Source organism: Lactuca serriola, chromosome 7 (assembly GCF_051521515.1).
Source record: "Lactuca serriola cultivar US96UC23 chromosome 7, Lser_US96UC23_V15, whole genome shotgun sequence".
NCBI lineage: Eukaryota > Viridiplantae > Streptophyta > Magnoliopsida > Asterales > Asteraceae > Lactuca > Lactuca serriola.
The window spans coordinates 87,019,278-87,091,366 of NC_136414.1; the positions used below are offsets into that span (position 1 = coordinate 87,019,278).

The 72,089-nt window shown below is 37.0% G+C and overlaps 1 protein-coding gene across 1 annotated transcript; it reads right to left on the reverse strand.

Annotated features, from left to right (window-relative positions):
- Positions 1-36,195: 36,195 nt before the first annotated feature.
- Positions 36,196-43,801, reverse strand: LOC145062486 (putative cation transporter HKT1;4). Its single transcript, XM_079010086.1, has 3 exons — positions 42,611-43,801; positions 36,971-37,183; positions 36,196-36,674 (listed from the first exon to the last, which is right to left on the reverse strand). The coding sequence occupies exons 1-3, from the start codon at positions 43,771-43,773 to the stop codon at positions 36,476-36,478; spliced, it is 1,575 nt and encodes a 524-aa protein (XP_078866212.1). The 5' UTR covers positions 43,774-43,801; the 3' UTR covers positions 36,196-36,475.
- Between the last annotated feature and the right edge of the window lie 28,288 nt (positions 43,802-72,089).

Sequence of the window (72,089 nt, forward strand, 5' to 3'; positions counted from 1 at the left end):
ACAAACTCTGAAACCAAACCAACAACCCGTTCCCTCTTCTACATCTCCGGTTGCACAGCCTCGGCCTGTGCCCCACGAATGGCGTCCAACACTAGAGCTATCACGGTCAATCTCAAACATACCTCCCGCAGCGGGGTACTCTCTGCCCTGCGGCTCAATGCGTCGGCTACCACATTAGCCTTGCCTGGGCGGTACAGGATCTCACAATCATAATCCTTGACCACATCCAACCACCTTCTCTGACGCATATTTAGGTTGGGCTGATCCATCAAATACTTCAAGCTCTTATGGTCTGTGTATATCGTACACCGAACCCCATACAAGTAGTGACGCCAAATCTTGAGGGCGAACACCACTGCCCCCAACTCTAGATCATGGGTGGGATATCTCGTCTCATGAGGCTTCAGCTGCCTCGATGCATATGCTATCACATGTCCCCTCTGCATCAGCACCGCTCCCAATCCCAAAATCGATGCATCACAGTATACTACAAAGTCCTCCATCCCTTCCGGGAGAGCTAACACCGGGGCTTCGCACAACCTCTGGCGAAGTGTCTCAAAGGAGGCCTGCTGCTCGGGGCCCCATGAAAAAGCAACATCCTTTCGGGTCAATCTGGTGAGTGGCACTGCGATCTTGGAGAAATCCTTAATAAACCTCCGATAATACCCTGCCAACCCTAGGAAACTCCTGATCTCGGAGGGTGACCTCGGCACCTCCCAACTCATCACCGCCTCAACCTTGGCCGGATTGACCAATATCCCTTCCTGGTTAACGAGATGTCCTAAGAACTGGACCTCCCGCAACCAAAAATCACACTTGGAGAATTTGGCATAAAGCCTCTCCGATCTCAGAACTCCGAGAACCTCTCTCAAGTGCTCCTCATGTTGCTCTCTAGATCTCGAATACACCAGAATGTCGTCGATAAACACAATCACCGACCGATCCAGCATCGGCCTACACACTCGGTTCATGAGATCCATGAACACCGCCGGGGCATTGGTGAGCCCAAAAGGCATCACCACAAACTCATAATGCCCATAACGCGTCCTGAACGCTGTCTTCTGGACGTCCTCATCTCGCACCCTCACCTGATGATATCCAGACCTCAAATCGATCTTGGAGAACCAAGATGCTCCCTGCAACTGATCGAACAAATCGTCGATCCTCGGCAACGGGTAACGGTTCTTGACCGTCAGCTTGTTCAACTCCCGGTAATCAATGCACATCTAGTGTGAACCGTCCTTCTTCTTGACGAACAGGATGGGCGCTCCCCACGGCGAGCTGCTCGGCCGAATAAATGCCTTTCCCAACAGCTCCTGAAGTTGCGAGGATAACTCTTGCATCTCTGGAGGTGCAAGGCAATAAGGCACCTTAGCGATAGGCGCGGCTCCCGGAACCAAATCGATACTGAACTCCACTTACCTCACAGGAGGCACACCTGGCAACTCCTCGGGGAATACATCCGGGAACTCACACACCACCGGAACCTCCTCAACTGAACTCGGCCTCTCGGAATCCACCCACGTATCCATCACATACGCCACAAAACCCTTATAGCCCTGCTGTAGACACTGCCTCGCTCTAGCGGCCGAACAAAACACTGATCCTGAACGTGTACCCTCGCCGTACACCGAAAGAACTCCCCCACTAGGGTCTCGTATGGTCACCAGCTGACGCTCGCATTCGATAACCGCACCGAATCTGCTCAACCAGTCCATGCCCACAATCACACAAACATCACCCATCGCAATAGGAACCAGATCAATCGGGAACTCAACACCAAATATCTCGACTAAGCAACCTCGGAGAACCTCCGTGGCATAAATCACCCTCTCATCAGCTATGGAAACTCTTAGAGGCCGACTCAACGCCTCACGACTAACACTGATATGCTGACTAAAAGCGAAAGATACAAAAGACCGACTCGCACCCAAGTCAAATAACACCAAGGCAGGTATAGAATTCACAAGAAAAGTACCTACGCATAACATAACATAAGCATAATATCTCAACATCAAAATAAATACATGAAAGAATACATACCAGCCACGACATCGGGCGCTGCGCGGACCTCCTCCGCGGTCAGCTGAAAGGCTCTCCCTCGTGCCCTCGGCGCCTCGGCCTTCACTGGCCAACTCTCTGTAGCTCTGATGGCGGCAAGGGAATATCCCTGAGGTGCTCCCTGAGATGACCCTCGCAACTGCGGACACTCTGCCTTCCGGTGTCCGGTCTGATTGCAGTGGAAGCACACTGCAAACCCCTTGGGGCAATCCTTGGCCATATGCCCCTCCTTGCCACATTTGTAGCAAGATCCTGCTCTGTAGACTCCATCGTGACCCTTGCCACACTTCCCACAAGTGCGGCCCTTCTGGCTCCCTGGTTTGGGATCAGCGGGCTTGGCCCGCTTGGCTGCCGGCTGAGACTGTGCCGGTCGCCGATCCCTCCCCTGAGACTCCGCCTCCTCCCTGGCCTGAGTCTCCAACTCAATCTCCCTCTTTCGGGAATTTGCCTAAAGCTCAGCAAATGTCCGGTACGAGGAGTTCGCCGCGAACTCCCGAATGTCTCGCCTCAAAATACTCAAATATCGGCTCATGCGTGCCTGCTCAGTGGACACGTGCTCAGGGCAAAAATCGCCCTCTCATGGAACATCCTGGTGATTGCTGTAACTGACTCAGTACCCTGCTTGAGGGTCAGAAACTCCTGTGCCAAACGCTCCCTCTCCACCTGGGGAACGTACTCATCTCGGAACATGGCAGTGAACCTCTCCCAGGTCACTGCCGCAAGCTCAGCAGGCGTAAAATGCGTCGTCACAAACTTCCACCATTCCTTCACTCCCAAGCGAAGCTGGTTCAGCGCGAACCGAACCTTCAAATGCTCAGGAGACGAGCAAGTGAAGAAACACCCCTCTATATCAGAAATCCATCTCATAGCTGCCACCGGGTCCTGGGTCCCTTCAAACTCTGATGGTTTTGTGTTGCTGAACTCCCGGAACAGCAACGCATCACCACCTTGCGGCCTCGCAGTAGCAATAGCTGCGGTGGCCGCTGCAACAGCAGCCTCGGAAAGAGCGGCATAACGCTCATCAAAGGTCTCAATCAGTGTGGTCTTAATAGACCCGAACATCTATGGTATCTCTGCCCTAATGGCCGCAGCCACCTCCTCGTGGATGATCCGGCGGATCTCCTCATCACTGGTATCACTGCTCTCAGGCATCAAACGTGTCCTCACCATGATCTACCTCTGAAATACAACATACAAAAATTAGAACCCCTTCGAGCATACTCACACTCGACCACTCATTCCTCCTTGATCCTTGGTATTCCAAAGATTCTTACTTGGTCTGTACACCGCTCCGGTGCTTTCAGTAGTACGGGCCCAATACTACTGTCCACACCGTATCAGAATACACCCCAAGTCCTCCTCTTCGGATCCCAAATTCCAAGTACTCTATCATGCACAGGCTATTCTCTAATAGATCCCTCATAAGCCTCTCGCTGCTACCTACTCACTCTCAAACATCTCATAGCAGCTCACCACTTCCTAGGCTTAAGGCATCACAAATCAGGCCACTCTAGTCCTAATAGGAATACCTAGCCTACTCTAGCATGCGAACACATCATATCAATATCAATAGCACATAACATGAGGGTATTTTGGGAAATCACCGTTCGGGCGCGGACTGATCGTACACACAACTCTGCTCTGCGTTTCTTTTCAAAATCTTTTACTCTTTTGAAAATACTTCTCAAATCCTCAGTTTGAGTTCAAATACGCCCGAAGGTGTACTCGAATCCCTCAAACCAAGGCTCTGATACCAACTTGTAACACCGTCAATTTCAAAATAATTTTTTGCAAAATACAAAAACATTTTTCATTTAATTTTCATAAAACATCAAGTTTAAATCTCAATTCACATCATACAAAATCCCAAGATCACATAACATAAAAATCCCTTGCGTGTGTACAGATCAAGTCGGCGCCTTCCCACGGTCATCACTAGTACCTGAAACAAACAACACTAACACTGTAAGCACAAAGCTTAGTGAGTTCCCCAAAATACCACACATAACACATATTAGCCACTCGAGGCTATAACTATGTGGGTCCGTAGACCCTACTCTCTGAACCCACTGGTTCTATCTCTGGGAACCTTCCAGTTCTAACTCTATAACATGCACAGCATAAATCACATAGAAATAATGCAGTACAACACATAACATACATATAGCATACAAATACTCTATCACATAACTCTGATTACCTACTCAAGGTAAAGTATAGTGAGAAGACTCACCTCGTGTATCTCGATAACTCGCGAATCCTGGAAATCACTCGTGCTCGATCCTCCGAGCTATAATCCTCCTATAACATCATACATCTCTAATTAACACTTTTACCACTAAGGTTGACTACCCCTATCAAGTCAACACTGGTCAACTCTGGTCAACGGTCAACGGTCAACTTTGACCGGACTCGGCGAGTGCACTATGGCGACTCGGCGAGTCTATACATGTTCACTGACTCTCTAGGATGCTCTCCTAACACGTCGAGTACACCCCCAACTCGACGAGTCCCACCTAGCATGAATCACGGGGCCACCACGACTCAACTCGCCGAGTCTCAAGAACAACTCGGCGAGTTCCAGCTCGACTCAGTGCACCTGTCAACCCTCTCTAACTCTCCCTGACTCACTGAGTCAACCCTTACCTCGGCAAGACCACTCGCTGAGTGGTTAAGGACAATCTTCATGCTACTCGCCGAGTCTGTTCTTCGGACTCGGCGAGTCCATGCCATGCACCAACTCAATCTAACTTCTGAGGTCAGATCCGCTCCAACAACTCATAGATCTGACCCTCCCAAGCACAATTATCATGTAAAGTTCGTGTCTTGGTGCTCATAACACACCCCATGCCTCATAAATGGTGTTTTGACCTTAAGCACAGAGACCCCAATCCAAAACCCCCATGGATTCATAAAAAGCTTGCACAAAGGGACACTCTGGACCTCCAAGGGTCAAGATCCAGAACCTAACTCACTTAAGGGACCAAGGAAGCACTAGATCTAGCCACAAAAGGGCTCAATAAGCCCTAAATGAACATGAACATCAACATAATAGAGAATGGCTCGAAAATAGTACCTCAAACGTGATGTTCTGGTCCTCAATTCTTCAGGAAGTGGCTCCTCTTGTTTCCCCTTGGCTATTGCTTCCTTTCCCTTGCTAGATAACACCTCCAAGGTCAATAATGGCTCCTTGACTTACTCCAAACGCTCAAGCTCACTAGGGTTTCTCTCAGGGGACTGGTGAGCACAAATGACGGCAATAAGGCCCTTTAAATAGGCTCCAAACCCGAGAAATTAGGGTTTCATTAAACAGCACGGACTCGCCGAGTCCGAGCGCGAACCTGCGTCCAAATCCGCGATCATACTCGGCGAGTCTAGGCTCCAACTCGCCGAGTCTCCTCACAAATCATGAAAAATAAATAAATAAATAATACCTGGGAATCCGGGCTGTTACAGTCACTGATCTTGAAAAGAAGAAATTTGGACACAGGTATAGTGATAGAACAAGAATTGTCTCATGGGGCTTTAATGATGGGCTAAACATGTGGTTAGGGAGACGCAAAAGCAAAAAAGTGGAGTACTACAAAGACTTCCATGATTTCAGTTCTTGGACTAGGGTTGATCTTTCAGAACTAGCAAGTGCTCCATTTGAGAATCCTTCTGGAGATCCAAAGGCAACTCATTTCAAGTTGTTCTTGGAGGACCAAGTAAAGAAGGGATTTCTGGCATGAAGACTGCTGAGTCTTTTATTAAAAGCTACCCTAAAGTATTGGATCCCAAGACAAATAAGCCTTTTCAAACTGTTATGTAGTCGCTAACCAATCAAGTCATACAGATTCCGGTGTTGTAGAACTTCAGTGATCGATCTCTTGCTAAAATGCTTTACTGGGTCTATGATGAAACAACTGCGACTGCTATCATAAAATTGCAAGATGGTTGCTTTCGCCTGTATGATAAAAGAGACCTACTTCAATTTGGAAAGTGGGATATTCATCAATTGTCTCTACATCAGATCAAGGTGGCTGAAGAGATTTTCGAGTCTGCTGCTAAGGAGGTCACATTAATGGTCGTCGAGATTATTGCAAAAGAGATGTGGCAAGAGGCAATGGGGTGGTCCGAAGTGCTTATAATTGAAAAAGACTAAATCTCAGGTAGCTCCAAAACAAGGCGGAGATTGAAGAGTCCATTTAATGGTTTGGGCTAGGCTATTTAATGTATAGGTCTTTTTAGTCTTTTGCATGTAATTGATTTGTTTTTGGTGAGTTTACGACCAAAGATAGTTTACGGCCGTAAACAGGTTTCCTTTAGCTCAATATTCTTCTGATAAAGCACGTTGATCTCCTTTTGAAGTCCAAGAATGGTGGGAACATCTTCTCCTGAGTGGCCTTCCTCAATAGAAATTCCTTTAGCTCGGGAGGAAGGCTCTGAGCTTTGTTCTTGGGCCAGATGTAAAGCAAGTCTCTCAGAGACAACTTCATGATAAGGCCTGTAAGGAGATTATTCTGGGGGAACTGAAGAACCACCAACCTCAAAAATAGTACTTGGACCTTCATTAGATGGAATAGATGAAGTAGCATGAAAAGAAGTAGTTATCGGTTGAGTCGGTAGGCCTTGAGACAGTTCAGGAATAAGAACTCCCTATATTGGATCGTTTCTTTTCCTCTTTAAAGGAGGCTGTGAGGTCTGGTTTGTTTCTGGATCACTCACAAGTGGCTCTATAGTAGGGGTAACATCATCAAGGGGAGGAATCCTTGAGGTTGTCTCCATTGCATTTGTAGTTTCAGCCAATATGTTGGAGGAAGGAGGCGTTGTTTCGAAAATATCTTCTGATTCCCGTGTCTCTGTTGCTGGATGAGAAACATCATGGACATTGTCAAAGAACGTATCGAGGTCTTCATTTGAGAAGAAGTTTTCATTGCATCCAACATTCAAGGAAATATCATCCTTGTCAAAAACCGGTAAGATCCAAATAAGAAAAAGAATCACCATCATCTTCTATGTTCTCTGTCGCATCCTCTATCGTTCCCTCGATGTAATCACTCTCAACTTATACCGAATGTAGATCATGCTCTTCAGCTAGAATGGCAACAGTCATCTTTGTCACCAGAAACAGGAATAACTTCATCTTCAGAAATGATATTGTCTTCAGAGGTCATGCGATCAGATGATACATGAGACTCAGAAGCTTCACATGAATCGGCAAACAAGCCGAACTTCACTAAGGGATACTTTTCTTGAAAAGTGATTTCCCCCTTTTTGTTTTGTTTTATTAAACGGACGGTGTTTGGCCCAAGAGATTTCATGTCAAGAGTTTCTCCGTCTTTAGCCATTGCGGGAAATTGTTCGTTAATGAACACTTGAATAAATCTAGGGTACAATAAGAACTTGTCCCTTGTCTTTTCTTGGATGTTTGCAATCAAATCATGGAGGATGAATTTGGAGAAATTGTAATTCAATTCTGCAGCCAGAGAGATGATGGTACCAGTGTTCCTCAAAGAAATTTCATTTGCACCAGATTTTCTTCCGAAAATGCAGCTCACAAGGACATGAGCTAAGAATCTCCTGAACGATGGCAGCAGCTTCTTCAAAGTTGGAAAGAAAGCACCTTCATATCCCATTATGATAAGAAATTCTTCAACTTGAGAGATCCTGATCTTCGAGGGGAAGGTTAACTGATCATCAGTTTTGAGAAAATGCATGATGAACTGTTCTGTGATGATGATTTTGCAGTCTTTGACTGTAGCTTCAATAGAAACAAAACCATCACTTCCTTTCTTCACATCTGTCGTCTTTTAGAATTCTTTTATTAGGCTTTGAAATATAGTTGGATTAACGGTCAACGCAGTAGACAGACAACATTCTCGCAATCCATGCATCATTGATTTGAATTCTCCTTGGGCAACCTGAGGATCAGCCAAGAGAATAGCCAGATTATGACTGTCAGCAAACATAAGTTCTGCCATTATAATATGTACTAAACCAAGAGAAGTGAGAAAAAAAATTTAACTATGCTTTTAAATGAACCTAGAAAAAATAATTTGAAAAATCATAATCAGGTTGACTAAAATGGAGTTTGCGGTCAAAGGAGAGTTTACGGCAGTAAACACACCTGACCGTAAACGGCTGGCCGTGAATGCCTGGCTGTAAACACGGATAATGAATTTTACTGATTAAACCATTCAAAACATGTCGATTTGAAGCGAAAATAGCATTTCCTTGATCAGAATCATTATACCTTCAAAGCTAACGGATCAATTTCTCGATTTTTCACAAAAAAATTTAGAGAGAGAGAGAGAGAGAATTAGGGAGTTTGCGGCCGAGAACTAGAAAGTGAGGTGAAAAGTAGTTTTCGGTTGTACACATTCCTTATATACCATGTCCAAAAATTGGGCTTCGACTCATAAAGCCTTACAAAAAAAAGTCCAATACCCAAAAAGAAAATAAAACATTTTGAGGACAAAAATGAAATAAGAAAATAAAAACAAAAATAAAAAATAAAAAATAAAAAATAAAAAATAAAAAAAATTAAAATTAAGAGTAAAACTAAAATTAAAAAAAATTAAAAATTTTAAAATTTAACAGGAATTTTAAACTGATTTCACCTCTTTCTAACACTAAAAATAATTTTGTGATATTGGGATCAAAGTTGTTAGACAGTTTCAATCCACTTATCGATACTTCTGTCTTCATGTCCAAGTCTGGTCGATCGTCGGTATTGTGGTCCACTTAAACACGAAAAGTTTTTCATAAATTTTTGTACACACTATAAGTGACAAGTCATTAGATCTTATGAACTTAGATAATATTCCTAAAAGACCATTCAGTTGACGACGACCAAAGGTATTGTTGTCCACCTAAATTGACCAGCGAGATTTAAAGACAATCTATAAAATGTTCAATTTTAATTGTATTAGAACGTTTTTCCCGCTTCCTGATATACCCCAATAATCAAGGTCTTCCAGAATACTCCTTACATCAGATGAGCAGACAATTATTAGGAGAGAAAATAGATTTAGAATGCATATGTTGTACACTCAGGTCGGATCTCTTCTAATCACCCAGAGAGTGAAACATATGAATAACTAGAGTTTAGAGGGATTGGGAAGTAGAAGGTTGCATATGTTGTATACCAGGTTGGATTTTTAATCACGCAAAGGAGACAACATATGGCTATCAGGTAGGAAGAATAGCATAGAAGAAGATATAGAGAGATAGAGTTGCATATGTTGCATTCCAGGTTGGATCTCTTCCAATCAGCAGAGGAAGCAACATATGACTCACAGATAGAGAGAAAGAAAATAATTTTCTACAAACCTAATTTATCGGAATTCCCCAGTTGCCTCGTCAATACCGGAATTAAGGACAAAGTCCATATATCGAGGAAAAGTTAATCCAGATATAGATCATTTAATGTATCTGCAGAGTCTCATGTATATCTCTCTGCTCAACCTACCCAAGCGTCATATTGTCAAGCTAAATGAAACTATCTAGGTCATTAATTTGTCAGATCTTTAGATTCTTTAAGTTCATCTGATCCTAGTCAAGTCCATTTTGAAAACAATTTGTGCCTACCTGCGCATCGAACACAGATCTCAGACAATTCGACTTTTGCACCTTACACAGATTCAGATTGTCTGTTATCACATGATTATATCATTTCCCAGCACATCACCTGCAAACAAAAACTATCAGCAACATATTTTTTTAATTTTCTGATTTTTGTTTGATTTTTTTTTTTATTTTTTTTTGTTTATTTCTCCCCTAAATTTATGCATGTTGAGAATGAAATTAAAATGTGCAAATTTAAATCAACCTAAAAAAATTAGTCCTCAAAATGTATCATTTTCAAAAAACTCACAAGCACATCAAATCAAGCTTTGTTAAATGACTTTGTGAATAGATCCGCCACATTATTAGTAGTGGGAACCTGATCCAGCCGAACGAGCGAACGCTCATAACAATATCTAATGAAATGAATTTTGATGTCAATGTACTTGGTTTTCGAGTGCTGGACTGGATTTTTAGCAATCTAAATTGCAGCCTCATTATCACAAAATATAGGGGTTTCTAAATAGTTCAAATCGTAATCTAACAGCTGATGTTGGATCCATATGACTTCAGAGCAACAAGCAGAGGCAGCAACATATTCCGCTTCTGCTATTCAGGTTGAGACGGTGTGTTATTTCTTGCACTCCCAAGACACCAGCCGATCACCAAGGAATTGAGATCCTCCTGATGTAGATTTCCTGTCAAGCTCACTGCCTCCGTAATTACTGTCAGCAAATGCATATAAATCAAATTCAGAATTTTTCGGATACCAAAAACCCAAATTTGGGCTGCCTTTGAGATACCGAAAGATTCTTTTAACAACAATAAGATGTGAAAGTTTAGGATTATCCTGATAGCGTACGCATTGAAAAACTGCAAACATGATGTCTGGACGGCTTGCAGTTAGATACATCAACGAACCGATCATCGATCTGTAATGAGTTTAATCTACGGATTCTCCATCAGTATCTGGAGTCAGCAGGGGTCTCTCAGCCATTGGCGTCAAGGCAGGTTTTGCGTCTTGAAACCCAAACTTCTCAAGTATATCCTCCATATACTTTGCTTGATGGAGCAGGATTCCAGTTGATCTTTGTTTGACCCTTTCCTTTTGTATGGTGTAGATTGCATGAATCTAGGGTTTCTTGACCCTTTTTCTTTAGTGGAATGAGGAGCATATGAAGTCCGAATGTGGAATAGGCTTTAGATTTGGACCTTAAGAGGTCTAAAGAGTCATAATATTCCAGCTTTATACTGTTTCATTGGAGTTGTGAACCTAGGTTGCCCTTTTAGGAGCTATTTCATCAAATAGAGCCATATGAGTGTTGCATGAGCATAAAGATTGGACCTTAACCTGATTATTGGATGTTGGAAGGTCAGATCTATAAGTTACAGAAACAGATCTGACCTCAAAAGGTCATTTGAGTGTTGCCATGGAAGAAACTCGCCGAGTCCATAAGAGGACTCGATGAGTCTAGAGTCGGGCTGCCCCGCGATTCATGACTAGTGGTAACCCATCGAGTGAAAGGTCAACTCAACTAGTCGAGTGAGGCCTTAGGAGGATTCAGAGGACACGCATGGACTCGCCGAGTCACCCAAGTGCACTCGCCGAGTCAGGTCAAGGTTGGACCGTTGACGGGAGTTGACTTCATTTGACCTTAGGGTTTTGGTCAAACTAATTCAAGAGAGGTTAGGGAAGGGTAGAATGGTCTTCTACCCATTCTTTAGATATGAGAACATAAGAGGGTATTGATTAGAGATGTTATTACTTTGATAGGAGGAGGCTAGGTCGGGATATCGAGCATGAGAGTTTATCCGACATCATACGAGGTGAGTATTCTCACTATACATTACCTAGAGTGGTATCTATGTGTAGACCGGGGGGTCTTATGTGTATGTGTATGTTTGAGATTATGTGCATTATGATAAATGTATGTTATGTGATATATAAATCGGACTGGAGGGTCCAACGAGTTACGGGACTGAGGGTCCCGCTGAGACACATCGACCGGAGGGTCATACCGAGTTATAGCCACGAGTGGCGTATGTGTTGTATGTGGTATTTTGAGGAACTCACTAAGCGTTTATGTTTACCGTGTTATGTGATATGTGTTTCAGGTACCTGTGAGGATCGCGGGAAGACGCCGGCATGATCTGTACACACTGATGGAGATTTATGTGTTTTGAGATTTTGGGATTTGTTTATCGAGATAACGTGTGATACATTGAGTTTTGAGATGATTTTATGAATTATATTATGTTTTTAAAAATGAAAAATTGATTTGAAATTTTCAACGTTACATCTTGACTCTGAAGGAAGAGATCATTGCCCGAGATCCATCTACCTTTATGTTAAGTTTATATTGACATCACAGAATCCCATATATATATTTCTTTTATTTATTTATCTTTGGCACACTCTTGCATGAAATTCCTTGTGATTTTCCAAAAGTCTGGTTTCACTTATTTCGAATGATTATATTCAGATTCAAAGAACAGGTACTTGCAAGCTATTATGAATGTCTAGAACTGAAATAGAGGTCTTTAAGGGATAAGGTTTTGATTTGGGCGTGTGAAATTTTCAAACGGCTCCTGACGTCACGCAGGTCAGTTAAACCTGACACTCTCTAGTTGTCACGTCTTTTCCGGCCACTTTTACGGGATTTAGAAGCGCCAAATGCCGGATTTCTCTCACCTGTCACAACGTATAAAATGGAAATCGATGCTTCATTATCATTTACCACTTTTAATATTTCAAATTTCCAGGCAAGAAAAACTCTCTCTTTCTCTCAAACACTATTCATCTTCTCTGTCTGCATCAATGGATGCTTTATCTGAAACTCTATATGTGGCTGACCATACTGCTTCGTCGGGATTACTGAACATCAAAGCCAACCAAAATCTTATCTTGGATCTTGACTCATCAAAATATGTCATCTCTCTCTAGCCGATAATTAAGTGTCTTCGTCACTCTCCTTTGGCTCTGGCTCTCACCATGGTGGAGAATGTCCCTTTGGTTCATCTATCTCGGGCATACTCAACTGCAAATTATCAGGAAGGAGAATTTGTGATTACCTTTGAGATTGATTCCCACAAAACATCAATCTCAAGTCTTGATTCAGCCGAATGCTAGGGTTTTCTGAAGATAGGGATCTGGTTGATCTGGAGTCAATCTCTTCTTCTGCGATTCTGAAATGTTCTACCAGAACGGTTTCGTGGGAAATCTCGCCATTTTATCCATGTTGAAGAAGACCAACCTACCTCTAATGTTGAATGACCTCTTTACCCTTCTTTTCAAAAGTTTTTCCAAGCGGGTCATAGGCTTAGACAGTGAAAGTAAACTTTTATTCACTATTATCTACCGACTCTACCATGGAATCAACATGGGTTATGGTTCCATCCTTTGATTAAAACTTGTTCAGAGTACTCTTTCCACGACACGACACTCGAAGATTTTGTGTGCTCGGTTGTCACACCCCAAAACCTGAATGGCGGAATCGTTCGGGGGTGGAGGACGTCATGTAGAATATCACAACAATGCAAAGTAGTAAACAAGCAACAACATCATCCATTGCATTAATAATATAATTTCATACAAGTGTGTTCTGTCAAGTTATATAGACACCAAAAAGTACATCAAAATAAAAGAGGAGTCTTGAACAAGCTCCATCTTCTCAAAAACCTGGCACCGGTGAATACAAGGTATTTTGAAAGCGAGTATCTTGAAAGCGAGTATCAGCTTTAAAGCTGGTGAGATCATAAGTATATTAGTGTCTAAGTTTGTATGAAAGCATTTGTAAGATGTTTGTAAGATGTAATGTATAAGTTTTGTAAAGTTTGTATTTGTTTGAACACTCCTAGAAAACCCTATGTTTCCTAGTAAAAGTAGCCTTCTACCAAGGCATCTAGTAATTGTGTGTGTCTCTTGTAAGAGTGTGTATTTTCCCAAAGCCGACTATCATTAACCAAAAATATAGTTTTTTTTCATTACCGTGCATCGTGTGAATGTTCACGAAGTGAATGTAATGGGAATAATATTATAGTACTGTAGTGTTGTATTAAGTAACTACTGCTGTACTAACTACCTTAAATCAATTGTTATTTAAAGTACCATGTGATCGGCCTGTACCCTGCTACCGACTCAATAGTAAAATGGCGATGTAAGACGTCGTAAGAAATGACATTTGGCACCCGTAGACTTGCAAGTCCCACTGTGGCGAGCAGCAAGGTGTAGGATAGTCAATCCAGTATAGATCTATACTCAAACTCATATGCTCCCCAATTAAGGAGATTCTGGATACAAAAACGGTCATGGCAGGTAGTGCCATGACCCGCTTAATGGCTCGCATAACTGAATGTAATGTATAGGTAATGTATGTGCTAGATGTATTGTGTGTTCTTCCTCTTTCTAGTCTGTATGTTTGTTTCTCATCACTATGTATTATGTTTGCTTCTCATTACTATGTATTATGTTTGTTTCTCATCACTATGTGTTATGTTTGTTTCTCATCACTATGTGTTATGTTTGTTTCTCATCACTATGTATTATGACTCATGTATGAACTGACTCATTGTATGATTCATTGTTCTAGTATTAATATTAGTAAAACCCTAAACTACGCCTATTGTAGTTTACTAGTAATTTAACTTGTACGTATGAACATGGGAGTATACCCCTGCTACCCAGGGTATTGAATTGACTGGAAGAACCTTTATGACTATATATGTACACATGATATATAACTAATAGTTAAACGACCTTCGGACGGATACCCGATATCCTACCAGACCACATCCCAACGGGGAAAAGGAAATAAGGCGGGTTAGCCTTCCTAAGTCCTTCAATCATTACTTATATAACTATACATATCTAGACATGAAATTGAAAATATAAAAGTATAAAAGAAGTTTCATAAAAGCATTATATATGTAAAAGAATTTTTAAGACAGTTTGAGGTAAAACAGTTTTAGTAAAACAGTTTGAAAGTAAGAGATTCACTTGTTGATAGTCATTAATCGCATGTGATTGAGATAATAACTATAGTAACTTTACTTGTACCCCGCCCCCCCAATAAAGCATTTAAAAACATTTAGAAACATTTAAAAGGTTAATTCAAGGGGTATGAACTCACCTGTAGTTAGTGGTACGGATGAACTGAAGATGTAGGATTGTTAGGTGTTAAGTGAAGTCTTGAACACACTCTATGATCCTAGTTAACATATAGTATCACATATATGCATCCAATTAGTTTTTAAACAACTAATAAACAAAGTTAAGACACCCTAGGACATGCTAAACACCTTTTACAAGTGTTATAACTCCTAAGGATTGAATCTAAGTGTTGTAGCGAAAAGCTAGTGTGTTTGGGGTTCAAGGAAAACTCCATTAGGTAGTTTACGGTTTTGTGATCATAACCAAAAGAGTTTATGGTCGTACAACCTTGAGTTTATGGCCATAAGCTCACACTCTTTTTTACCTTTTGTTGTTTGAAGCCTTCTAAGCCAATCCAAGCATTCCTACTTCATGTTAAAGCCTTAGGAAGTGTTTTGTGGCATCAATACACTCCTAAATGGAGTTTACGGCCCATGGACCATTTCTCCATAAGTTTGCTGCTGTAAACTCCTATGGAACATGGTTTTATGATGTTTTCAAGTCCTAAACACTTCAAGGTAATATCCTAGGTTAGATTCTAAGCAAAAGTGAGGTGTATGGGCCATTTATACCCACTTTGCGGTGTTTACGGTTTTGGGAGATCCCCAAACCGTAAACACATATAAATGGGAGATTTTTGGTGCTTTTCATATGATAAACACATCAAGGAAGGATCTAGACAAGTCCCTAAGGCATTGTGAAGGACTAAGGCACCCTTTGGCACCTTACTTGGTGTTTACGGTTTTGGGAGCTTCCCAAAACCGTGAACACCTTGTTCTTGGTGTTCTTGGGACATTTCTTGGATGTAATGATGTATAACAAGCCTTACAATACACTAGGGTAGGAATACTTACTAGTTGGAAGCTTGAAATGAGCTAAAAGTCCAAGAACACTAGTGTGTGTTCTTGGTGTTTTGGAAATCTAATCAAAACACAAAAATGGATGGATGAAAAGATGTATAATCACTAGTTGTTATCATATAACAACAAATCAAGCCAAGAAGTACTTACATTTTCGGGAAATCGAGTGAAAATCGGGATGGTAGTTAAGAGTGTTTGGAGTTTACTCTTGAGGTTGCAAGTAACAAATGAGGTCATTTGGGGAGTAAACTCATGCTTAAGGCATGAGTTTACGGTTTTTGGAATAATTTTCGGCCCAAACATAAAAGTTTGGCCGGGAATTCCTTAACTACGTGGTACTTGCTGTTTTGGAATTTCAAGACTCGAGACGACACTTTCTTTCACCCGTTCGTTTAAAGAATAATTATTAAAATAATGAAACCAACTTTAAATTTGCTAAAAACAAATAAAAATGAACTTGACTTATAACTTGAAGTGATTGACTTTAGGGTTTGACCGAATGAAAATTTCGGGTTGTCACATCATCCCCCCGTTAAAGGGAATTTCGTCCCGAAATTAAAATTTAAGCAATTAAGTTATTACAAATAACTAAGTAAAAAGATCAGGATATTTCAGTTTCATCTAATCCTCTCGCTCCCAAGTGAATTCAGGTCCCCGCTTGGCATTCCAGCGAACCTTCACTATCGGGATACGGCTTTGTTTCATTTGTTTGACCTCTCGGTCCATGATCTCTACTGGTTCTTCCACAAAGTTGAGGCTCTCGTTGATCTCGATCTCGTCGAGTGGGATTACAAGAGTCTCGTCGGACAGACACTTTTTCAAGTTCGATACATGGAAGGTAGAATGTACGTTACTGAGTTCGTGTGGTAAGTTAAGTTTGTAAGCTACAGGGCCGATTCATGCGAGAATCTCAAAAGGCCCAATTTACCTTGGATTTAGCTTTTCATGATTTTCGAAGCGTATCAAGCCCTTCCATGGTGAGACCTTCAATAGAACGCGGTCACCCACCTGGAATTCCAACGGTTTCCTTCGTTTATCAGCGTAGCTTTTCTGTCGGTCTCTGGAGGCTTTCAATCGTTCACGGATCTGAACGATCTTCTCTGTCGTTTCCCGTATGATCTCCGGACCTGTGAGAGTGTTGTCAGGAACTCGTCCTTTAGCTAATTGGGTATCATGCACCTCAGCCCAGCACAGAGGGGATCTACACTTTCGACCATAGAGGGCCTCGAATGGAGCAGCCTTTATGCTCGTGTGATAACTGTTGTTGTAGGAAAATTCGACAAGGGGTAAATGAGTATCCAATGCTTTCCCAAAGTCGATCACATAGGCTCGCAACATATCTTCCAAGGTTTGGATAGTTCTCTCACTTTGCCCGTCTGTCTGTGGATGGTAGGCTATACTCATGTCCAGCCTAGTTCCTAAGGAACTTTGTAGCGACAGCCAGAACCTTGAAGTGAATCTACTATCTCTGTCTGAGATAATGGATAAGGGAACACCGTGCAGTCGTACAATCTCCCTAATGTAAGTTTTTGTAAGCTTCTCCATCTTTTCTATTTCCTTGATCGGTAGGAAGTGTGCAGACTTGGTCAATCGATCGACGATGACCCATATGGTATCAAGTCCACCCGTTGTCTTGGGCAACTTGGTTATGAAATCCATAGTAATCCGCTCCCACTTCCATTCTGGTATCTCCGGCTGTTGTAGTAGACCGGAGGGTTTCTGGTATTCGACCTTGACCTTGGCGCAAGTAAGGCATTTACTCACGAAGGTAGCAATTTCTGCTTTCATGTTGGGCCACCAGTATAACTTTTTAAGATCCAGATACATCTTATCTGAACCCCGGGTGTATGGAATAACGAGTGTTGTGCGCCTCGTTCATGACCAAGTCTCTGAAGCCTCCGAATTTCGGGGTCCAGATCCGGTCCATGAAATAATAATCTCCTTCACCCTTAACCTCCAAGTTCTTATCCATCCCTCTCAGGGATTCACCTGCCATATTTTCAGGTTTCAAAGCGTCAAGCTGAGCCTCCTTTATTTGTGTGGACAAGTGTGAATGGATAGTTAGGGTCAAAGATTTGACTCTACGACCAGAATATTCCTTCCGACTTAGGGCGTTAGCTACTACGTTGGCTTTACCCGGATGATAATGAATTTCGCATTTGTAATCACTGAGTAGCTCGACCCACCGTCGTTGTCTCATGTTGAGCTCCTTCTGGTCGAATATGTGTTGTAAGCTTTTGTGGTCTGTAAAGATAGTGCTCTTCGTACCGTATAGGTAGTGTCTCCAAATCTTCAGAGAAAACACAATTGCTCCTAGTTCAAGATCGTGGGTCGTATAGTTGACCTCATGTGTCTTCAGCTGTCTCAAGGCATAGGTGATGACCTTACCTCGCTGCATCAGAACACATCCGAGCCCTTGATTCGATGCATCGCAATAGACTACGAAGTCTTCTATCCCTTCAGGGAGGGATAGTACTGGTGCAGTGCAAAAGGCTCGTTTGAGCGTTTGGAATACTCTCTCCTGCTTCTCTTCCCAGTTAAAGGACACGCCCTTCTGGGTCAGTGTTGTAAGAGGTTTCACTATGCGGGAGAAGTTCTGAATGAACCTGCAGTAGTAGCCAGCGAGGCCTAGAAATTGACGAATTTCCGTAGGCGTCTTCGGTGCTGACCATTTCTCAATGGCTTTGATTTTGGAAGGGTCCACGTGTATTCCCTCTTCGCTAACCACGTGCCCTAAGAATTCGACTCATCGAATCCAAAATTCGCATTTCGAGAATTTCACGTAGAGCTTCTCCGAACGTAATGTTTCAAGGACTTGTCGCAGATGTTGACTATGCACCTCCTTACTACGAGAGTAGATAAGTATGTCATCGATGAAGACGATGACGAACTGATCCAAGTAAGGACGACACACCCGATTCATTAAGTCCATGAATACTGCGGGCGCGTTTGTTAATCCGAACGGCATCACTACGAATTCGTAGTGCCCGTAACGAGTTCGGAAAGCTGTCTTTGGAACATCCTCCCCTAGCACTCGTAGTTGGTGATATCCGGATCTTAAGTCAATTTTTGAAAAGAAGTTCGCCCCTTGAAGTTGATCAAATAAGTCGTCGATTCGAGGCAACGGATAATGATTTTTGATGGTAAGTTTGTTGAGCTCCCTGTAGTCGATGTACATACGAAATGATCCATCTTTCTTATTGACGAACAAGACTGGAGCTCCCCAAGGTGAGAAACTTGGTCTTATAAAGCCCTTACTGTGCAGTTCGTTAAGTTGACAGGACAATTCTTGCATCTCTGCAGGTGCTAGACGATAGGGCGATTTGGCTACGGTGGTAGCCCCTGGAACTAAGTCGATTCGGAACTCGACTTGACGTTGCGGAGGTAATCCTGAGAGTTCTTCTGAAAAGATGTCGGGAAAGTCGCATACTACCGAAATGCCTTGAATGTCTTTCGTTTTGTGGCTCACATCGACCACATGAGCAAGGAATGCACAACATTCCTTCCACAAAAATTTCTGAGCTTGGATGCTCGTGATGATATGAAGGTTCGTGCCGGGTTTGTCGCCATAAACTATTAGGGTTTCACCAGACAGCAGATTAAGGCAAACAGCCTTTTTGTAACACATGATATCGGCACGATGAAGACTCAACCAATCCATGCCGATAATGACGTCGAAACTTTTAATGGAGACCGGCATGAGATCGATCAAAAATGAATGGCTATCTAAAGTTAGGGTACACCCTAGGAATATGCTACTAGTGCTCTCTGTCTTTCCATTAGCCATTTCTATAGTGAACGGTTCATTAAGTGCTCATGATTTTTGCTTAAGTAAATGAGCAAATTTTTGGTTCACGAAGCTTCTCTCCGCTCCACTATCAAATAGAATGCATGAACGAGCGTTATCGAGGAGAAACATACCAGTGACCACTGTGGGGTCGGCTACCGCTTCCTCATGGCCTATGGCCAGAACTCTTGCCACTCCACCGGAAAACCCTGCCTTCGGGCAGTTCCTTTTGTAGTGGCCTACCTCGCCACATCCGTAGCAAGCTTGGCCCACTCCTGCACCGGGGACTTGGTTGATTGGCTTCGCCGGAGCTTTACAGAAACGGACAATGTGCCCCTTCCTGTTGCAGTTCATACACTGCATTTCCCAGCAGGCACCGACGTGATGGAAGTTGCATTTGTTGCACTTGGGCAAACTTCCAGAATACTGCTTTACCGGAGCAGCAGCGGTAGGTGCTATCGTAGCATGTACTGCCACGACCTGCTGCTTTTTGGAAGCCTTTGTCTTCTTTTTTTCATCCCAAAACTTCCGCTTGGAATCAGCGGTTCTTGTGGGTTCTGAGATGGCCAAGGTAGTTGTTTTTGCGGCCGGGGTACGAACCCCATGGTCTATCAGCCGCTGTGCCAATCGCTTGGCACTATCAAATGTAGTGGGGTGTGATTCCAAGACATTTCCCTGGTACAGTGGCACCAGTCCCCATATGTATCTCTCAATCTTTTTTCCCTCTGTATTAACCATATTAAGACAAAGGGCCATCAGTTCGCAAAATCTGGTGGTATAAGTGGTTACGTTGGAGCCCTTCATGGTTAGGCTCCACAGCTCTTCTTCCAGCTTCTGGATCTTGCCCCTCGGGCAGTACTTCGCAATCATGAGGTCCTTCAAAGTATCCCATCCCATAGCTTTAGCCACTATGAGAGATAGTGACTTTACATGGCTATTCCACCATGTTAGGGCTTTGGTTTCAAAGGTGCAAGCAGCGAACTTGACCTTGCTCTCCTTTGGACAGGAGCAGATTTCGAAAACTGATTCGGTTTTCTCGAACCATTGCGAGAAGGCAATGACTCCGCCAGTCCCCTTGAAGGACAATGGCTTGAATTTGGTGACGCCCTTGTAGGAGCACTCTTTCAAGCACACCGGGATTTCACCATTAGTGGACAGGACAGGGGTTCCTCCTCCAGTGGAACCAGATGAATGATATTGAGCCATGGATGTAGCCACAGCCGCAGGTACGGCAACATTTAGAGATGTCGTGTCGAACTGAGGAGTAGGTGGTTGAGGAGGTGGAGGAGGTGGTGTTTCGTTATTAGGGTTTCTCCTTGGATTTCTGCGAGGCGGCATCTTTGATCTATAGTTTATGAAGATAAACACATTGATAAGATTTTAATGGAAGAATTGATGAGAATGACTCATGGACTAACTCTCCATAGCCCAACGATACGATTGAATGGAAATCTAGAACTAATATATGATCACATTTGGATAATAATTCCCATTAAATTAGGTACCTATCAATATTACTGGAATTACAGATGTAACAAGTGTGGGAAAAACGGCCAACAGAAGTAGGCCTTACATCAACCAAAATGGGAAAAATTTTGACAAAATTACAACCTAACCAAGACCTAACAGGCCTATGATTTACAAAGATAGGGAATTAGACTAGAGTTTTACATAACTAGGTTATATCCAAAAGAGAGGAGTTGAAGAAAATCTATCGGTGACAAGAACTACCATAGTGAGTTCTTGATTCCGACAGAAGACGTTCTATGTCCCTCATGCGCCCATCAGCTCTTGCTTGCTGAGCTCGAAGTTCTCTGACTTCAGCTCGGGTTTCAGCGAGTTCCCTCCGAAGAGCTACATTGTGAACCAGAGCCCTTTCATGAGCAGACTCTAGTTGGTGAATGCAGACAGTGTTAACACCAATATTGGCGTCAATCTCCAAGACTCGATTGATAGATGATTGACCTGGTATCGTGTTCCGAGAAATCCTACTAACCATGATGGGTAGGACTCTGTCAGCAGAACCTCCATCAGTGAGGTTGTAGAAACTTCTGTCTCCATTGTAGGGAATGGGTTGACCCTGTTCATGGCTCCATGTATTCAAGTTTGTTGCCCACAGGGGTGTGGGTCCTTGAAATGCAGGTCGGGGGTTGTTATTCGGGGCTTGACCTACTTGAGGTAGGTTGTTGACTTCGGGCTCGGAGTCAGATCCATCCGAGAAGCCTTCAGCTTGATGATCATCCAAAGGGATTTGATGCTCATCATCGGACTCTGCTTCAAGCCATCCAGCATTGCCGTTGGGTGGGAAGTACGGTTCGTCATGATGATGGAATCCAGCCATGATATCTATGCGAGAAAAGGGGTAAGGAAATAAATTAATATACGAGCTAACTAGATATTTATTAGGTGATCTTTATTAGTTACTCCAACACTTGTCTAGAGCATACCAATAAAGACCTTTAGTTCTCAGATAAGTAATTATAGTAACACAAAATACTCCTATAGTATTTTAAGTTTAATGTTATGTTCTACTATTCTTATTGTGGTAGTCTTGGTAAGTTTTTAAACATGTTGCAACCTCACAACTATCCTTAGGCACATGCTAGTCACTCCTCGGATAATGTAGTTGATCAGGCTACATCTTCCTAGGGTTGACCATATGTCTCTAAGTCTACTTGTGCTGTCCAACAATCGTAATACTTTTTGTTCTGTCCTAGTGACACTGATTTTAGTATGAATGCAAGTATGTATACTTAGTTAAATATTTTATTATTTAAAAGTATAGACTCTTAATCAGAGTATTTTAATCCCGCTTGTGTTTATAGTTCGTATATCTTTTATGGGTTGATACACTCAATTCACTATAAACAATGCTCTGATACCAATCTGTCACACCCCAAAACCTGAACGGCGGAATCGTTCGGGGGTGGAGGACGTCATGTAGAATATCACAACAATGAAAAGTAGTAAACAAGCAACAACATCATCCATTGCATTAATAATATAATTTCATACAAGTGAGTTCTGTCAAGTTATATAGACACCAAAAAGTACATCAAAATAAAAGAGGAGTCTTGAACAAGCTCCATCTTCTCAAAAACCTGGCACCGGTACCTGTCTACCGGTGACCTGAGAATACAAGTTATTTTGAAAGCGAGTATCAGCTTTAAAGCTGGTGAGATCATAAGTATATTAGTGTCTGAGTTTGTATGAAAGCATTTGTAAGATGTTTGTAAGATGTAATGTATAAGTTTTGTAAAGTTTGTATTTGTTTGAACACTCCTAGAAAACCCTTTGTTTCCTAGTAAAAGTAGCCTTCTACCAAGGCATCTAGTAATTGTGTGTGTCTCTTGTAAGAGTGTGTATTTTCCCAAAGCCGACTATCATTAACCAAAAATATAGTTTTTTTTCATTACCGTGCATCGTGTGAATGTTCACGAAGTGAATGTAATGGGAATAATATTATAGTACTGTAGTGTTGTATTAAGTAACTACTGCTGTACTAACTACCTTAAATCAATTGTTATTTAAAGTACCATGTGATCGGCCTGTACCCTGCTACCGATTCAATAGTAAAACGGCGATGTAAGACGTCGTAAGAAATGACATTTGGCACCCGTAGACTTGCAAGTCCCACTATAGCGAGCAGCAACGTGTAGGATAGTCAATCCAGTATAGATCTATACGCAAACTCATACGCTCCCCAATTAAGGAGATTCTGGGTACAAAAACGGTCATGGCAGGTAGTGCCATGACCCGCTTAATGGCTCACATAATTGAATGTAATGTATAGGTAATGTATGTGCTAGCTGTATTGTGTGTTCTTCCTCTGTCTAGCCTGTATGTTTGTTTCTCATCACTATGTATTATGTTTGTTTCTCATTACTATGTATTATGTTTGTTTCTCATCACTATGTGTTATGTTTGTTTCTCATCAATATGTATTATGACTCTTGTATGAACTGACTCATTGTACGAGCACACAAAATACCCCTGCTACCCAGGGTATTGAATTGACTGGAAGAACCTTTATGACTATATATGTACACATGATATATAACTAATATTTAAACGACCCTTCGGACGAATACCCGATATCCTACCAGACCACATCCCAACGGGGAAAAGGAAATAAAGCGGGTTAGCCTTCCTAAGTCCTTCAAACATTACTTATATAACTATACATATCTAGACATGAAATTGACAATATAAAAGTATAAAAGAAGTTTCGTAAAAGCATTATATAAGTAAAAGAGTTTTTAAGACAGTTTGAAGTAAAACAGTTTAGTAAAACAGTTTGAAAGTAAGAGATTCACTTGTTGATAGTCATTAATCACATGTGATTGAGATAATAACTATAGTAACTTTACTTGTACCCCCCCCCCCCCTTAAAGCATTTAAAAACATTTAGAAACATTTAAAAGGTTAATTCAATGGGTATGAACTCACCTGTAGTGAGTGGTACGGATGAACCGAAGATGTAGGATTGTTAGGTGTCAAGTGAAGTCTTGAACACACTCTATGATCCTAGTTAACATATAGTATCACATATATGTATCCAATTAGTGTTTAAACAACTAATAAACAAAGTTAAGACACCCTAGGACATGCTAAACACCTTTTACAAGTGTTATAAGCCCCAAGGATTGCATCTAAGTGTTGTAGGGAAAAGCTAGTGTGTTTGGGGTTCAAGGAAAAATCCATTAGGGAGTTTACAGTTTTGTGGTCATAACCAAAAGAGTTTACGGTCGTAAACCCTTGAGTTTACGGTCGTAAGCTCACACTCTTTTTGACCTTTTGTTATTTGAAGCCTTCTAAGCCAATCCAAGTATTCCTACTTCATGTTAAAGCCTTAGGAAGTGTTTTGTGGCATAAATACACTCCTAAATGGAGTTTACGGCCCAAGAACCATTTCTCCATGAGTTTTCTACCGTAAAATCCTATGTAACAAGGTTTTATGATGTTTTCAAGTCCTAAACACTTCAAGGTAATAGCCTAGGTTAGATTCTAAGCAAAAGGGAGGTGTATGGGCCATTTATACCCACTTTGGGGTGTTTACGGTTTTGGGAGATCCCCAAACCGTAAACACATATAAATGGGAGATTTTTTTGGTGCTTTTCATATGATAAACACATCAAGGAAGGATCTAGACAAGTCCCTAAGGCATTGTGAAGGACTAAGGCACCCTAAGGCACCCTTTGGCACCTTACTTGGTGTTTACGGTTTTGGGAGCTTCCCAAAACCGTAAACACCTTCTTCTTGGTGTTCTTGGGACATTTCTTAGATGTAATGATGTATAAAAAGCCTTACAATACACTAGGGTAGGAATACTTACTAGTTGGAAGCTTGAAATGAGCTAAAAGTCCAAGAACACTAGTGTGTTCTTGGTGTTTTGGAAATCTAATCAAAACACAAAAATGGATGGATGAAAAGATGTATAATCAGTAGTTTTTATCATATAACAACAAATCAAGCCAAGAAGTACTTACGTTTTCGGGAAATCGGGTGAAAATCGGGATGGTAGTTGAGAGTGTTTGGAGTTTACTCTTGAGGTTGCAAGTAACAAATGAGGTAATTTGGGGAGTAAACTCATGCTTAAGGCATGAGTTTACGGTTTTTGGAATAATTTTCGGCCCAAACATAAATGTGTTGGCCGGGAATTCCTTAACTACGTGGTACTTGCGGTTTTGGAATTTCAAGACTCGAGACGGCACTTTCTTTCACCCGTTCGTTTAAAGAATAATTATTAAAATAATCAAACCAACTTTAAATTTGCTAAAAACAAATAAAAATGAACTTGACTTATAACTTGAATTGATTGACTTTAGGGTTTGACCGAATGAAAATTTCGGGTTGTCACATCGGTTCTGGTATGTCATCATCCATAGAGCCAACACTAAACTCAACATTCTGGTGACTGAGGGATGTATCATCGCAACTATCCAAATGTTTTATACCTTAAACTTCATCGTATCTGATCCTACGAAGTTCGATTTATTGGTTGTCTTCCAGAGGAAATGCTCAACTATGTTCCAAACAGAAACGAGCTCATCACCAAGTATCAGAAGACACATGCATCAGGTCCTCGTCCTTTAACACTTGAGATGCAAAAGGATTTGGAAGAAGTGAACAGGCCTAAGAAGGGAGGTAAGCGAAAGGCGAAGGCTAATCCTTCCGAACTATCTCAAACTCTGAAGAAGAAAGTCAAGAAGGCCACTCATAAGCCACGATCACCCTCTCCAGTTGTTGAAGAGGATTTGAAGTCTCATACAATTTCCGATTTTTGGAGAACAGAGCAATTCCAGCGTGAAACTGAAGGTACAACAGTCAGTTCGCAACCAATGGTCTCGGATCCCATTACCACTTAGACTACTACGAAGGTAGAATCTCTGATTAATACTTCTGTTCCCTCACCAAATAAAACTTTTCAAGTTCCTTCTCCTCCACCTTCTCCTACTGCTACATCTACACCCAATTCCATACTGATCACTATCGCTCCTTGTCCGAATCTATATGTGGGAGTCTTGCAACCAGAGATCTCCGGTTTACTTCAACAACCAGAAATACCCAAGTGGGAAGTGGGAGTGGATAACCATCGACTTCATCACCAAGTTTCCCAAGATGACAGGTCGACTCAACACCATCTGGGTGATCGTTGACTGGTTAACCAAATCCGCGCACTTCTTACCAATAAAAGAGACGGAAAAAATGGAGAAACTGACCTTAACATACATTAAAGAAATTGTGCGAGTACATGGAGTACCATTATCCGTTATCTCCGACATTGATAGTATATTCACCTCACGGTTCTGACAGTCACTGCAAAAATCCATAGGAACTAAACTCGACATGCGTACAGCCTAACACCCACAGACTAATGGGAAAAGTGAAAGAACTATCCAAACATTGAAGGATATGTTGAGAGCTTGCGAGATAGACTTTGGTAAAGCTTGGGATACCCATTTACCCCTCATCAAATTCTGATACAACAATAGCTATCACACTAGCATCAGAGTTGCTCCATTCAAAGCCCTCTATGGTCACAAGTGCAGATCACCTCTATGTTGGGCTAAAGTGAGTGACACGGAACTAGAAAAAGGCGAAGTACTTGGCAGCACTATCACCGGCCCCGAGATCATACGAGAAACAACAGAGAAGATCATTCAAATCGGTCAACGACTGAAAGCATCTAGGGACCGACAAAAGAGCTATGTAGATAAAACACGCAAACCCTTGGAATTTCAGGTGGGTGACCGCGTTTTATTAAAGGTGTCACCCTGGAAGGGGATGATAAGCTTTGGAAAGTGTGGGAAGCTACATCCAAGATATGTCGAACCATTCGAGATCCTCACAAGGATCGACCCGATAGCTTACAAACTTTGACTACCACAGGAACTCAACAACATACACCCCACCTTCCACGTATCCAATCTAAAGAAGTGTCTGTTCGACGAGACTCTTGTAATCCCACTCGATGAAATAGAAGTAAACGAGAGTCTACAATTCATATAATAACCTGTGGAAATCATGGATAGAGAGATCAAGAGAACGAAACAGAGCAAAATAACAATAGTGAAGGTCCGCTGGAACGCCAAGCGAGGACCTGAATTCACCTGGGAATGAGAAGATCAAATGAAACAAAAGTACCCACATCATTTGCCTAGTTCATGAGTAATTTCAGGATGAAATTCCCTCTAATGGGGGGATGATGTGACATTTGAAAATTTTCCAGAGCAAACTAGGTCTAAACTTCAATCATGTACCACTGATTTCACAATGCAACCTAATGCAATAGAAGTATGATTGTAATTGAAAATCCTGCTTATATGTTAATATATATATATATATATATATATATATATATATATATATATATATATATATATATATATATATATAATACCTTTGAAAACCATGTAGTAATAAACCTTAGAAGTTAATACGTGTTAACAAGACATTAAGGAGTCAAAACGGTCAACAAAAGTCAAATGAATTACATTGTTTGAGTGTTTTCGCTTTCTAGGCCACTACCTTCGAGTTTTCGGTCATACAGGACCGAAATCTCCTTCATGGAATAAGCCAAGACCGAAAACACAAGGCTAAAACCACAACATGACCGAAAACACCAAGCTAAAGCCCACTAAGGCCGAAAACCCTTCATACATGGACCGAAATCTCATTTTTTTTGGACCATTCTAAGACCAAAATATATCTTGTGAATGGTGTTTAAAATGATTTCGTTCATCACCCTCTTTATGACCGAAATCCTCCTTAAAAGTCAAGATAAGATGCAAGTTGATTGGTTATTTACCTTCCCAGAGTGATATAATACACTTACCAATGTAAGTATCATTTCATCATCTCTTATATCCTTTTTAATACACACATATGAATCATTCTTTAATAACCAATCACAGTTAACAAAATTCATATCCATTCTCTCTCACATATCAAGCCATTTCCCTTCCAAATTCAAAGATCAAACATCTCCTAGAGCTTTATTTATTCAAGCTATTTCCTTAGGAAATCATTGTAAGTTCTTATAATTTAGTTTGATGCAAACATGTCTATGTTAGTTCATTATATTTACGCATTAGTATGTGTTAAAACTCATAGGATACAATCATCTTCAAGTATTCGAACTTAAGAGATCGTCACCGTCACCTCGTTATCAAACCGCAACTACACATAAGGTGAGTTCATACCCTACATTTTCCTGACTTTTTCTATGTTTTATGGGGGGGGATACATGTAACATACAAGAATATTTACGATAAAATGCAAACATTTAAATATGCTATTTTACCATTTTTACGAAAAGAGTTAAATACGCGAAATGGCTTTACTACCAAACTCGTATATTTTTACATACAACGTGTTGAAAAAAACGTAAAGATACGAGAAACAGGTACACAAATACATTTTTATCATTCTTACAATATATATATATATATATATATATATATATATATATATATATATATATGTATATATATATTTCAATTATGAATTGTTCGTGTCGCTAAAACTTTATAAATATAGTTTACGAACATTTACCACCTTTGTAACCCGTTGAGAAAATGGTGTAATTATATAAAGTACAGATATAATTGTTTTACGTCATTTCGATATTCTCCTGGAAAGAGGGGATAATTTTATATACAAATGTTTTCATTTCAAAAACACGTATACTCGTTGAATAAATTTGTGAGACATTGTCTTCATCGTACCTAATTGAGGTATACACGAAATTCCTTTATTTATAACCGGAATCTCTGATACGAGAGTGTGATATTTGTGTATAGATCTATATAGGACTGATGATTAGTAGCTACAGTCAGACCAGCAGGTTATGGGTGAAAATGTCATAGATATCTCGGTGCTTGAAGAACAACGAGGCAGGCACCGCATCTTAAAAGGATGGTTATAAAAACTCACATGGGGAAAATGACTATACGTACATTTTACACGAAAACACATTTCTTCAAATAGTTTTATACATGAATAAAACTACATATTATTAATTTAAGTATGGAAAAACACTAGTACATTTCGGTCTTGGATCATTTAAGACTACAACTCATTTCTACGGAAAATATTGGATTTTCTGGAATAAACACTATCATTTTACAAGTGAATGGTTTACATCTCATTTATTAGAAAATATCGGATTTTCTGGAAACAACACGATGTCTTTTCACAGAAAAGCTTACTATTTTTTATAACTCTTATGAACTCACCAACTTAATTGTTGACAATTTTTCAAACAACTTGTATTCTCAGGGAATCAGGTAATCAACAACTTTTAAGGATGGGGCACTAAGACGTCAAATAAATTTGTTGTTATCATATTTCAATTGAGCTTTTGAAACATGTAACACTTCCAATAATGTAACTTTTTCAGTTATATATATGATGGTTATGTTTGCTCTCTTTGCGATTATTCAATTGTTATGATGCAATACAAGAAATTCATCCACCTCGGACGTTTCTGCCTAGTTTGGGGGTGTGACATAAACACTCATTCATGACTTAAGACAAAAAGGGTTTCTTCACCCTTGCCTCATTGGGCCTGCCTCCCACTAATGCCCAAATCCATACATGTCCAAAAAAGGCATCCAGACCCAACTACAAGGCCTTTAAGGCCTAATATGGTCCAAGAGCACACAACATGGCCTTAAGCCTACAAATGTCCTGCTACAACAAGTGGGCTTAAGGTCCAATCCGAACAAGTCAAAAGCTCAACAAGACTCAAGCCTAAAAATCTCTAAGTCCACAGACTGCGCATGCACTGCGTACATAGCTCGCACGCCTTACGTATGCTGATGATCCAGAATCTAGGACCGACATACTAGTTAGTCAGCCCAAAATTGCACCCATGACTTAATCCATTAAGCTCTAACGTCCAAAACTTAGATCCAATCTAATAATAGTGTCTTAAGTCATCAAGTTGGAAACTATATCTCTTGCATACCTTATTGGAACTCAAACTATGAATTAAGCCATCTAACTCACATAGGTGGTCACCAACTCATGCATCGTTGAGTCTTAACCTTCAAATACAATTTTTATGACTTTATGCACTGCCAAGAGTCCAAAAGGACATCTCAAATGGCCTGGATTAGCCCATAATCCAAAATACCAAGTTATGGGACCAAAAGATGCTAAAATCTTCCCGAAACCTAAATCTAAGCTTAAAAGGGAACAAGTTTCTGACTTTATACCTTCAATAGGATAGAAATGATGCACAAACTCTGGATCAACAAGCTCCTTCTTCTCAAACTTCCTTCTTCCTCAAAACCTCAAAAGAACACCCAAACACTCTATGTAAGCTCAAAAATGCACTAAAGATGGTTAGGGTTTCGATATTAGCACTAAAAGGTAATGGAGGTTGGAAAGGTGATGCACTTGAAGAACATAAGGACCTTAAATAGGGTGCAAACCCTAAAAATTAGGTTTTACCCCTGGCTTGAGTACGTCCAGCGTACGTCGGGATCACGCCGATGATGCAAATGCAAGGAGTACGCTGTGTGTATCTAATGTACGCCCATCATACTCACGAACCCTTCTCTACCTTTCTAATTGAATTAAGTAGAATAAAAGATCAATTTTATATCTAGTGACTCAGGCGCTACATAAATTATGATGTATAATTAAATGTTGCTTGCTATTTGGTTGTTATATTATCATACTTTGCATATATAATGTATTAGGGATTGTATATTTTCCATTTGGTTGTGTACAAATTGTCGGCTCACGATAGATTTTATGTGACTTGTTTCTTTTCTTTATGCCTTTTATTAATTATTGTTGCAGGTACCCTAGGAGCATGACTTGGTGAGGTCGTGTCTCTTGTTGGGTAGTTAGATTTTAATAATAATGCTACTGGAACATGGTTGATTTTTTTTTATTTTTCTCTTCCACAACTATAAAATGGTGTGATGTTTTTTTTTAAAATGGTTACACATGTTTTGTTGGAAATGTTTTTAATAAATAGTTAAAGATTTCTACTACATTTTCTGTTAAATTGTTTTGAAATAAATGAAAAAAATGAAGTAAAACTCATGTGTTAGAGCAGATAGTTGTAGCTACCTTATTGTTGTATGATATAGTAAGCTTATATGCCTGAAATTATTAATGGTCGGTATTAACGAATGTAGAAAGCTTGTATAGTTGAACTTATTCGTGATTTTTGCTGACATATAGAGTTTATGTATAGCTGAAAACTATAGATAATTGTTGAATGATATGCAAAGATTTTATAATTAAGGAACATTGTTGTATATTATTGAGTTGTAGTGGTGGCCTTTGTGGCCATAATACCATGAGTGGGTCTTGTTAAATCACAGTGCCAGACTTTATGGTTGTAATACCATGGGCATATATTTGTAAATCAAATCAGTAGCCATTCTGGCTATAATACCACAAGTAGACATTGTTAAATGATATCTTTTTTTGAACCGGCGGGGAATTTTATTAAAGCCACAGCCTAACGAGGCAAAGGCAGGGCAAAAACAAAAACAACACAGCTACAAAATGTCAAAAGGATTACAAACCCAAACATACCAATTACAATTATTAAACTTCCCCCTATGTTTAACCCAATCAAACACCAAAGCAAGAATATTATCCACCACCTTAGGAGCATTAGCACAAGTAGATCTAAACACTTTTTCATTCCTCGCTTTCCAAATACACCATAGGAATCCATAAACAATCACCAGAAAAATTCTCTTTTTCTTTGGGCAATGACCCCAATTAGCCGCAAACTCCACTAACGACGAGACGTTATTGAACGATCGAAAGGGAATACCGCACCAATGGCACAACCATTTCCAAATATCTCCGGCAAAAGAGCAACCCATGAATAAATGATCAGTGTCATCAACCCCTGAGGAACATAGATGACAGGAGTTAGTCAAGGATCGAAAGGCAAGGAAATCGAGAGTCAAATGAGCCACCCCCCTCCCAATCATCAAGCCAAAATAAAGTATTAGATCCAGCCATAATCTTAACTCCAAAAACAGAATTAAAATTAATCCCTTCACTCTCCAGGATGTTCACCACCTGCGATATCTCCGACCATACACCAGTGAGGGACTTCTTAGCAAGGTGATGAATCGGTTTCCTGCTCAAGTTATGAATGCCACAGACCACCTGTCTCCATAGTGCATTCGGTTGATTCTTGAATCTCCAAAGCCATTTGGTAAGAAGCGATAGATTCAAGGATCGAAGAGACCCAATACCAAGTCCACCTTTTTCCTTTGGCCCAAGAGCGCAACTCCAAGACACCCAACAAATCTTATGTTTGTTGTCGCTGCCTCCCCAAAGAAATTGACGCCTAATTTTTTCCAACTTTTCAATAATAGAGATAGGGGCTTTGAAAATAGAGAAAAAATATAAAGGAAGGCTACCAAGAACGGATTTAACCAAAGAAAGCCGACCGCCAAATGAAAGGATCTTAGCTTTCCATGAGTTAAGCCGATTTTGCACCCGATCAATAACCGGATACCAATTTCGTTTTAATTTCATATTCGCTCCTACTGTGACACCCAAAAAATTGAAAGGGAAGGAAGCCGCATCACAAGTTAAAATCCGAGCACAAGAGTCAATTTCCCCATCCGTAACTCCTATACCATAAACTTTGGACTTATGAAAGTTGACCTTTAGCCCCGAAGCCGCATGAAAACATCTCAAGATTCTAGCAATATTGCAAAAATTCGTACTAGACCAATCGCCCACAAAAATCGCGTCGTCTGCATAAAATAAATGAGAAATAGAAGGGCCATCTTTGGGGATTTTAATGCCACAAAACAACGATTTCTGACAAGCCGACTTCACCGCCACGTTGAGACCCTCCATTGCAATTATAAACAAGAAAGGCGACAGAGGATCACCTTGCCTAACACCTTTGGATAACGAAAACTCCTTTGTAGCAGACCCGTTAAGGAGAACGGAAGCCCTTGCGGAGGAAAGACATCCCTTGACCCACTTCAGCCAAATCGATCCGAACCCCATTTGCACCATAACGGACTCCAAATACCCCCAATTGATAGAATCAAAAGCCTTGTCGAAGTCAACCTTAAGAAGAAAAATCTTGTGTTTGACTTTTTTCGCCCATGTACAGATCTCGTTTATGATCATCGGCCCATCTAAAATATTTCGTCCCTCGATGAAAGCAGTTTGAACATTGTCAACCACCTTACCAATCACTTTTTTTTATTCTGGAAGTGAGAATTTTAGCCACAATTTTATATAAGCTGCCGATGAGGCTGATGGGGCGGAAATCAACGAGGGAGAGAGGATCCTTCACTTTAGGAAGGAGGGAAATGAAAGAGGAGTTGCACCCACGAGAAAAGCGACCGAAAGACTCGAAATGTTTCACGAAGCGCATGATATCGTCTTGCATGAGAAACCAAAACCGTTTAAAAAATTTGAACGTGAATCCGTCAGGTCCGGGCGCCTTCTCGCTCCCACAATTCCAAATAGCATCCTTGACTTCCGTGAGATCGATAGGCGCATCAAGCGCACACCTATCTTCCTCAAAAAGCGTCTTGAAATTCCGGTTGATTAGTGCAGGGCGATCACGACAAGTTTCTTTGAATTTATTACTAAAGAAGCCCATCGTCTCTCGCTTAATAGAATCAATGTCAGTCATCCAAATTCCATTAACCATTAGCCCATGAATGTTTTTCCTCCTGTTTTTGGTTTTAAGAGACGCGTGGAAAAAGGAACTATTCTCGTCTCCCTCTCGCACCCACTTTATCTTAGCTTTCTGCATTAAATCAATCTTAGCCATCTTTTCCAATTCCAAAATGCGCTGCATGCACGATCTTCTTTCCCTCAATTCAAATTCATTTAAACATCTAGATTCCGCCTGAAGCTCGAGATCATTAACCTTGTATTTAAGTTCACGTAACACCTTATTTTCTTTTTCGAACTCCACTCTCCTCCAACCACGAATGGCCTCTTTAACCCATTTCAATTTGTTAGCTAAGTATCTATCAGGCGCGCCTTCCCCCGAGAAACTATTCCACGCCTGAACAACAACATTGTCAAAACCATCTCTAAAACACCATGAATTAAAGAACCTAAAAGGCAGAGGGCCGAAGCATAAAAGCGAGGTGCGAAGAGAACACAAGTCTCTTCTTGATATTTAAAGGATCTGCAAAGTGGTTTTGTCATGTACAAACTCTATAACATGTACCACATAAATGTTGTGTCATTTGTTTGGAGACGTCACTAAGGACCATTTAAATGTGATTGGTTAGTCCACTAAAATTCACTAAAATTCACTAATAATCTTTCAAAAAAAAAAAGCATGTTTTTTTACCAAGTAAATATTAACAATAGATAAGATAAGTGTTTATTCTTAATCAATAAGTCACTTGCTAACTTAGATACTTAAAAAAAACTGAAAAATGGCAACTCTACATCTTTGTTTTGGCCTCTGCCTACATAGTCCTCACAAAAGGCCTCCAACAGAGTACCATGACTTTGTCATGAGACCATTTCTTCTTCACAAGAGGCTTCCACCAGTGTACTGTCTTTTTTTAGTTAAGTATTTCGATTTTTGTGACTTAAATTTTTTATTTTTTGTTTCAATTATTATGTTAGAATATTTTTAATTAAATATGGTATTTTGGTGACATACGTTTATATTAATATATTGTGTATATGTTTTTATGTAGTTTACATCGGTTAGTACACAAAAATAATTATATTTTTACTAAAACATTTATAGTTTTTCCTACACATACCGAAATTAATACATAGATATCTACCAATATTTTGCTACACAAAAAAGTTCTTTTACCAACAAATATTTTAAGATATGTGTCACCAATATTTTTTTGGGATATGTCATGTCACTTTACATGTCATACATGTTACTATCTGAGGGGTTGTATAGCAATCTGTAAACAATACTTAGGTAGTGGAAACATCAAAATAACCTTATGTGTATATGTACCCTAATAGTTTTAGGTTTCAATCTATTACTACAACTACTAAGAAACATAGAATATCATACCCCTTTTGTAGCTAGAGACTTTTTGATTGTGATCTTGTCATTTCCACCTTGCTTGGGTGGGAGGGCCTAAAGTAGGAATCCCTCTAATAGAATCACACCCAATACTCGAGCGAGAGGATCAAAAGAAAACTAGGATAACTACATATTTTTACAAACCCTAATAAGGGTTGAGAAATTTTGTCACGTGGAAAAAAGGGAGAGAATACTCAAACATTCAAGCCAATAAGCAAGGAGGGTGTGATCCCTATCACTCTATTTATAGCTCTTAGATCCATACCCCAATTGCATCTCAAATCCCACCTCGGATGGATACTTATTTGGAAATCCTCCGATTCTGGAATATTCCAATTAGATAACTTTTAACTAATTAATATTCAACCACTTGAATTAATTATTTCACAATCAATTTATAAATAGCTTTTGATTACTTTATTAAACATAATAAAATAATAAACCATTTTTCTCTTTAATTCTATTTTTTAATTTCTCATTTAGGCCATGAGGGAAACCTGAAATGACCATTATTATTATAAGAAATATTGTCAATAGTTAATAACCTTGAACATTCTTTTCGACACCATCCACGTCATCACCCAAGCCATCATCCATCAAAAAAATCATAATACTTCTACACTCATATATTTAGTATTTCTAGTGTGTGTAGATACAACTTATATTTTAGCCACACATAAGCGATGTATGGGGTACTTATATGTATCAACAGATATGAGCCAACGATAGTGACACTTATTTTATATGTAATAAAGATAACACAAACACATAAAAGCTTCTTTCTACAAATAACATGTGTGGGTAAATAGCTAGATTTCTTATAGTTGGAGTATGTACTCAAAAGATTTTATGGATATCTTCTTTTAAAAAAATACGTCCCTCCTGAGTAGGAATATATTTGGTCCCTTCTGCAACAACAATGGTGCAAAATAGATCAACCATATCATAAAAAAAATATCATGAATGCGATAAATGTAGTTGAAATACGAAACGGTCAGAAGAAACATTATCTTTTGAATAGGTCGAATCAACACTAAAAAATTAGAAAAACCATCATAATTTTGTTAGTTGCAAATATTGAGAAATTTTTTATATACAAATCAGAACTTTTCAAGAAATATATCCATTTGGATCCTTCCTCGTATCAAAACATGTAAAAACTAGTAAGGCTCTAATACCAATTATAGGATGTCATGAGATGATTAGCCGGAGCAGAATAATAAAGTCTTGATGCTTAACCAAGCTAATAACTATAAACGGAAAACATAAATAATCCAATATTTCATAGAGATAACAAGTATACAATATGTGGATGAAATAATCTTGGCATGTGAGATATTCCCATCCACTCTCTCTAACTAGATTAACTATATTTAGAGGTACACACAAGCTAATGACCATTGCCCATCTATATACAAGAGAGAGAGAGAAAATAACACTACAAACTATGAAAGACATATTATAACGTAGCTATTAGTCATCACCATAGAGTATTTCATACTTCAACACTTAATTATATAGATACATTATAATACATTCCAAAAGCGACCACCATTCTTATTGAAATTCTTTAGTCTTCCAAAAACCATCACCAACATAAGCAAATATTTCCCATTATTGGTCCACCTTCCTACAAATCCATACCATTCTTCTCTGCAATTTCCGTCTGGTTTAATTTGTCGTTGACAACTGTAGCACATTGATAATCCAACATTTCCATATGCACTATAATCAACAGATAATATAATGACCCATGTTAGAGTTTTCTTAAAATCATAGTTTCGTTGGTCTTTTACAATGAAGTTTTTTTTGATATATATATATATATATATATATATATATATATATATATATATATATATATATATATATATATATATATATATATATATATATAACGCAAGGATTTTTAAACCATTCGGGTGCCTAATGCATGAGGTGACTTGGTCGATAGACGGTCAAAGATCGACAAATATAAAAAGCAATTATGGATGATTTTATGTTTAAATAGAGAAGCTCACCTAACCATCTCGAAAACGATGTTAAGTACATTGAAGTTTAAGGGGTCGATGTCCATCTTTTTACGCTCAAACAAACAAACCAAAATTGTAAATATGCTCAAATAAGTAAGTTTCCCAAATAGAAGATAGTCCACAACACTCTTGTTTTGGTCTCTTATTTGGTTTTTTTCATCATCTTTGACCGGAAGATATGTGGTCAATGGAGGAAGGTACCTATAAATATTTACAATCAAGTATCGCACTTTCAGCTAACAAAAAGAAATAAAACACTAATTATTGGCAGAATGAGTTGCATATGTTTAATTAAATCTTTGGTAAAATTATATTTTATATTTGCAAATAATTTTTAAAACTAAAAGCATAATAAAAGTTGTATTATTTATCTGTATCGTGTACAATATTTTCACTTTACATCACGCGACTAAACTATAATTATATGTTGAATTTGTTATATTACATTTATAAATAAAAAAACTGTAGGATTAGTGGCCAAAAAAATGATTTAGATAGTGGAGAATGAATGTTTTTATCAACCGGAGTAGTCTATTTGGTAGAAACTTTTTCTTTTATATTTGTGGCCCTGGATATTAATCCGGATCTTGGTGATTTTTATTAACATTGTGAAACTAATTTCAAAACAACTAACTAGCCGTTCAAAAAATCTATATATATATATATATATATATATATATATATATATATATATATATATATATATATATATATATATATATATACACGCACATACAAACACACATACACATATATATATATATATATATATATATATGTATATATATATATACAGAGAGAGAGAGAGGGATAGAGAGAAAGAGGGAGAGAGATAATAAACAACATAGTAGAAAATAACTCTAAACAATTAGGAACGTTTTTGATTCCCCGGAAGTATTTTCAGATGATGTACCTAAATTACCACTAGAAAGACATGTAGAGTTCATAATTGACTTACTACCAGGTATGACGCCGATTGCGAAAGCGTCGTATCGTTTAGTACTTACAGAGATGAAAATTTAATGATCCAGCTATAATAGTTATTAAACAAAGGTTTTATCAGACCTAGTTCATCACCCAATGGAGTTCCAGTACTATTTGTAAAGAAGAAATATAGTACGATGAGAATGTGTATTAATTATTCTGAGCTGAACAAGTGTATGATAAAGAACCGATACCTATGACACAGAATAGATGACTTGGTAGATCAACTTCAATGAGCAACTTTCTTCTCTAAAATTGGTTGTAGTTAACCTCTCATCTATTAAAGGTAAAAGAGCAAGATACTGACAAAGACATCATTTAGAACAATATATCGTCTTATGGATTCTTGTTATGTCGTTTGGACTAACAAATGCTCTAACAACATTCATGGATTTGATGCATCAAGTTTTCAAACTCTTTTCTTGATAAATCGGTAATAGTATTCATTGATGACATCTTAATTTACTCAAAGAACAATGAAGATCATGGTAAACACCTTCGAAAGGTATTGGAAGTCTTGAAGAAGGAGAAGCTTTATGCAATGTTCTCCAAGTGTAATTTTTGGATTTGATAGATACAACTTTTTGGTCATGTGGTAAGCTAGAATGTTATAATCCTCAACCCAACAAAGAACAAATCTGTTATGAAATGGGAGATACCACAGAGTCCCACAGATGTACCTTGTTTTCTGGGATTGGCTAGTTATTACTAGAGATTCATCAAATATATTTATTCTATTGCTGCTCCACTTATAGTCTTTACGCAAAAAGTGATTAGATACACTTGGAGCGAAAAGCAAAACTAGCTTTTGGTGAAGTAATGCAATGATTATGTGAAGCACCAATCCTTGTTCTACCGGAAGGAAGTAATGACCTTACAATATTAGGTCATGCTTTTGGAGTTAGATTAGGATGTGTTCTTAGCCAAAGAGACAATTTGATGGCTTATGCCTCAAGACAATTGAAGCTTCACGACCAAAAGTATCCAACACACGATCTAGAGCTTGCAGGTGTGGTTTTCGCCTTGATGACTTGGGGGCACTATATTTATAGAACCAAATGAAAATTGTTCACAAATCATACAATTCTTTAATATATCTTTACTCGGAAAGAATTTAACATGAGGCATAAGCGATTGTTGGAACTACTCAAGGATTATAATTATGAAATACTTTACCATCCTAGTAAAGCAAATATCATAACTGATGCCTTGAGTAGAAAAGTAAAATCAGAGAAAAAAAGATTGAGAGCATTGACTATTGAAGTAATTTAAATGATTATATAAAAGATCAAAGAAGCTCAAATAAGAGCTTTATGAGAAGACACAAATAAATAAGAATGTTCGAGTAAGACTTTAGTTTTCGCACAAGAAAAGAAAGGGTTAAAGGTATTAAAAAAATCGTATTTGGGTGTCAAAGATGAGTGAAATACAGGATCTTCTGATGGAAGAGTCTCATAAAACAAGGTATTCTATACACCCACCAGTACCAAGATGTGTTTGGACCTGAGACTCTATTGCAAGTGGCCAATAATGAAGATCGATGTTGCAACTTACGTCGTTGAAAGCGTAACTTGTTTAAGAGTAAAGAACGATATCAGAAGCCATATGGGGGACTTGGAAAATTTATCAGTACCCAAGGGTAAGTGGGATGACATTACCATTGATTTTATAACTAAGTTGAAAAGACGGTAAAAGACCACGACATGATATGGGTTATTATAAACTGGTTGACAAAGAGTGCGCACTTATTATCTGTACGAGAAACCAGGTATATGGAAAATTTGGAAAAAAAAAACCTACGTGAAAGAGATTGTCAAGATACATGGTGTAGCCTTATCTATTGTATCAAATAGAGATAGTCGACTCATTTCCAGATTCTGGAAGAGTATGCACGAAGAAATGGGTATGAAACTTATTTAAATATTGTCTACCATCCATAAACGAACAGATAGAGTGAAAGAACTATCCAAACATGGGAAGATATGTTGCGGATATGCACTTTAGAATTTGTTGCTAACTGGGATGATCACCTACGACTTGTAGAATTCGCCTACAACAATATTTATCACTCAAGCATCAAGATGTCTCCTTACGAAGCATTGTGCGAGAGATAGTGTCGTATGCCATCTTGTTGGTTACAAGCTAGAGGAAAACACTTTGCGGGTCTTGAAATCTTTCAACGAAGTGCTGATAAAGTGAAAATCATCCAAGAAAGAATGATAATTGCTTAAAGTCGTCAGAAGTGTTATGTAGATGTGAAGCGGTTGGGTATGAACATGTATATGGTTTTATATATATCTACATTGGATTAATTTTCTATATTTTCTGGTAAAGTTTGTTTTGCAATATTATCGTATATGATTATATATCATTAAAAAAATTATCGGCTTGAAAAACGTATATATCTAACCATCTTTCCCAACATGACTCACTCATTTTATATTCGTCAAAGGTAGCGGTACTAAAACTACTGGAAACTAAAGAGGATGTCAAGAGTGAATAAGAGACAAACTTATAATAATATTTAGGAACTTATGTCTTTACGATTTAACTTATGTTGGATATTAATTATGACATCAGTAATAATTTGATATTTTGTAACAATCTTCTTTTTATCAAAATGTTTTATTAAACTATGATTTTCAGCAACAAAATAAGATGAAATCATATCTTAAAGTGTAAAAAAAAGTTATATATGGTTCTAAAAAATTAGAGAATGTCACACTGCGCTTGACCGCAAAAGCTACATATTTAAAATGAGTGATATATATATATATATATATATATATATATATATATATATATATATATATATATATATTAATTTTAATTAATGTCTATTTCTCATTAAACTTAGACATGTGTTTTTTTAGAAATTTTTAAATTATTTTATTCCACTTATCATTTTTGGATTATTAAAAACCACCTAACATCACTTAAATTTTAATTAATGTCAATTTCTCATTAAACTTGACATGTGTTTTTTAGAAAATTTTAAATTAATTTATTCCGCTTATCATTTTTGGATTATTAAAAACCACCTAACATCACTTAATTTTGTTAGTCCATTAACTAATATATATATATATATATATATATATATATATATATATATATATATATATATATATATATATATATTAGTATATTAGTCTATTAAATAATATATATTAGTGTACATAGCAAGATTACATACGTAGAGTTGTCATTTCTATTATTATATTAATTAGATAGTGACCATTATGAATTTATATGAATTAATTTTATTTTTAAAGGTTAATTAAAACAAATTTAACTAAATGGTTAAAGTGGTTTATTAAATGTCACAAATTCAATCGTTGATAAATTTTTTGGAAGAACATGGTCCTTATCGTTTTCAAAACATGTGTGAAAGTAATATTTTTGGTCTTTTTAAGTTGGATGCATGGCCAGAGTTTGTGAGCATAGGTAACATATAAGGACTATTTATGTAATTTTTATATATTTTATGTTTATAATTTTTCAACCTTTAATTTTTATAAATGTCATTTTGACCCTCCTGCCACTTTGAACTTTATAAAATATTACTTTCACCCGTTATTTTTAAAATTTTTTTGTTTATGTTTCGTGCTATAAATAATTTGATTTTATTGAAGAACTTCTGTCTATTTACCAACATACATTTTTTTACTTGCTTATTTTTATATATGTATTGGTATACATTTAATGTAATCAACATTTCCACATGAATTAACAAATTTTGTTTGTTAATTTTACAAAATAAATTGCTTTTTCTTTATGTACGTGTTAGTTTAAAATTAAGTTTGTATACATGTGACCTAATATTTTTGTTTTACATTTTCATACTTAACTTTATATACATTGCTTACGTATGAATCGGGTTTCATTTAATAACTTTCGTTCATTTGAAAAAATCTTTTATATTTTAGTTTTCTACGTTTCAATGTATTTTTTTATGTTTTTATGCTTCATTTACTTATATTTCCTACGTATGAGTGGAGTCACGTATAATAATTTTTGCTCATTGACATAAAAAAAAGAACTATTTTTTATGTGCTTGTATTTATTTATGTATCGTTGCTATAAAATCAAGGTGATCAACATTTTGAGTTGTTTTTTTTATATATGAGTCGATATAAATTCGAATATGTCTACGTTTTGACATAATTATTTTTATGTTTTAATACTTATTTTTATGTGCATGCTAATTTTTTTCGTTAATGTTATAATGGTCAATGTGTCAATAGTTTTATTATTAGTATAGATTTTTTTACCGTTTTTTTCATGATTTTATTGTATTTATTTCCAAAGATTACTTTTAAAATGTTTACTTTTACACATTGATTTTCAGCACAATTATTTAAAACATATCAATAGTTTTCTTTATTAGTATTTTTTAATTATTGACTTATTAATAATCTCCTTTGTATTTATCTCACACATTACATATATATATATATATATATATATATATATATATATATATATATATATATATATATATATATATATATGTGTGTGTGTGAGAGAGAGGATGTTTTTTTTTTCTTTCCAAAGTCTGAAAATTTATACTAGCTAGCTAGTTTACTTGTTGCATGGGGGCATCTATGCACAAAAACCAAAAAGAAGGAAGTATAGTCTTACATCATAAGTACAAAGCCCAACAAGATTGCCGGGGAAATCTTTGAAAGGTCATAAACAGCCTCACCAGCATATCTTGTATTCACAACCTGGAAAAAAGATGCAACCAGCTTCTCATAATCAGTAAGCCCAACCATGACCTCCGTGTTATGCCACTCCATAAAACAAAAGGCCACAAACTGAACTAAAATCAACCCCAAAACGGTCACGGCTAAGTAAAACGATTGCACTGAAGGTAACATTTGACCATAACTAAGCTCCAAGGGGTACTTCAACATATAACTCAATTCAACCCTCTTTGTAATCTTCTGCAGAACTGATATTATTGCCCGAAGCACCACCGGATATAAAGTGCTTCCAAGAAGAATCTGAGGGATTAGGATCAAGAGCAAGCCAGAGTTTTTCTTAAAAATCATCATGTTTTCATTTGTGGGAACGAAACCACAATTTGAAAATGTTGAGACAGTGACGAAAAGGCTAAAAGTGTGTCTACTTAACCCTTTGTTTATGAGTAGTATTTTAGTACCAGTATTAAATGTTAAATAAATGTAAACCATGATAAAACCTATGAAGTGGATTACAAGGATGTAGCACAAGACCACATAGCCCATGCTTCTATTTGCTTCGTACATCAAAAACTTTTGATCAAGAGATGTACATGAAATTGGTTTTAAATCATTTGAGATTACACCCAACTCAATACTACACTCAAGGGAATCAAAGGTGGAACGAGAATTCGAATTAGAACCAACGTTGACAATTTTATGTTTGAACATTCGAAACTGTAGGCCAAGCATAGAAACGAAAACTTCGCCTCCCATGAACATGAGAAACATCAAAACAATGAGTTGGCTGTTTGAAAATATTTCCATGTCAAGTGTTGACATACTTGAAACTGTTACTGCAGAAACGGCTGTGAAGAACAAGTCGATGTTTTTAGGTTTAAACGAAGATGTTTTGAACTCTAGGGTTTTCAAAGCCACAAACCCCACTAAAGAAACGGTGAAAAAATATATAAGTTGAACCCAGAACAGGTTTAGAAAGTCGATGGCTTGAAAAAACGAAGAGGATAAGTTTTTACGTGTGTAACTAGAGCCTGAACGCCTGCATGGAATTTGGAAAAGATATGTTGTTTTTTTAACTAAATGATGAGTAGGGTTTGTCATATTTGCATCAAGTGTGTTAAGGATTGAAAGTGCTTTCACGTTAATTACAGGGTTAAAAAATGGATTATTTATAGACGATATAAGCACTTCCACTTATTAACTTTTGTATTAAAATTTCGTTCTTTTCGCTCTCAATACTGTTTGGAATGGTTAATTATATTATTTTCTTTGCATTTTCAATATAAATATATGTCACTTCGCAAATTGTTAGTGGCAAGCGTCGTATGCATATATTATGAAAACATCACTTTCATATATCTATAATATTTTAAAGCAATATCAATCCTCGAAAGCGAAATAGAGTTTCTTTTTAAAAAGGGCTCTTTTCAAAAATGTTTTTGAGTGGGGCTTTTTGAAATTGGTTTGTAAAAATGGGGTTATGGCCCCACTTCAATCATATATGTATGGGTGTTTAAATTACACAAATGGTCCTTGTATATTTTAGAATTTTCAGTTTTAATATTATGTTCAATTATTTTGAAATTATTTTTATAGACATTATTATTGATATGACAATTTATATATAAAATTTATATACTTATTTATTTTATGTCTATTTCTAATAACATTCATATAACTATTTATTATAGACAATTTTAATAAATTTAATATATTGACGGAAGGTAAAAGAAATTTTTTAGGTATAAATTATTAAGGTCTATATATAAATTTAATAACATATTTATAAAAAAAAGTATTATACATAAATCGGAAATAAAAATATATAAAAGAAGAATATATATATATATATATATATATATATATATATATATATATATATATATATAACTGAAAATAACCCCGTTTTTCCCAAAAAAAAAAAAAAAAAAAAAAAAAAAAAAAACTTACAGAAAATACCGACCGAAATACTCCATCTGAAAATACCATGTGAGATACTAATTTGATATCGGGAACACAAGGGCCTAGAACTCTCGTTAAATACCAAAAAACCATTTGTTGTATATATTTATGATTTTTGGTTCTTGTAGATATATTTCTTCTTCAGTTAACGTTACTATGTAAAAATATTCTCTCTAAGAACATCAAACAAAACAAGGAGTTTTATGTTTCTGAATTTTAGAATTTGCATAAATTCAAATTAAGTTTTATCGGATTAACCCAAATATGGTTTCGTGTTACTCCTACATCAAGTCACGTCAGTGCTACATAACCAAATAGTACATGAAAATATGGTTATAATATAATTAACACATGTTTATACATAACATTATGATTTGTATGTAAAAAAACATTGCATTTATAAAAAAAAATATGGTTTTTAATTGAAAAAAAAAATTATACTGTTTAAAATGGAACAAAAAATCTGATGTCCGATTTGGAACAAAAAATGGAATGCCATGTTATTAAAACTAAACAAATGTGTAAAAAAATGATGATCAAATAGAAACAAAACAATTTGAGTGCCAAAAAAAACTTCATGTTAAAATTAAAAAAAAAAAAAAAAAAAAAAAAAAAGAATTTAGTATTTTTTTAACATTTTTTCAATTTTGACACGTCAGTATATCATGTAATCAAAACGGACGCATCATCATGTCACGTCAGCAAGCAACCGGGTTGACCTATTAAATAGTCAAAATTATAACAGATTGAAAAACACAAGTGTGAAATTTGAGGAAAAAAAACAGTGACAAATTTAAATTTTAGTGTAAACATTGCGATTTTTGTAGTATTTATCGAAAAAATACTATTGGAAATCCATCGGTAATAAGGAAAATGTAATGTCAGGGTTTGAACCTGGGCCTTTATTTTATTTTATTTTCTTATTATTATTTTTTTAAGGGGGGGGGGGGGGGGGGGGGGCTACCACTTAGGTTGTTAGCCTCATCTAAATATATTTTCATATATATATTAATTACACTAGTACAAAAAGTTCCAATGATCACACCATAAAAGTTTGAGCATATTTCGTTAGCCACACACTATTTTTTTAGTTCAAGTGAGACGAAAGGTCGTGTATTTTTATTTCTCAAACGACCACATTAAAACTTAATACCTATAGCAACTAGAAAAGTGTGATTGTATAATAAAAGTGTGGTTAAAGGGTACCAACATTTCTTGTTGTAATCAATGATTCATTTCGTCAAGTGTCGCTATAAACGTTTTCTAGACACACAAACATTTTTTGATTGTAGCTACTTCTCGTACAACTTCCACATGAGTTTATTATTAGTATGGTTGTAGCTATTATTTAGTTACATAAAACATTATTTATTGAGCTTTTTCGTCACATCAATTTAAGAAAAACTTGGCAAAATTGTTGTTTTAATCAAGCATTGTTTCGAATAAGTATGGCCATAAATAATTTGTTGGCACACAATCCTTTTTCTGACTGTGAATGTTGCTTACCCAACTGTCACACGAATTTATTGTTAGTTTGCCTGTGGCTATTATTTAATTACAGAAAATATTTTCTATTTAGTATTTAGTCACATCGATTTAAGAAAAATATGGAAAAAATGTTGGTGTACTCAAGCATTGTGTCAAATAAGTGTGCCATAAACAATATGTAGACACATAAGTGGTTTTCGATTGTGACTATTGCTCATAAAATGATCATGTAAGTTTATTGTTAATATGGTCTTTGCTAATATTAAGTCATAGAAAGATTGTTTATTGAGCTTTTTGTCACACCGAATTATGAAAATGTGGTAAATGTGTTATTATTTTTTGTAATCAAGCATTACGTCAACTAACTGTTTCTATAAACATTTTCTAGACACACATGCATTTTTATGTTGTGACTATTCATGCAACTGACATTTGTTAATGTGGTATATGTTATCATTTAGACACACAAATATTGTTACGTGTGATTGTTCATTATAATATACACATATATATTATATGTAAACTTTGGCTGGTAATTGTGTTGTAGTCCCTTAATGTTCATTCTTTAGGTATGACTGTTGTTGCGACATTAATTTTTGTTACCCTGCATTTGTTTTTTCATTTTCAGCACACATATTGTTCTTCATGTGACTAATGTTTAATATTTAGCGATATGAACTGTTTTTATCTGTAACATATGTCATCATTTAAACACACTAAAACTTTACGAAATGACTAATGATTGTCATATAGAGCTCACTAATCAATTAAAACATAACTGTAAGCATTCTATTGAAACATTAATTAATTTTATATGTGGCTATTATTTAACATTTAGTCTCATTAAATTATTTTTCCTATGACATTTGATATCATGTAGTCGTATGAACAATATATCAAAGTGAATATTGTTTACAGTTAGTTCATGAAAAGTGATTCTCATGCTATCCGAGGAATGAGTGTTTCTGAGGCGCATGTCCACCCGAAGTCGTTTAGTTTCCTGAGAAGATTGTAATTCCAAAGAGAGAATGTCATAGAAATGTAGACAAGTAATATTTTGGATTATTTTGTTTCTCTTATGCAATACATATAAAGGGCAAGATCAACAGTGATGCCATGTAAAAATATTAGGTTGTTGATCTCTAGCATACACTATGTACCTTTGTCTATTTGTATTATCTTGCTCCTAGTGCTATAAATAGGAGTGTAAAACCTTGTATCATGTACACCTTTTATTAATTAAATAATCTCATCTATCATTCTCTTTAAAAAGTTCTCTTTCCATATATGCTTTATTTATATTTGTCATTTTACTGTTGCATTGAATACCAGGTTGTTCTTCAAGGCTTGACTAGATATAATCCATACTTGACTAAAAATCATTAAATACCTCCATTGTATTTTTTTCACTCAAGGTTTAAGTTATTAAAATTTATCCAAGTATATCCTTGTGATATCCTTTGTTCTTTTAATTGGTATCAGAGCTTGAGTGGTTGTCCTCTGAATTTTTAAAATCATATTATTATTGATTGAGAATACCTTGGTTTCATAATCACTTTTGTATCATGATAAAAGTTCTTTTATATACCACTTGTACTCACAACAACATAACAATGTCTACTCTTAATCCAAATCAACCACTATACTCGATGCAAATCGCCAATAGTGTGGTTTCCCCTACGAGAACCCATTACTGGTGGTTAAAGAATACGATCATTGTAAAAAGAGAATGAAGAGATTGTTGAAAACAAAAGATAAAGGTGCTAAAACTTTGGACATCAATCACTAAAGGACCTCACTTTCATGCAAGACAAGTTGTAAGAGATGCTTCTGCTAATCTCATGGGTCAAGAAAAGGTTCATCGTGCACCTCCAACCCTAATGGATGAGAAAAGATGCATGCAGATGACATTGTGTTTTCCGAAAGGGTCATTAGTATCCCTCCATCTCTCCTTGAACAGATCAAACTATGTAAATCTACAAAGAAGATATGGGATACGCTCAAATATCTATTTGAAGTTTTGGAAAATGTCAAAGACAAGAGGTTGACATAAGTAGTAAACGAATATGATACATTCTCTACATCTCCAGGTTAATATGTGCCTTTTGCAGCAAATCGCTACAAAATTCTAGTGAACAACATAAATACACATGGTTCTCTCAAGAGGTTGAATTTCTGCAGCAAATCCCTACAATATTCTAGTGAACAACCAAGGAAAATGTTGGGAAGCATTATGTTCTTTCTTCAAAGCAATGGTTCTCTTAAGAAGTAGAATTTATTTTAACTTTTTGATGAAATTCAAGGACATGAGACAAATGTTGCTCAAACTTTAAGGGGACTCTTTGGTGGGCCACTAGCTCTTGTCAGCATTATTAATCTACCTCCTTAGAATTATGCTTTCTTAGATCCATTCACTTCAACCTCTTCGGTTCCAATTTTCGAATAGAAATACGATCTAGAAGCTAGAGATAGAGTCCGCTTTGTCAACCATGAAGTATAATAGGCATCCCTGGGAAAACAATCAGAAGCCTTTTCTGAATAGGTTTCAATCAAACAGTCAACCCTCATACCATGCTCTTCACCAAACCAATTCATAGTCCTTTTCAAAACCAACTGAAAAACCTTCATCATATCGACCAAGCCCTTCGAACAATCCACCTTTGGTTTCCTATTAGACCCCTCCTGCCAAAAAACCCAAGATTGTTTGTCACAAATACAGGCTCGAAAATCACATTGCAAGGGATTTCTAAGTGTATCCTCCTATCAAACTGAAGGTTAAGGATTCAACTTATTAAGCAAGAAGGGCTAAAGATGTATTTGAGTATGAGAAGGCATTCGTTGTCACTATCTCATAAAATTTCGATGGTTTCTAGTCATCGAGTGATGAAAAGGATTTTGATAATGTCGAAATAAGCTATTGCCACATGGTTACATATGACCGTCCAGGTCAAAGCATCATCCAATAGGTACGACACATGATCTATGAAAACAACATTGATATCAATGTTTGTGAACCCTATTTGACTCAAACTCAATACAGTATGATAGTTGTCCTAAAGGCTTATTTGAATTCCACATATGATAGAGAGAAGATGAATAATGGATTAATCAAACTTAGATTACACCTTTAAAGATAGCAAGCTTAAGAAATACTCCTTAGAGAATGAACTTGTAATAGCTAAGGACAATGTATTATCTTAAGTGATAAATGTGCACTTTCAATTACTGAAAGAACATTTATAATATGTTTCTTAATAATCTCATACATAAATTGCATAATTTGATTGACATAACTGAGTCCCATAAACATATGACTCATAACTTCCGTCTTCCTTTGTCCAAATCCCCTGGTCTTTGAACCGAGATTCCAAAATCAATTTCTACTCCTTTAAAGGACCTTTAGAAATTTACGCACATGGGTGACATTCCAAATCACAATTATTGGGACACCTGTGACGCTCGTAGATTCGGGCTAATTAATTTAGAGACAATAAGCATCAAAAATAAGTTTTTGATGGAAGATTCTTGATAAGGATTAATCTTAAGTAATTTATATTATATGTTACAAGGGTTTCGTACATATAAAGAACGCCAAAATCCGTGTTATAACGAAGAATTTATGGCCCGTCGAAGTTTTACAGCAAAACTGGCATGACACTTGGAGACGTAAATAGTGAATTTAGGATAGAAGACTTTTTTTTTGTCTTAGTTATCTAAACAAAATTTGTAGAATATGTTAAACTGAGAGCATCCATAAAAAGAACGCCCAAATTTGACTTCGTATGAGGAACTTATGAATTTTATAAGATTTGGCATAGCAGTGCACGACCCAAAACTCGAATTTTAGATCGAGCGGTTTTTGGCCTACGTGACCCAGATGAGAGTTGAATATCTCATTAATATGAACTCAACAATAAAAAGACAGAAGAAAACGGAGTCCGTATGAAGGAGTTATAAATTTTTCGCGGTCATTTAACAAGATATCTCCTCCTATTGTTAAATTTAAAATCGGTCGAGAACTAGCCGACGACATCAAAATGAAAGTTATAGATCTTATTTTTACCTACACGTGGATATAAATAGCATAAAAAATGGAGCTCGTATGCGAAAGTTACGGATTTTAGAAGTCGGAAGTGTGCTGTACGAAAATGGGTGACGTGGCACAATCTTGCCCATTGTTTTCTCCCCAAGTCTTGCCACCAGATGGTGACATGTGGCACCAAGTTCAACTATATTTCACCCTATAAATAGAACCTCTCCCACCCTCATTTTCTTCACACCTTTCCCATTCTTTCTTCTCTCTACACTCTCTTTAAACAACCCAAAACTCCCCTAGCACTAGAAGAAAGCCCCGGAGCGCTCGATGGCTCCGAGAAGAAGAGCTTTCGACTAGGAAGTTCTACCCCTGCAGAGCCCGACTTCTAGCCAAACTCCCTTGTAGGTAAGATACGCCTACGCTATTTTAAATATAGTTTTTATGTAAATATAGCAATGTTATTAGGACCTTATAATAAATATTTGGGCTATTATTATGAGTTATATAAGTGTCGTTATAATATCTTTTTAACCACTCACGGCACGGGGAATCTGGTTTGGAGGGCCGCTTGGGTTGCTGGATTTCAGAAGTGCTTTATGCCAAGATGATCCTGCCCTCCGGTGTTCCATGTCTGGCCCTGTCTGTACATAGTGGGTGAAGAGTATTATTTAACGCTTATATAGTAGTAATAATAGCTAGAATATTAATTAGTTTCGTCGAACCTTAGACTAAACTCTAGTGGTAATGATATTAGGTTTTGTCAAGGGAAATTTTTTTTTAAGAGTAACGAAGCGTTGTCCGAGTACCGAGTCACCACCTTATCAGGTGAGTGCATAGTTACTTTCATCTTACACATAAATATGAAGTATTTTATATAAATTACGTACTATGTGTGCATATAACCTGTATACTTGCTATATATGCTGGATGAACGATTTTATACATGTTTTAAATGATTTAAACTGTATACGTATTTTATATCTACAAATATGATGGGTATAACATGGGTAGATGAAGGATGAGAGATAAAAGATGATATGAGTGAACATTGGCATCTATGGACTTAGTGCCTATTGAAGAAACGTTGGTAGCTATGGACTTAGTACCTGATGGATAAACGTTGCTAGCTATGGAGTTAGTACCTGATAGATAAATGTTGGTAGCTATGGACTTAGTACCTATTATATAAACATTGGTAGCTATGGATTTAGTACTTAGTGAATGAACTTTAGCAGCTATGGATTTAGTGCTTTACAAATGAGCATTGGCAGCTATCGACTTAGTTCCTTTCTTATAAACCCTCGAAGCAAGGGACTTCGGAATGAACAAATGCAAGATAAATGACTCTTAGGGTAGACCCTTAAGATTGAGGAAGATAATGCGGATGGGTAATTGGGTTGATTGTTTGTTGTTTAAACATAATAATTATATTATTGTGGGTTGAAACCCCTATGTACTCACCAGGTTTCCCAACCTAACCCACTCAAGCTTATTTGTATCACAGGTGTCGATACGAAGCTAATTTACACTGAGAAATTTAAAAGAGATGTAGATCACTAGTGTAAATAAATGTATGCTCTATTTATGCTTATGTTTCTGTATTGACGATGACATCCCAATGTTTTGAAAATGAATAAAAATAAATTTATTCGGAAATGCTTTGATAACATATTTATTATGTTTTCGGGGAACAAATTCCGCAACATTTTATCAAAAGTGGTACTCTGATTTTATAAAGCATAAACAAAATCGGTCTTTTTTTGCGGTGAAAATGGGGATGTCACAGTTGGTATCAGAACATTAGTTTAAGTGAACTAGGAATACAGATTTATTTCTAGACTTAAACTTAGAATGCTAAACAATATTTGTGAGGAGTGTGTCTAATAAAATTTAGGTAATGCACCTGAATAGACAAAAGCACTAGCTAATTTAGGGAAAATGCCTAACATGCTTTTATGTGCTAAATGATTTATGATATGCATTGTATGATCGGATCTATGGTCTGTTGCCGACCGGATCCAGAAACTTTATGTTTTCATATTTCTAAACGTTTAATTACGGTATTAGAACTGACATATAACTTTTTGGAGAAATAGGGAGATTTACACGTCGATCGTAAATAAAATCTTTCCTATCTTTATTCTCCTCATTGCACATAGAACGTCTAATTTGTTATATAGATCGAAATGGAAAGAACCTGAAGCGGAGTCGAGAACACGAATGGGAATAGAAATCAACAACCCCCAGTGATTGAGCAAATACCTGTTGTGGTAGCCACACCCGAGCCAATCATAATGGTTAGAGTACAAGCCATGATACGGGCGATGATGGCTAAGCAAAAAGAAGAGATGAGACAAATGTTGCAAGAAAATAGGGACGAACCTACCATGCCAATTGAGTAACCTGAGCTGATCCCCGAGCAATCGGAAAAAGGAAACTACTCCCGTACTGTGTGTCAAGCTGGAACCCAAGGGGTAAGGGTGAATGGCCCAGAGACGGGAAATGACAAGGATGGGCGAATGTATAAGAACTTCTTGGGTGCAAGCCACTAAGTCTTTCCGGAAGCCTGAAGCCGATTGAGATTATGGACTAGATCGCCGAAGATAGTGTTTGAGATCTGTGAATGTGGCGACAAGCAAAACACCGTCTTTGCAATCAGACAACTAGAGTCCGGAGTGTTAAGTTGGTGGAAGTTGTTGGCAGATACAATGCCACGAAGAGAAGCCATACGAATGTCTTGGGAAGCAGTCACATAGCAGTTAGAAATGCAGTACTGCTCAGAGATAGATCTAATAGACCTAAACAACGAGTTTCAGAATGTGAAGAAAGGGAAGATGGGTGTTGATGAGTATGACACTGCATTCACCGAGAGGATGAAGCTATTTCCCTACTTAGTGCCTACCGAACTCTCCAAGATAGATAGGTTTGCTAACAGACTGCCCACAGACTTTGGCCCAGCAGTCATAATGGCAACTACTTTGACAATAGTCGTTATGGCAGCCATGAATGTTGAGACCCAAATAAAAGAAAAGGGTCTGGAGAAGGCTGAAGTTGGCGATAAGAGGAAGTTTGAAGGATGAAGAATCGTTATTCAAGTAAATGCAAATCGAATCAGAGTGAAAACAATATGAAAGAACATGAGATGAAAATATGATCTTATTTCAGCTCTATTATACTTTCACAGTTTTACAGAGAGTACAAAAGACAAGTTTCTGTAAAGACTTCTTGTATAAATCTAAGTAAAGTTCCTATTTATAGGGAACAGGAATTGAAAGTATACAAAAAATACTAAGACATTACATTTAAGATTCATACAAACAAACGCCTTAGTAAATACATTACAAGTACACAAAGGGTATGATCTTCGACTCATTACAAAATGTCTTCGTCCCTAACAATCTCCCCCTTTGGAATGAAGTCTAATTCTCAGGTTGTGAGAATCTGGATGGCATACATCATCACCCTTCGAACTTCCGTGTACCAGGAAATAATCTTCTTCAGCTCCTTCTTATCTCCTTTGTTGTTCTTCTTGCAATTATTCATACGAACAATGAAGTTCATATATTGAGACATTGTATATCTTTGAAGTTCAGTGACTTGGAACAAAAATCTCTTCAACTTTCCAGCCTTATCTTTACCAGCAAAAACCAAACCGAAAGGCTTCAAACATATTTCCCCATCAACATATTTCTTCAATTCTTGCTGAGACTTGGATGGCTCCATGGGTACGTTGACCTCAAGTCCTTTCATTGTTACTAGCTCCACATCAATATGTGCTAAACACTCGTAATAATTCTCTAAGAAAATCTTGATGCGAGCCACTCCCAATCAAAAAACATCAGGTTCTGTTTCTCAAAGGTATGAGGAATATTTATCTTTTAGGAGAAGAGCCATTTGAATAAGGTCATACAGATTCATTAGAGGAAAATCTGCGAATGTGAAATCACAAGTCTGACCATTAGCCCTTGCAACAATGACCCTTACATTCTGCATCATGTCTTCAAATAAAATGTCCACCTTGATGCTTATAACCTTCTTGATTTTTATTAGTGACCAGATTTCTTCAGGAACCTTCGTAACAACTGCATGAAAAAGAAAGCTTCATGTAGTTATATTCAACTTCGCTCTTGAATTTATCAGACACTTGTAATTGAGGCATGAGGAACATCATCTCAATAATTGGAAAATTCAGCTGGCTCATATCTGCATTCGATACCATGTAACTCTGTTTCGGTTTCTTCTCAAATGCATACATGTGGTTGTAAGCGACCTTCGCTTCTATCATTTTGTGGTCATAAATTTTGGCAGGATCTCCTTTGTTCAAACCTGGAGGATCACTTGCCCTTTGTCTCATTATGCTTTGAACTACCCTTAGCTTTTCCATCTCTGCTTTCTTCTCTTCTTTATATTTTTCAACAACAGTTGTCTTGCCTTTGTCTGTTGATTTATTTATAGTATCCTTTGTTTTCAAAGCTTCATCTTGACTAGTAGATGACCCAATAACAATCCCTTTCGAAATCGGCTTTGTGATTCGCATGGACGTTACAACAGTTGAAGTAACTGGTCTAGCACTCAAAATTGTAGGCTTAGTCAATGGAATTTTCAAAGGAAAAAACTTTACCCACAACCTTAGCTTCTCCCTGTGAAGCATATAACCTACAGACTTCGTATGAGATCCTTCTCCAAATCTCCTTTGTCCCCCTTGCACCCCTGTTCGAACAGGTGGGGCACCAGTTTGAAGAAGATTCGAAATAGTTGACAATGGAGCTAGTTGTTTATGAAGAGTAGCTTCGAACTGTGTAAACTTTTGGGAAAGAAACTCAGGAGTAATTATTGAAGATGTATCAGGCTTTAGCACCGATTCCTTCAAGTCTATAAGCATCGAGATGACCTCCCCAAATTGTTGATTGTCAGTTGTAGAAAGTTGAGTAATTTGAGGACTCATGCTTTCATACAACGTAACATACTCCGTGACAGCATCACAAATTATATTGAATTTCTTATGCAAATTATATTGAATTTCTGAACAACTGTTACTTCACGAACCATGTCATCATGAAGCTCTTGAAGCTTCAAATTTATATCTTCTCGCACCTTCTTCAGATCCATTACGAACAAAGTATTTTGAACATTCGTTAATTCTTTCACAGCACCCACATATTTGGAATTAAAAGAATTTATCCTCAACTCTTTTGTATGTTCAGCATGATCTATCCTCTCCAGTATTCTCAACACTAAATCTTTAAGCATGCCAGACATCTTGCTCACCATTCGTGCCTCACAAGCCTTCAGTAGTCCATCAATTTCGAAACTGGACACTGAACTTCCTCCCCCATGTCTGCTTGAGACTGAATAATTGAATTCAGCTTTTTATTCAGTATTTTGAATTGTTTGATAGACATGAGCATATGATCAGGGAAATCCTCCTCTTCTTCATCAAAGACCAAATCTTCAAAAGTACCGCCAAAGCTTCCTTCTTCAATTTCAGATTCATCATTTGGTTTTGGTGGATCAGTGGATTGAGAGGAGAAAATGGATGTAAAGGGTTGGTCTATCATGTTTTGAAAGTTTGGTGAATTTGTGGTTGAAGTAGTAAGGATTATAAATGGAGGTAAAGAAACATAGGTACTTGTAATAGGTTCAATATAAACAATAATTGGAGTACCTTGTAGAGGTTGAGTAGTTTCCTTCATGAAATCTCCTTCACCCATGATGACATTTGCACCCGTATCAGATATGTTTGCAGTGATGTCTGAAGTTCGTACCTCCTCTTGAGATGATTTGGTAGACAAAATTTCAGGTGGTATGGCAACAGTCTTCTCAGGAGAAGTAGGTTGTATTATATGTTCAGGTTCGGGTGTTTCAGGCACTTGTTCTTCTTCAGATGATTCCGTTGGAATTAGTAATTGCCTCTTCTTTGTCTTCTTCTTCTTCTTCGAAATCATCTTGGCCATTTCCTCACCCCTTCGTTTCTTTCAGTGAGGAGAAACTGGAGCTGGGACTTCACGCATAAGTACTCCTTGGTGAGTAAGATGAGGCTTGTGAACCACATTCGAAGTAGGAGAACCACCATCCTTCAGTTTTAATCTGCGAAGAACTCCATATTTCAAAGGAATGGTAACTGAAGTTGGTTCTGTAACAACAGGTTCAACAGATTGTATTACCAATTATGAAACTAACTCATCAGCATTCGTCTTTGGAGACTTTGATGTCTTCGTTTCTTTAACAGTTGCCTCAGGAATGATGATCTCAGTCTTCTTTGAAGTCCTAGACTTCTTCAAAGGACATGCACCTTCTTTCGTTAACAATTTCTGAATTTCAACTTTGGGATCAATTGTTGACATGTAATCAATAAGTATAGCATTGGTTGGATCAACTTTCTTTAACATGGCATATGGGATTCTTGCAACATGTGAGAAGATTTCTTGATCATCAGATACTTCCTTTGGAAAATTATACTTCAAAAAATATGTTGTTTCCTCCTCAGCATCCACCAGAATTCCCTCTTTATCATAGAAATATTTGAGAATTAGACTCCAGTAACGTGCACATGAAATCCCTTGTACGACATTTGTATTCTCTACACTCTTTTGAAATTCTTTCCTTAGATGTTTAGAGTAATCCACTGGGATATCATAATAGATACCTACAACCATTGCGTATACTTCCATTCTTCCTTTATGTAGCCCAACACTTCGACCTGTTAAGCACCGAAGAAAAATTCCAAACAAGAAATTCCAGATCGTCGGAAGACTAGTTTTTTTAAAATCATTGGTCTTTGTGAGTGGGGGTTGATGACCCATCTCATTAAACATATAGTTCACTTGATTAGTTGAAAAAGTAGTAAACGGTTGTGAGTTCAGAATATCCAAGATTTGACAGAACATCTTCTTCGTTAATCTTACCTTCTTATCATTCACGAAGTTAAAGGTGATGACATATAGGGCTTTAGAATAAGTTGCAGTAGAACCTACTTGTGAAAGCCAGGACAAAGGTACTGCAAAAGAATTGAACATAGATGTCGAAAGAACATAACTCTTCAAAGCAACCACTAACATCTTTAATCCTTCAGGGTAAACAGATTCATCGGCTTCCATTTGATAGTTTGTCCCCTGAATCTTCATTATCGGTTGTGAAGTAACATCATCAGTGGTTTGTGATGGTGCACCAACATTGGTTTGATCAGCCATGACTAGGGTTGTAAAATCGTATGAAGAACAATTGAATTTTTTCAGAGAGAATTTGGGAATTTTTCTTCTGAAAGCGTAAAATGATAACAAACCCTTGAAATCCTTTTTATATGTAACCCTGAGATTTGAATTTGAAGCGGAATGTGCATTTAATGAATCCGACGTGGCATCTTGAAACTCACACCACTATTCCGATAAAGTAGTCATGCGTGAAAAAGTAACTGTCACTTCTCTCTGAAATCCAGATAGAATACAAGACGTCACTTCTCACAGCCTGTTGATTTCCCCTAATGTAATATGAACCATCAGCAACCTTCAGATGGAGGTTAGGCTCTTTCACTTTTGGTATTTAAACCGAAGTCATGTGCCAGACTGTCGAAATCATCAGCCTGAGTTGGTACTACTCAGAACCTCAAGGATTTCGTAGGTGCAGTGTACCAAAGAGAAAGATAAGAAGCAAATAAAGAAAAGCTTTAGATTTGTGATGTCAAAATTATTTCGACACAAAAGCAGTTAAACCCCGGGCAAAGGTTACTTCGTTAATTATTAAGAGAGATAATCAATTGCTTGTGTGGTTTCCCATAAATTACAATCGAAAACTTATTGAGAAGTTTTGAAGGACTTCTTTTTCAAGGCTTCATGGGTGGATACACGACTTCGTTACATATCATCCCAAACATAAGGTGAGAAATTGTAACATAAATCACTTGTTTGACCAGTGTAGCCTGTGACAAGTATGATTTGAATTAAATTGAAAAATGACATAAAAATCAAATGAAACTCACACAAAAATCATATTCATGAAAAAATTTGTGCTGGATCCTGGTGGGTAACAAACATCGTGGGTTTCGATAATTTGATCAATATCACTCATACGAAATGAATATGATTTGGAGTTTCGAATCTCGGTGCAGAAACAAGAGTTTCGTTAAAAACTGGAACAAAGTTCCCCGTCAATTCCTTAAAATCTAGAGAATTGGGTTTCACTTTCATCACGGTCTCATGATGTCAGATCATTAACACAGAATTTTGATATGTCTAAGTCTCGATGGGTTTGATCGAAGACCTCTTGGACATATGTCTTTGTGTGTGATCGTGTAAGAATGTTTAGATGAAAAATATTGGTTTAAGAATTCATGTGTACCTTTGTTATGATGGACAAAAAAGTAAACTCTTAACTCATATGAGAAGAGTCAGGTAGCTCATTTGACTAATATGAATATAAGCCTGTCTTGGGAAGAAATTTTCGTATGAAATATTTCATTAAGGCTTTCGTTAAAGACACATAGATGCATTCGAGGCTTTGGTCAACATGCTGCAACATGCTTCTAGGGACTACTTAACTAGTTCAAGAGTTTCAAAAGAATTACCTGACCCTAGAACTGCAAGGATTAACCATTGGGATTCGTCTTTGGTACCTGAAACAAAACATGAAAACAAAACAAAATATTTTTGTGATTTTTTATTTTTCGAAAATAAAAGAAAAACAAATAAAAATCTTTTTGTTGTTTTTGTGTTTTTCGAAAAGAAATGAGAAAACAAACGAAATAAAAATCTTTTTTTTTGTTTTTGAGTTTTTCAAAAATAAAAATTACTTAACGGAAGCATTTGAAATGTACCGGACACACGAATTTTACAGTTTTGAATTTACAAAGACAAAGGGTAACGAAGAGTTGACTATGAATAGTAACCGTTGAATTTGACAACTGTCCCCTGGTATCGCTAATCTTTCAAAATTGAACCCCCTTCGATCATTCCAAGACCACCTAAAATTCTTACAAACGATTTTTCATCTAATGGTTTTGTGAAAATATCAGCCAACTGAACAGTAGTTTTCACAAAATGCACTTCAGTATTACCATCTTCTACATGATATTTTATGAAATGGTAATGGAGAGCAATATGCTTAGTCTTCGAATGCTACACTGGATTATGACAAATACGAATTGCACTTTGAGAATCACAATATAATGGAATTCTTTTCATGTTAATTTCATAATCACGCACTTGACTTTGAATCCAAATTATTTGTGATGTACAAGTAGCATCAGCGACATATTCAGCTTCAGCAGTCGAAATTGATACACATGTTTGATTCTTTGATTGCCAGCTCACCAATTTCACATCCAGTAATTGACATCCTCCACTCGTGCTTTTGCGATCAAGATTGCAACCTCCTAAGTCAGCATCTGAGAAAGCTTGAATAAAGAAACCAGTTTTCGAAGGATACCACAATCCTAACAAAATTGAGCCTTTGAGATAACGAAAAATATTCTTGACTGCAGTAAGATGTGGTTCTCGAGGATTTTACTGGTACCTAGCACAATTACACACAAAAAACATGATATCAAGTCTACTTGCAGTGAGATAAAGTAATGAACCTATCATGCTTTGATAAAGCGTTAAGTCAACTGTTGGTTTGTCTAACGAAGGTGCCAGCCTTGTTCCAGTTGCCATCAGTACTCGTAATTTTGTGCTATTCGTCAGTCCAAACTTTTCAAGCAAATTCTTCGTATATTTTTCTTGGTTGATAAAATTTCTTCTCTGTTTTGACGAATATTTAGACCAAGAAAATTATTAATTTTTCCCATCATGCTCATTACAAATTTGGTTTTCATCTGATTGTCAAATTCTTTAGATAAAGCAGGGTGAGTAGAACCAAAAATTATATCGTCGACATAAATTTGAACAAGCATAAGATGATTCCCAACTTTCTTTCGAAATAACGCGAGGTCAAGTGATCCTTGTTTAAATTTCGATTGTTTTATGAAAGAGGTAAGAGTTGCATACCAGACTCTTGGTGCTTGTTTTAACCCATAAATTGTCTTATCTAAAATATAACAATAATCAGGATGATCTTTATTGGAAAAACCTAGGGGTTGTTCAAAATAAACTGTTTCTTCGAGCTCTCCATTCAAAAATGCACACTTCACATCCATTTGATAAACATCGAAATCTTTGTGAGCTACACAAGCCAGAAATATACGAACAACCTCGAGTCTTGCGACAGGGGCGAAAGTATCTTTATAGTCTATTCCCTCTTGTTGTGAGTAACCTTTTACAACAAGTCTGGCTTTGTTTCGAATAATGTTTCCATCTTTGTCAGTTTTATTTTTGAAAATCCATTTTAACCCAACAATCAAAATATTATCAGGTTTAGGAATTGATCTCCAAACCTTATTTCGTTCAAACTCAGCCAATTCATATTGCATTGCAACAACACAATCATAGTGTTCCATTGCATCCTTAATTGTATTTGGTTTAATTTTCGAAATGAAAACATTGAAAATGCAAAGTTCTTGATGAGTATTTAATACCTCATTCTTTGCACGAAGTTGAGGTCTCATTAAAACTCCATCTTGTGGATTTCCAAGTACTTGTTCTTTCGGATGATCTTTTGTCCATTTTTCGACTGGTGGATAAGCTGGATCAAAATCCAAATGTGCATCATCGTATAAATCTTCAGTTTCTGATCCTGCAACAGAAATATTATCATTAATTTCATGAAATTCATCATTTAGATCAAGACTTATTGTATCACTGTTATTTAGATTCTGTTGCTCCCCCTCAACTAGATGTTCCCCCTTAGCATCTTCATTTATTCTCCCATTCTCCCCCTTGAAAGAATGCTCCCCCTCAATTTGAGTTTTCGTATCCAAGTGCTCCTCCTGCACTAGATTATTTAGCATACTTTCGCCAATTCTTGGAGAATTCGATGTTGAAAAATTGTCATCAAGAATTTGGGTAAGATCTGATCCCTCAATGTGCTTCGAAGAGTCTGATTGATTATTATTATTCGCACGAACCTCAACATCTATTGCCCTATCAGGAACACCAAAAATTAAATCATAATCAAAATCAGACGAAGTTATTATTAGTTTTGTCATTTGATTCATTAATAATTGGCTTTTGTTCGAAGATTTTGTCAACTTGTTTAACATAATAGTCATCAAAAGTAAGATTGAATGTTTCTTCAAGTTTTCGTGTTCGTTTATTTAACACTCGATATGCAACCGAATTGTGAAAATATCCCAAAAATAATCCTTCTTCAGCCTTAGCTTGAAACTTCGAAAGATTATCCTTGAGATTCATGTTAAAGCACCTACAACCAAACACATGGAAAAATTTAACATTTGGTTGTCAATTATTGATTATTTCATATGGAGTGATATTGAAACGTCTATGAATAAACAAACGATTCTGAGTAAAAACATGTTGTGGATACAGCTTCAGCCCAAAAATATTGAGGAAGATTCGCATATGTTAACATTGTTCTTGCTGCTTTGCGAAGTGACCTATTCCTTCGCTCCACGACACCATTTTGTTGTGGTGTATATGGTGACGAAAAATTATGAGAAATCCCTTTTTCAATTAAGAACGAATCCAGGACTTTGTTCTTAAACTCAGACCTATTATCACTTTTAATCTTTCGAACACTCTTCTTCAGATTTTCTCAATTTTTTGAGAAATTTGATCATCGTTTGGGCAACTTCAGATTTTAACCTGAGAAAATATACCCACGTAAATCGTGAAAAATCATCAACAATAACAAAAATGTACCATTTATTGTTGAGAGTTTCAACAGTTGATGGTCCACAAAGGTCAATATGAAGAAGTTCCAATGGTTCCACGATTTTCGAATCTATCACCACTGGATGTCCTTTACGATGTTGTTTCCCTTGTTCGCAAGCTGCACATAAAGTATCATTATCAAATTTTAAAACTAGTAAGCCTAGAACAAGATCTTCAATTACCAACTTATTTACATTCCGAAAATTTAAATGAGATAACTGACGATGCCATAACCAGCTAACATCAGATTTAGCTTTTGAAAGTAAACAAATTGAAGGTTTCCCAACAATCGATTTGATATCAAGGGTAAACATATCGCCGTGTCGTTTTGATTTCAGCAACACTTATTTTGTGTCTATCTTCAAAATAATACTGCCTTCTTCGTTAAACACAACTTGATTGCCAGTGCCCACAACTAGTTGCAAAACACTTATCAAATTATTTTTAAGGCCTTCTACATATGCAAATCGATTCACAGTGAATTGGCCATTCGTTTCTTTTCCATAGCCTTTGATATGTCATTTATGATTGTTGCCAAACTTCACAGCTCCAGCATTATCCAGGCTTCGAGAATCTCACAAATTCTCCTTTCGTCCAGTCACGTGACGTGAGCAACCACTATCAATATACCATATCTCATCATATTGCTCGTCACATAAGACCTACGATCATTGAAAGAATTTAGGTACCCAAGGCTGTTTGGGAGCTTGGAAATTAGTTTTAAGAACAGAATGAAATGTAGTATTCTTAACCCAATCACAAATTGTAGTTTTGAAACTATCGATTAAGTTCACATCACTAGGTAAAGGACTAGAAACATAAGTTTTCGACAGTTTTGGATTGTTACTGACATCATCCTTCGTCCTCTTAGTTTGTGATTCGACATTCGTTGTGTTCTCAACTGCTCTCCATTTGTTGATTGAAACATTCGAATCATTTGATGATGAACTTCCAGTTGACAAAGTATTCACATACTTTTCATAAGCATCTTTGATTTGTTGTTGAGAATAGTTCTTGGACTGATACATGCGACATTTTCCTTTAAGCCGATGATCAATATTTTTCATTTGAGACAACCCTTTTGTGTACGAAACTTTTGAAGGTTGTTTCACCGAAGGATTTGGAATGTTCGGCTTTTGTGGAACAAAATCAACATTTGAATTTGGACGAAATTTATGAGCATAACTTCCATCAAATTTGTTTGTGACAGATGTTTTTGAAATATCTCTTTGTTGAAAATTTTTCTTTTGATTTAATAAATGATTTTCAACATTTTGATTTTAAAATTTCTTTGAAAAATGATGAGCTTTTGTCGAAAATGATGTTTTCAGATCTTTTGAAATCTTGTGTTGAGTGAAAAATTTCCTTTTGTCTGAATAAGATGAAAACGTTGCCTTATTTTTAACAAATTGAGTTTTTGGCATTTGATTTGTTTTCATATTCAAATCATTTTGTGTCTTTCGTGTCTCAATGGTTTGCCAAAAAAATTTCTTTCTTGCTTGCCTTTTTGAAATTTTATTATCTTTCAAAAATTTGTCAATTTGTTCTTTGAATTCTTTTGAATTTTAATTTGACAAAATTTTCATTTTCCTCAACTTTTTATTTTAAAAGCTCATTCACCACATTTAATTTCTCAACTCATTTTCGTTGAGGTTTTTGTCTTTGGAAAACATACAAATTCTTTGTAAGATTATTTTCAACAGTGCTTTGATTGGAAAAGAATCATTCGTCAGTGGTTTTCTTGTTGTCTTCTTCAATAAATTTCTTGAACTCAGGTTTGATATTTTTAACGTTGCCAGTAATGACAAACACTTGATTTGGAAATATCACATCATCAATGGACTTAAAATTCGGATAAACCACAGTGTTGGTTTCCAAATAATGTGCTCCTTTTACAAACATCACTTTTTCGAACTTTGTAGTATCTCCATACACTTGGTCCACAACTTTTCATGGAATTTCATTTTCTTCATCATTTTCATCTTCATTGTCATCAGTTTGACTGTCTCGTACATCATCGAAATCAGGATCACAAACTCTTGAAGTTGAAGGTTTCTTAGTGTCAATCTCAACTTTCGAATCCTTAACAATTTATATCCCTTTAGATTTTGATGTGACATTAATGACAGATAACTGTGAACAATCAACATCCTCAAACTCACTGATTTCACTAATATTATCATAATCATCTTCAATATCAGCAAAATTAGTTTTAAGTCAAATGTTGAATTCTCAGTCTTTTTCAAAATTTTAAATGTTTCCGATTTGGTCAAGGTTTCGTTAACAATATCAAATAATTCATTTGAATCAAGACATTCATCAAATTTTACTATGCTATATGCATATCTGTCATCTGGAATTTTGTCAAATTCAGCAATTGTTTTCTCACAATCAGAAGAAATGTTATCAACCTTCTCTCTCTCTCGAAAGATAGAAAAGGTAATAACTTTCTACGTTGTTCTTTGCTAATGTCACTAGAATGATGCAAAGCTGTAAGTTTTCCATAGAGTCTCTTTGCATAATTACAGTAGATATTTCTTTGTGCTAATAAGAGTTTTAGATCACTCGTAAGAGAGTATCTATCACATATTATGTTTGTGACTTGTAATTCTAAACATTCTATCTTAGTGATTTTGAATCAAGCTTCTTTTAGGTATCTAACAATTGTAAGCTCAGTTTCTTAGCTTCGTTACTAGCAGACACAACAATTGAATCGAAATAAGCAATAGTGTTATCAAAAGCAACAATTTCATCGTTATATGCATTTAAAGGAATATTGAAATATTCGAGAATAGAACGTACCTTCATAGTTATCGGAGACTTATCAGCGGATTTGGACACGAAGAATCTTCCTGTGACTTCTTCGTCAGAATCATCTTCATATTTTGCATACAGAGAACCATGCGTCGGATTACGCATTTCGTTATCGTATGATCCTGAAGACCAGATTTGATACACACCTTCTTCCTCCTGTTCTCCATTAGCAACCAAAGACATGCCTTTTGATTTCGCTTTAACTTCCTCCAGCTTCTCCAAATAGTACGCCTCATCCTTCAACTTGTTCTTCTTCTCCTCTTTCTTATGAAGCATACAATCATTCGCAAGATGATTGGCTCTGTTGCAATAATGACAGTCAGTTCCAGAATCTCCTTTCAATATTTTCTCTCTCTTTTCCTCAACAACTTTCATTTCCTTCTTTTCTGTCTTCTTCTTCTCCTCACCACCATCCTTGATCAGAAAATTTCCTCTTCCTTCACTTTGCCTTGTCTTCGAATTAAATGGTTTCTTAAAGAACTTTTTGACTTTGTTGTTGGAGTAGAATGCAAGTGCTTCATCGTCAGAATTCATTAAAAGTCCTTCTTCAGCATCTGAATCACCACTTTCAACAGTTTCTTTCTCTATAACTTTCGAGACAAAAGCCAAAGGACCACCCATAGTAAGCTTCGACTCTGCAGCCATCTCATTGACCTCACTTTGGTGAGTTTTGAGTTGATTATACAAATCATTCAATGAAGATGTATCGAAACTTTGCTGATTTTTAACCATCATACTCACGCTTCTCCACTCTTTTCTGAGTCCCATGACAAACGTAAGATTGAATTCCATTATAGAACGAGTGATACCATATAGATTGCATCGATATATTAACTCATTGAAGTGATCATAGTAGACTTCGATTGTTTCATTTTCCTTCTGTCGAATTTCCTTCAACTCCACCAAACATTGCTTTACTGGGTTAATTTTTGTCTTTTCGCTTCGTTGATACTTTTCTTTAAGAGTGTTCCATATTTCCTTCGCACTTTTACAACCACAAATATAGTTGTAAACCATTGGTGGCAATGCAGCTCCTAGCTCCCTCTTACATCTTTTCTCATTATTCTTCATTTTGTAAGCACGTTCATCAACAACAGCAGTTGAATTTGATGAACCAATGTTTTGAACATTTGCAGGACGTTGTGTGTTCCACAGATGCAACTCCATAGTTCTTCATCTAGACCATTTAGATAATCCTCCATTCTGTCATCCCATTGATCGTAGTATTCTGGAATCAGCATCGGAATTTTTGTAGAAAATCCTAAGAGATGCGAAAAAGAAGTCATCGTGATCATATTAAAATTCGCCATTGTTGTACGGATTGAATTTTTCAGAAAGATTGAAGAAATTTGATTTTGACTGAATGAATTGTATAGAAATTCAAGAACAGTCACTTGATTAAGCAGATTCAATGCAAAATCAAATCAAAACTTATGATCCTTGATGATTTTCCGAATCTAATTGTGCAGAAACTTTTGAATCAAAATTTTCTATTCAAATACAATGGATTCAATCAGAAAGTCAGATCGCAGTTTTGAATCATGCTTTGATACCAATTGAAGAATCGTTAATCAAGTAAATGTGAATCAAATCAGAGTGAAAACAATATGAAAGAACACAAGATGTAAATATGATCTTCTTTCAGCTCTATTATACTTTCATAGTTTTACAGAGAGTACAAAAGACAAGTTTCTGGAAAGACTTCTTATCTAACTCTAAGTAAAGTTCCTATTTATAGGGAACAGGAAAGTATGCAAAAAATACTAAGACATTACATTTAAGCTTCGTACAAACAGATGTCTTAGTAAATACGTTACAAGTACACGAAGGGTATGTTCTTCGACTTATTACAAAATGTCTTCGACCCTAACATAGGATCCTCAAGATCTGATAAGAGGGGAAAATTCTCGAAGTCTAACCTGGATGACCAAAAGTATGGAGCCAAGTGGTGCAAAAAGTATAAGAAGAAGCACTTCGGGAGATGTGATGGAGAAGTAACATGTTACAAATGTGGAAGGATTGGTCACTATTCCAATGATTGTACATAAAATGATAAGGTATGCTATGGATGCGGAGTCAAGGGGCACATGTCTAGGAACTGCCCAAAGAAAAATGAGGCAACAAAGCCAGATACACCACCAAGGCCAAGAACTTTCCACATGATCCTCGACGAAGCAGAACACAATGCGATGTATCAAGATTGAGGACTTCATCAAGCTATGCTGTAGCCATGTAGATAGTATCATATGGTGTAGCCTATTAGAGGCATAGTCTAGGGTGATCTTGAACTCCTATGTAATCGTTTCAAGGAATAATATAAAACCTTCGTTTTGCTATCTGATGTGTTAAGTTGTTGTGTGATTTTCTTATATGGTGACTTGGAAAAACTGCGAGACAATACTTGGGACGAGTATGAGTAGGTGTGAATGGTAGTAAAGGCCTATACTACCGAAAGCACAGGACTCTCACTTGGATCAGGGAAAGTCACAAGGTTACCAAGAAGCTAGTAATTGATTCCGTTTTGTTCATGTGTGTCATTACCATTGTTTCGGTAATGATTAAGAAGATGATTGTCATTTCGACCCTAGTGGTCATATCAAATTGAGTCCGAATAAGATGAGTATGTTACGTGGATCCGAGAACCAAGTTCGATGTAGCATCTGGCTTAAGCCAGAAGATTGAAGTGAAAGATAATCGAAGTGATCAATAGAAGTATTGCGAATCGCCGTTAAAATAAGAAGCTTATAGCTAGAAATGCTACATACTAGAATGTGATTATATCACATTAGAACATGAAGGAAGGTGTAGTCACTTCTGGAATTTGACTCTAAAAGACCTGAGTCTAAAAGTTGCAACATACGATGAAAGGTCAATAGAACGTGACCAATTGGTCTATTGTGGAAGTCAAAATAACTTATCTTAAGTTTGTTAGGATGATGAAGGAGTATCCAATAAGTATCGGGATTGTGAATCCAAGGCCATGATTAATGGTCTAACATGAGACAAAGAGCGGGAGCGAGATCAAGCACCGCCTACGGCGGAAACGTTGCTCTGAGACCAACCTGTCACACCCCAAACCAGACGACGGAAACGTTCGGGGGCTCGTTTCACTAAGAATTGAATTATCATCACAATGAATATACATGAAACATAAAACATTCATCACCAACATTACATATAACAACTAGCATTGTTCACATCAAGTACATTGTTATAAGTTACATAGTTTCAAGTATTAAAAGTATGATAAAGTGATGTTACACAAAATAAATCCATACATTCTTGAAAATCCTTCCTGCTTAACTTTTACCTGAGAATACAAGTTATTTTGAAAACAATCAATATATATAATGTGGGTGAGTTCATAAGTATGGTTTAATAAAAGTCTTTGTATCTTTCGTAAAAACCCAGAAAATCCGATATTTTCTGTAAATTGTCTGAAAATGATGTGAAAATCAAGTATAAATGCTTTTGTGAATTTCATAGTTATAACATTTATGAGTGTAGTTTAGATTCATTGTATTGTGAATAAGTGATACATGTATATGAATATTTTACCCAGAAAATCCGATATTTTCTATTTTATAACAATGTCTAGGTTCTTGTATCGTTAAATAATTCGTTTTGCATTGACATAATCGAAGAGTTAATCTTCGAAATGTTAAACTTGATATTGAACCCTAAATGAGCCGTTATAACCATGCATGATAATGATTAGGTTGTCGGTCTTGGCATTTTTCCAAATGCCGGTATTGCTCAAGATTTTGTCGCCCTAGACTGGCCTAGTCTAGCTGTAGCGAACAGCTAAGACGTATGGGGTCACCCCGTATATATCTATACACAAACTCCCGCTTTCCCTCTAGGAAACTTTGATTATAACTACAGGCTACGATTCTACACTCACAGGCGCCAACCGACATGTCTCACTAGATTCTCGACCCTTTTGTACTATGTTTAATGTTTACGTATATGTGGTATGTTTTCGTATTCGAAAGGTACATATACAAGTATCAGAAGTTTAATGATTACACAAGGTATAGTTACGATCTACTAGCTTGTGAATTTCATTCGAAGCCCAATTAGCATGTAAATGGACCACAAAGGCCCAATAACATGTAAGAGGGTAATTTAGGCCCAATAGACATGTAAATGGGCCACAAAAGCCCAATAAACATGTAACCCATAACTTAGGCCCAAATAAACATGTAAGTGGGTCGTTAAGCCCAAATAAACATGTCATGGAAAACATTGGGCTCAATATACACTTAAATGGGCCCTTAGGGCCCAATGGCCAAGTAACGTGAATATTAGGCCCAATAAATAGTTATCAACGTATTTCGTTCATTTGATTTGTTCCATTGTTTGTTTTAGCTCGAGGTTTACTAGATTGATGATGAAAAGCCTTATTTTTGTAAAAATGAAATTTTTAGCCAATAATCCTCCAATTTTTAATTAAGACCCAAAGTTTTGTAAAAATGACACTTTAGTCCACAGTTTATAAAAATTTGAAATTTTGTCCCAAATGTTTAGAAATTCATAGATTTAATCCAAAATTATATATTTTGACATTTATGGCCTAGTTATGCAGAAAATTACATATTCAGCCTCATGTTTGTAAAATTTGTCACATTCAGCCCAATTTTTGATAAAATTTACATTTTTGGTCCAGTTTAGGAATAAATGTTATTTTTACCATAAAATTTGGTTTATTTACATTTATGATTCAAACTTTCGCCAATTTACATTTTAATCCCCAAAAACCTCATTTTTTCGCAATTCTGGGCCCAAAACCGTGAGGCCCAAAAATTTGGTCCATTAAGCTAAAATTTACATTTTTGGCCCTTTGGAAAGCATGTTTATCATAAAAATCCATTTTTATACAAGTAGGACCCATTTGGTCCCTATAAAAACATAAATGCCACTTTTTTCCCTTATCTTTTGTTTTCTTGACAAATTTTGACCCTTAACAAGGTTTTTGTTGAAAACTTTTATATCTTAAACATGTAATCACTTTTGACTTGATAATGTGATGTACAAAGTGTCTTAGTTTATAGATCTTTGCTCAATATTACTTAAAATTTCGAGATTGATAAGATCTAGCACATTTTCACAGAATAAACTAACAATTCACATAAGACATGCAAATAACACATAGATCTACACATTTTACTTGGATTCTCCCCCAAAAAATCATATGAAAACTGAAATCAAGGGGTATGAACTCACCTTTTCTTGATGTTTCAGTTTTTGAAGAAGAAGTAGAAGAGATTTTTGGTCTTAGCACACCTTTGTTGTGGATCTTGAGTTTATGAAGCTTCTAAGGTGTGTTTATGGAATAAAACTATGTAAGAAGGAGTTTTTCATGTTAAGATGAAAGAAAATACTTGTGTATAACAATACTTACCAAAGATTCGAATGACTTGATGAAGATCCTTATAACTCTAGCAAATTTTTGAGATCTTGGAGGAAGGAGGCGAAGGATGCTTGAGAATGATTGAGGAAGTGTTTGAAAGAGTGTGTTTGTGTGTGTGTGTGTTTGGCTCTCGGCTGAGTTATCAAGAGGAGAGGGGAGAGAGAGTTGGTGAGGTGACTTGCATGGAAGTATAGGGGTCCTTGCATTGATATATGTTGAACAATATGGAGGTGGCACCTCCTAAGTCAACTCTTATTACATTTCCTTTTTTTTAATTGAAGGTTGGGCCGAGATCTTTGGGCCAAGGAGTGGGAATGGAATAGTTTGAGCCCATTAACATTTAGTTAGGATTTTTTTTTGGAGCGTAAACATAAAATTTTTGGCCCATTGGTCCCTTGGAAGAATTGACGACCAAAATAGAATAAAAGGATGGGTTTATGGCTCACTAAGGTTAATTGGATTAGCTATGGCCCATTAAGGCTCATTAGTGTTAGAATGAACCATTCTAGGCCCAAATTGTCCAAAATGCTATGTATTTTTTAATTGGGTCCATTTAGAGTCCAATAAGGGTTTCTAAGTCCAACATAATTGATTTGAATGCTTAGTGGTCCATTAGGTCCAATAAGGAAATCCTAGTCCAATATAGACTCAAAACGGGATTCTTAGGGTTTTCCAACTCTTCGTTGAGCATAAGAGGTGAATTTAAATGGGCATTGAGTGATATTTTACTTAAAGTATAAGCTTTACAAAAGTTCAGTGATTACACGAGAATAGAATTTCCTAGCTAAAATGCTAGTTGTGACATTATCCCCGCGTTAGAGGGAATTTCGCCCTGAAATTTTTTTGAAATCTAGGATGGTGAAGGAAAGAATAAGTGAGGGGACCTTCTGCTTCATTTGGTCTTCACGCGCCTACATGAATTCCGGTCCATGTTTTGCACTCCATCGAACCTTCACAATCGGAATGCGACTTTGCTTTGTACGCTTCACTTCCTATCCATAATCTCGACTGGCTCTTCGATGAACAGGAGATTATTGTTTATTTCAATTTCTTCCGAAGGAACGACAAGGGTTTCATCTGATAGACACTTTTTGAGATTTGAGACGTGGAACACTGGGTGTACGTTGCTGAGCTCGGCGGGTAGCTACAGCTTGTAAGCCACCGGACCAATCCGGGCAAGAATCTCGAACGGTCCAATATACTGCGTGTTAAATTTTCCTCTTTTCCCAAATCAAATCATTCCTTTCCATGGAGAGACTTTTAATAGCACGCGATCCCTGACTTAAAATTCTAGTGGCTTTCGCAGCTTGTCAGCATAGCTCTTCTGTCGGTCTCGCGATGCTTGAAGTCGAGCTTTAATTTAGACTATCTTTTCGGTTGTTTCACAAATGATTTCGGGTCCTGTAAGAGCACTGGCTGGTGATTTCCCTTTTGCTAGTTTAGTGTCACCCACCTCAGCCCAACATAGATGCGATATGCATTTAAGACCATAGAGAGACTCCAAGGAGCATCCTTGATGCTCGTGTGATAAATGTTGTTATGGGAGAACTCAATCAGAGGAAAGTGGGTATCCGATGACTTGCTGAAGTCGATCACGCAAGCTCTGAGCATATCCGCGAGTGTCTGGATGGTGCGCTCACTCTGACCATCCGTCTGTGGGTGGTAGGCAGTTCTCATATCCAGCTGTGTTCCCATTGCCTTTTGAAGAGATTTCCAGAATCCTGAAGTGAATATGCTATCTTGATCCAAGATAATAGGTAACGGCACTCCATGGAGTCTCATAACCTCCTTGATGTAGATTCGGGTCAGCTTTTCTATCTTGTAGGATTCTTTTATTGGCAGGAAATGAGCAGATTTTGTTAGTCTATCTACAATTACCCATATTGCATCTAACCCGCCAGTTGTCTTGGGTAATTTTGTCACAAAGTCCATGGTAATCCTC

Bases quoted from the DNA above. Each gene is read 5' to 3' on its own strand.
- LOC145062486 (XM_079010086.1), bottom strand. From the start codon at position 43,773: ATGACAAACCCTACTCATCATTTAGTTAAAAAAACAACATATCTTTTC. The intron at 37,184-42,610 runs GTAAGACTATAC...AAATATTTATAG, and splicing joins TTGGGCTTTGTACTTATGAT to GTACCTTCCTCCATTGACCA. The intron at 36,675-36,970 runs GTGAGCTTCTCT...TGTTGATTATAG, and splicing joins ATCGTTTTCGAGATGGTTAG to TGCATATGGAAATGTTGGAT.